The sequence below is a fragment of the Papaver somniferum genome, chromosome 1 (assembly GCF_003573695.1).
Source record: "Papaver somniferum cultivar HN1 chromosome 1, ASM357369v1, whole genome shotgun sequence".
Taxonomy (NCBI): domain Eukaryota; kingdom Viridiplantae; phylum Streptophyta; class Magnoliopsida; order Ranunculales; family Papaveraceae; genus Papaver; species Papaver somniferum.
Window position 1 is genome coordinate 112,554,699 of NC_039358.1, and position 72,089 is coordinate 112,626,787.

Genomic DNA, 72,089 nt, shown 5'->3' on the forward strand with positions numbered 1-72,089 from the left:
ATGGGTCGATTCAATGGCTGAAATTTGGTATAGAGATGTGATATAGGTTAAGGAACATAGTATGGGTGACATGATCGATCAAATTTGGCTGGAATTTTCGGTATGATTCACACACCCAAAACAGAGCACGTGTACTGTAGCACGAGCAAAATTGAAGTTCTTGTGTGCATGGGGGAGTTCTGCTGGCGTTGTAAGAGTGTTGAGGCGTGAATAAGTCGAATTGGAGCGTGCTGGACCAGAGAAAACGCGTGAAAAGCTAAAACAGGAAAGAAAATATCCGAAAATATTTTCTTTCACTGCCGAGGATTTGTGGAGTTATGGAGGATATTCGATGCATGCTTCGGGTCAGAGAAAGGGTGTCGAGAGTTTGGGGTCGAGAGGAGGTCCAGAGAAGCAGAAATCAAGAGTTGATGAAACTCTGTTTCTGCTGCTGCTGCTGATGAAGAACACCAAGAACACGAAGAACGGACCTGCAACAGCAGTAATTTTTCTACAGTGATAATGACTCACACCTGTGGGTCGTCAGGCAGTCTTATTTGCCACATGGTTTGCGACACAGCTGCAGCAGTCTTATTTTGTCACTGAGGGTCGTAGATCTCTGGTTTTATTGTATTTCTCATATTCTCATCATTTGTAAACCATTTTTTGAGCCATAATAAATTATTTTGAGAGCATTTTTACTATGATGAGTTAAACCCCAACATTGGGACGACGGAGGAGGCCGAGCTTCATACATGGGTAATTTAATTAATTCTTTTTAAGAATTTTGCATTAAAAATTAATTGAAATATGATTTGATTAAATTGGGTGTTATTTGATTAGATGGGTCATGCTTAGCTTAGGTGATTTGATGTTTCATGCTTAATATTTACAATCAATTTTTTGAGAATCTACTTTGGCAAAATAAGAGTCCATATAACTTATGTTTTGAGCGATTATTGTCGAGAATAATTCATTGAGCCCTATTTTATGATGATTGGCCGAATCATTAGTCCCAGTTCCTCTCACCATTGTTAATATTTTTGTATATATGTTTTTATTAAATCTAAAAATTTCATTTCCTTCACAAGTCTTAAAACAACCCTTTTATCACTATCTACAACAACTTTGAAAACACAACATTAGGCTTAAGTGGAATTTTGTGGTCTAAGGCCCTGGGAGGAGGTAAGGTAGTTGGTTCAGCAAAGATCTCAGGAAAAGAGTCCAAAACTTCATAAATTTGGGGTGGCACAGGAATTAATGGTGTGGAAGAGATGGCAAAAAACTGGCCAATTAATGTAGGGGTATTATTTTTTAGAAACTTCCTAAAACAAGAACCAGTAATAAGATTAAGTGAAGGTTTAGAAGAACTCCCATGTAATGTAATATAGCTCCCCTGGTGGATGAATGAAATCTTGAGTTGAGCAAAATTGAATGTAACATCCCCTAATTGTTGTAACCAGTCAGCTCCCAAGACCATGTCATATCCTCCAAGTGGTAGAACTCTCAAAGTAGAGGATAATTGGTAGCCCTGCATTTCCCAATGGAGATTGTGACATAGACCTCTACTTGTAATGATGTCCCCATTAGCTACTGTGACCAACATTTGACCTGTAGGAGAGGCATGTAAGTGCAGTTTTTCCACCAATGCTGAGTCAATGAAACTATGGGTACTACCAGTGTCCACAAAAACCATAATAGGGTGGTTGTTCAAATGACCAGAAATTCTTATTGTGTCATGAAAAACATGACCAGTTAAGGCATGTAAAGAAATCTCAATGGTAGAATCTTCAGTGGTGGAAGAAGTGACAATAGGGTCTGTAGTATGTAGGTGTTCCTGTTCTTCTACTTCTTCATCAGAAATCAGCATGAAGAGTTATTGAGTTTTGCACATGTGTCCTTGTCTATAGAATTCATCACAATTATAACATAACCCTTTGTATTTTGTTACCTGCATTTGAGCATAAGTAAGCCTCTTAATTGGTGGAATGGAGTTGTCAGATGATGTTTTAGTAGGGGTGGTTGGGTGGGTCTTAATGGGATTATTGACTGAAGTAGTTTATTTGTTAGAAGTAGGTGATGAAGAGAAGAATGGTTTAATAGTTGAAGCTGGATGTGCTACAGATAATGGTGTAGGAACAAGGGTTTTAAGGGGTTTTGGTTGATGACACATTGAGGCTTGCTGCATTCTGGCTAAGAAAAAATCCTCAGGTGTAGTTTCAGGTTTAAACATCTTTACAGTATTGTGTATTTCATCTTTCAACCCACTTATAAAACTAAGGGTATATAAGCTCTCAGGTAAGGAAGGATTGTTAGCAACCATAAAACCCTTGTAATGTTCCCATTTATCAAAGTATTCTTCCACAGTTGTAGTTTGAGATAATTTGTTAAAACTACCTACATAATTATCCTGAGCAATATCTTCAAATCGAATACACAAATAACGAATGAAATCACTCCATTGAATAGATTCTTTACCTTATTGATAGTTTAGCCACCATGAATCAACCTGATTGTCAAAGTGAATTGCGGCCATGTCGACGCGATCTTCAGCAGGAAATTTGTGAAAAGCAAAATAGCGTTCACATTTAAGAGCCCATCTACGAGGATTAGAACCATTGAATCGTGGAAAATCTACCTTCGATGTACGAGAAAATCGACTGGAATAAGCAAATACGGTTTTGATAATCTGTTGAAATCCATTGGTAGAATGATTTGAAGCTTATGTATCATTATAGTTAGGTAGATCTGAGTGGGTTTGATGATTTTCTTTCAATAGGTTAAGAATGATAGCTAGTTGAGATGGATTGAGTGTGTTGATTCACAATTACAGTGAGATCTGCAACTTGTTGCCTGGTGACCATGGATACAGGTGCCAGGAAGGAAGTCTGATACCAATTGTAGTATACCAAGTATAACTACAAGATGAAATGGATAATAGCAGCAAGTTGCATTCTCTCTGATGAATCAGAGCCTAACTTTCAAATGAAAGCAAAAGAGTTTTTTTCATTTGATGAAAAAGAGATTACAGAGATTGGTCTTTTATCACCCAATAGAAGACTTAGCAGCCAACGGCTCTTACAACATCAATTAAGACACACGGAACTCGAGGAAAAAGCTAACTCTAATTCAGACAATAACACACTGACTCGCTGACCAGCTAGCTGACTCAGACAAGAAGTGACTCAGATTGTGTGTATATGACATGTATCTGTTGTTTTCTTCTCTACTACTGTCTACCCGCCAACCTACTGCTACAGCTGTTTTCCCACATGGACATGGTGATGATCATCTAGGAACCACCGTTATATTAACCCCTCCATTATTGGTAAATCGAATCAAAGTGGGAAGTAATGCGGCTTATCTTTGTATTCTCTGACTCTTCTCCATCATAAAAAAGGGGGATTTGCTTCCGTAACAAGTATTGCTAGTTTGCTACTGTTTGATCTGTGTCTCACATTCGACGAAACTTTCCTTCCGTTCAGGTGGGGTTTTTAATTGGGTCCACTGAGATGGATGAATGGTCCTACTCCTAGCTGATGATTCGTTTGTTTCGAGGAAAATGAAGAGAAAAAAAATTACTCAAAACTACAAAGAAAAACCTCCGCGCCTAGTTAGCAATTCGGGTTATGGAGGGAAGTTCGGGACGACACATGTTCGGGAATTATACGGATTCAGGTAGATCGGATTCAGTCAAGAATACGGTCAAAGATTTGTTGTACGACATTAGTTCGGAACGGCATACATACGTGTATAATTCGTTTTTAAGATATGAAGTCGGCTTAAAAAATTCGGTATGTATAAGAATATAAAAATATAGAATTTATAGGTGGGCTATCATGATTTGTAGTTTAAATGGATTATATATTAAACACCTTGTATTAATAGCACCAACATATGGTTGGTCCGGTGGTTTAGGTTTGAAAAAATGTTATAAATCGGTCGAGTTGGACCTAGTTGACCTAACCAGGTGAATGAACTAGTGAGCTGAATAATTCAGAAACGCGAATAGTTCGCGATATATCCGTCAACCCCATAATATACACGAACTTTATTCGGTGTTTAAGTAATTCGGCCGATTAGTTCGGATGCAGTTAATTCGTTCGGATTCGCGAATTATTCGCGAAAAATTCGACGAATTACTAACTAGGCCTCAGCGTCACAGCTCACAACCTTAGAATATGAAAATCCGCTTTTTAAATATCCCTCATAGATGATTTTATGATATGCTTGCTTGCTTGTAGTTATATCCTTTGATTCTTTCATTTGTTGGTTAGCATATAATTAAAATGCCGTAACATTCATCTTCACTGTGATCTATCTATACATAATATATAAACCATTTTATCATATTGATTGTCTCTGTGATGTTAAAACAAAGGAAAAAGATTGCCATTACGCTAGGCCTTCCACCCTGTTGTTTGGCACACTCTCTTAGTTTAATAATCCAATCCGGTTTGACAATGAAAACCCCGTTTATTAATGAGGATGGGATAGGTTATTGGTTAATTGTTGACATTGACAAAGTAGAGTAATAATATAAAAGATAAGCTTAATCTTGTTAATTAACTAGCTGAGGATGAAGAGGTGAGATGTGCCTATTGGAGACTTTTAACAATCTTTATAAGCTGGACAGATCCAAAAATGCAAGTATAGATGGTCACATTACACCGAATAACTCTTGGAAGTTTGATTTTAAGAGGATTCTAACAAATAATGAAACAAATTCTTTAGTTGTTCTACTTCAGGTCATTGATTCTGCACCTCCAATCCTTGGTATCCTGCCAGATGTTAGAATATGGTCTCTAACACAAGATGAAATCTTCTCTGTGAAATCTCTTTACTCAAAGGTGATTAGTAATGAAGGAGTAGATAATTTTCCTCATAACTTTGTTTGGGTTCCTGGCATTCCTACTAAGGTCAACTTTTTATTATGGTGTGCTGCTCATGGAATATTGAACTCTCAAGATACAGTATGATGAATCATAAGGGGGTAGATGTTTACAGCTCTTGCAGCTTATCTGGAGATAGTCCTGAATCACAAGATCACATACTTCTACATTGCAAAGTCTCCTACAAGGTGTGGTCCTTTCTAACTCCATCTGAAAATTGGGCATGGGTTTTTCCAGAGTCTTTCATTAACCTTGCAAACACTTGGTCCAACGATAAAATATCCGACAATGGTAAAGTAATTTGGAATCTTATACCACCTGCTATTATTTGGTTCTTATGGAGGGAAAGAAACTGTTGAGTTTTTGAGGAAAACTACACTTACAAACTTGATGAAGATTTGTGCAATGATGTCAAAACTCTAGTTCTCTCTTGGGATGCCGCTTTTGGCAATAGGGTGATTTGTGCAATGATATCAAAACTCTAGTTCTCTCTTGGGATGTCGCTTTTGGCAATAGGGTTCACTTGAAATTTACACACGCAGTTCAAAACTGTAACCTTATTTACATGTAATTATTCTTTTTTTTTTAAAACTACCTATGGTAGTTCTTGTATATTCTTCTTATCTTAATAAATTCTTCTCTTACTATCTAAAAAAAAACTAGCTGATTGAATACTGATTAGGATCTAGATGTGAATAATTATTAAGTCTTTATATGGTAAAATATATGATCGGTTCATCAATTTAACATATATATTGGCCTAGTCCGTATAGGCCATTCCGTCAAAATGCATCTAAGTGATGCATTTGGTCCGCGGTATGGCATAGTGATACCTTCGGATCATATGCCCCATTGGGAAGGCTACGAAGCTATAAATGAGACTTATGCATCATTTATACCCTTCCGGCTAAGCAATGAAGCTTACTTGGTACATGGTCCGCATATGCACCTTCAACCAACTACCCTCCCTATATATGTTAAATTGACATTTTCACAACTTTGATTAGGGGAGCAAAAATCATTCATCAACTCCCACTTTTACTATTCATGGTCGTTGCCACATATTTCCTGAATAACCGGCCAAGATGGCAGTACATTCAGTTCTGGCTCACAGGCCAGTTCCAATGTCCGGCCATGATGGTTGAACATTTCCTGAGCCAGGTCCCGTGAAGGGCAGTGATGGTTGTACATTCCCAAGGTTATCTTACTTGGTGCATGGTCCATATATGCACCTTCAACCAAGTACCCCTCCCTATATATGTTAACTCACCATATCTACAACTTAGGAAAGGGGAGCAAATATCATTCACCAAGTCACAAAGCCGTGATGGTTGTCCACTGCCAACCCGATGCCAAGCCATGATGGTCATCCATTGCCAACGCGATGTACATCCGTTATGGTTGTACATTCCAACCCAATGTCCAGCCATGATGGCTGTCTACTGCCGCCCCGATGTCCAGCCGTGATGGTTGTCCATTGCCAACACATTGTCTAAGGGACAATGTTCCTTTTCCTACCAACAGAAGCTTTGGATGAAGCTTCATCTCGGGCCATGACGCGTCTTTGATCATGCGCCATGCTAAAAACACGGGGTATTACATACACATACCTCCAAACACAACAGAAATTCCCTGACCCAAACCTTACGCCAGTACACGTACGGATATGTGTACTTAGGCTCTCGGAATTTCACAACTAACAGGTATACGGGTATGCATACTATAGTTCCTGACAAAGATCGCATATATGCAAGAGCACATACTATGTTCATAATCCAATAATGGTTAAGTGTTATAAACTCTATTTCAATCATTGAAATATTCTTAGAGGATGACAATAGTTGTTTTCACGAAATATTAGCATCAAAGCAATAGCAATTTTCAAGTTATTGAAATAATCATAATGAAACATTCCAAGTCTACACCAAATGATTGTATCACACAAACCATGTAATATGTTACTCGGTGATTTTCACATGATCATCTTTTGACTTTCGTCAAGAATATAAGATGAACTTGGTTGAAGCGAAAGCTTACCAACACATATTTCGAGAAATATGTAAGCGAGTTAAACTCAGCTCAAAATCTCAAATGTCCATAACCGAATACTATATAGCAATACGACTTTTGTATCAATATAGGAGATAGAGTAGAAATAGACTTTCCAAGTGATATATGAGTTTTAATCTCCACATACCTTTTGTTGATGAAGTTCCACAAGCTCTCCTTAGTAGTTCTTCGTCTTCAAATGGTGAACATCGTGAAGTCTAATGCTCAACTACACAATCTATCCTAGTCCGAGATATTGCTATAAGTAGACTAAATCAAGACTTATAGTTTTGATCATTAATATCGACTAACAATCTTGAGATAGCAACGCTTGCGAGTTTGACCGAGCAGTGCTCTAACAGTAATAACTGTTTTTAACAGTAAATGTCTGTGATAGACTGGATCTGTCTGTATTTTTTGTTTCAGCCTATACTAGGCTTTCTTTCCCTGTAATGTTTTATTTATCAAAACATTAATAAAGGTGATCATTATCTCTCAATAATTCTATCAAACACTACTTCCTCGAAATATGGAGTTGCTGAATTTTGAGAAAAGTATGGAATGAAGTTAAACTTCTCCCCCACTATGCACATTTTTTGTAGTTATATACGTCTAGTTTCAATATCTCTTATCTCCATTTGATTCAATTATTCTTGACTTGCTGATGTTCCTGTATAAGAATTTGGACGGTCGAGACCTTGTGAGACAATGTGGACCCATACGACGCTCTCCGCCAAGATTATGTCTCTATCTCCCAACTCAAAACTGGTAAATTAGACCCAGACGACGAATAAGAAGATCTAGTTCGTCGTCTTTAAGGAGCCGATGAAGAAGAAGCTCATATTGAAGGATAACTAGACAAAGTTGGAATCAATGGTGGTGGTTGTTGGAACATCCAATTTCGGTAATGCTTTCCCTAATGCGACAAAATCCATCCCATAGATGTTTAAAACTTCTTCACCAATTACCGGTTCGATACACTACACCATCGTTTTGCAATTGTATACCGCTGTTGCAAATTGGTGTCGCAATTGCAGCCAGCTGTTGCGAACAGTGGCGACGCGAATTTTCGCAACGGAAGTATAGATGTTGCGAAATTCGATTCAAAACTATTGTCGCAACTTATTTTTGCAGTTGCAAGGAAAAAAGTTCGCAACAGCGGTTGCTAATTTTTTACTTTTAGTTGCTTAATATTGACTAAGTCAACGAAGACTGACTCAAAAAGTCGCGGTAAAAAATGGCAACAGAGAGCAGTTGCGAAAGTGTTGGACTAAGTCAACCATGACCAACTTGGTACAAAATTAGCAACAGCTTGTAGACGTTGCAAAAAAAAAAAGGTCTTTGTTGACCTGGTCACCCAAACTTCCCCCCATTCTATTTTATCCTGCAATTACCCATGACCCAGAGATTCAATCCATCAATCAATTCTGCAAATAACTCTTAAAAAAAAACAAGAAGAGCAACCATATTCTGCAAATACTCATATGCACTATTGCTTATTGAATATTTTCAATCATACATACGACCAACATTTAAGATAATCACAGAAGAAGAGAAGTAAACAACTATTTGAGTATCTGCACAAGGTATACATATGAGGTACTCTTGATTTCAATAAGGCTCACTTAGTTTACTGTCCAACTCTAACAACCACAACGATAAAAAGAATTTTGAATGCAAAAGTGTTGCAACACTTACCATCTTCCATTCATTAGCTCTGTACACTTGTGAGCATCTTATGAATCTTTAAATATCACCAGAACAACTCCTTGAGGATGGTTCTTGCATACCTGCAAGCAAAAAAGTAACATGTCAATTTTCATCTGCACATGGTATACATAAGAGTTACTCTTGATTTCAATAAGACTAACTTAGTTTAGTGTCCAACTCTAACAAATATGATGATAACAAGAATTTTGGACACGAAAGTGTTGCAGTACTTACCATCTTCCATTCATTAGCTCTATACACTTGTGAGCATCCTTGGTATCTTTAAATCTAACTCTAACTCCCTGAGGATGGTTCTCGCATACCTGCAAGCAAAAAAGTAACATGTAAACTTTTTGCAATCAACACTTGTATTGGAACAATCTATGTCCATGTTGTAACAACTCTTGTATTCTTTTTCAATAATCTCCAAGACTCCATCAATATATTTCAGACAGGAAAATTAGGAAAAACATCACAAGGGTTCTCTGCGTACCTTAACTAGCTCCACTGGACCAAGTTTCCAGCATTCCTCCTCAACATCCGACTTCAGATCGTCCTTTGAATTAACATCAGACTGCAAAGATGGATATATATATATATATAGTGAGACAACTCGCATAGTAAACCCATTGCAACCATTCAATCTCAGTTCACAGCCACTGCACAACAGCACCAGCACCTGCTCCACTGCCTCGACAGAACCAATTAGAACACCAGCAGCATCTCCTCCTTGACTGCATCTCTAAATTTAAACTAACCATTGCAGCAACCATTCATTTTGTTCACCACCTGTAATCATCTTCTCAGCACCACAGTCTCAAACACCATCTGCTCATGACTTTCAATCTTAATCTCCTAACTGCATTTCAAACACAACTCCAGTTCCACTCAACAACTCAGTCCCTGCAAATTGCTACTGCATCTCAGGCCAATCAGTCCACCTGCAGTTGCAACTTCATCTTGACCAACACCACTATCATCCTCTTTATCATCTCTCTCAACTCTTGGACTCCCTGACATTTACAATCTTTATTAGCCTGACAATTACAAAGCCTAACAAAAACACTAAAAACTCTAACATAAAAGTAAATCAAAATCATCTAAGAAATAACAATCAGATCAGAAAAGCTAACCTTTTGAGTCTTTTATATTGGGTCAACAAACCAGAAATGCACGCGCATCACAATCAATAAAGACTTCGCCTTTCTCCATAATCCCGACAGTATCTCGACAGATCTGACACACTCGACCATTCAAATCTTGTTGGATTCAACTGCATCATCCACAAATTTCTTTTTAATAAGAGGATGCACAAAATATTTCAAAACGAAGTAATTCATATCAATCTGTATCTACAAGCCTCAGATTGAATCACATTTAAGAATTAGATGTGACCACGTAACTATAAGATCTCGAGATGGAGATGACAGTGACGGTACCCCAAAATTCACGGAAGTAAATCTGAATAGGTAAAACACAATTACACTCTTAAACTTAAAATTCCCCAACTATACAGTGAAAGACAGCAAAATTCTATCTATTGTCAGATAGAAGAATTCATTAGATCTATCTAAACCACAAAATGATAACAAGTAAAGACAACAAACTAGCAAACTAACTCAAGTACTTCAAAGCTCTCTAGGTGGTCAGGTGAAGACTCATGTTTGTACAAATTAACCTTGATGCTGATTTGTATTCCGAGACTTTTAAGTACCTTGAAGTTTGCAGGGTCTCCGGGGTAGAGTTGGGTGCTGCAAAGAGTAACAAAGAGGGAAGAGAAGTTAGAGAATTCATGGATCAGGTCTCGTCACTAGAATAGATAGTAGCAAAGGAAGATGATGAGATTGACTGATTGCAATCACTTAAAGATTCCAGAATCTTGCCTGGTACTAACGGTGAAAAGCGCAGCTTAAACTCGTTGAGACACGGATAGGCCTCTCCGACTTCCCCAAAGAGTACACAGGGATCGGGGATTACCGAAAGCTGGCCTTATCGAAAACGCAGCATCTGAGCAGGATAATTGCTAACAAGTTCAAGTAAAACCAGCAACTGACAATGAGATCATAAGAAAATTCAACTCCACAGTATTTATGTGTTTTCACTGCTCAGTTATTTCACTCCTCACTTACCTTGGTCAGTAGTAGTGTGTGGCACAAAGACGCCCAATTATCCGTGTACCTCCAATTGAGGTTTTCACCACAGGAATAAAATCAGCTAACTCGGACTCGAATATAATACAAAATTTGAGAAACTGATTCAATCAACTAATACAAACCATTTCTCTTTCACACAAAAACACAATGAAAAAGAAAAGCTAGGGTATCATACCGACTTGTAGAAGTTTTCTGAGAGCTACTACTCTTCATCACCTAGCCATACAGATAACTAACAAGTTTTCATAGAGACCTAAGTCCATACAAAACCTGCTCCAGCACCAGTTTCACCACCACCTCTACCTCCATCCTATTCAATACCGGTATCAACACTGAATTACTCCAACATTTCATGTGAAAAACAACAATAATTAGAACCTACTGTCTAAAAAATCATGAAACAATTCAGTGCACTTACGTATTTTACAGAAAACACAAAATTGAAGTTTAAAATCAACTGAATAAGTTCAAATTAGCATGACAAATCACAACAAACCCATATCTTTACACAATGAAACCCATATACAGAAACACCAAACCAAGTCATAGAAATGAAAGTAAAGAAAGATATAAGTAGAGAGATGTGAAGAACATTACTTTATGAAACTTCTCTGTTTTTTCTTCTCTATTTTGAATGAATGCAAAGGACAATAAAATTTGATCGATTCAATGACATTTGAACTCGTGATTTATGAAATATACAGAAGACCCTAACATGAAAATCAAATCAAATCTCTCTTCATCAAAGAAAACCCTAAGCATCAAAATCAAATCAAATATAGTGAAAGAGACTTGTTACACGTATTTCCAATTTGCATCCTTTTGTAGATCGATCAAAGTAATCTCCTGCTCATCTCTAAAATTGAAACCCTAGATAACGATTAGAAATACTGGATCTAGATTTTCAGCTGTAGAGTAAACAAGAGCTCAAGTTTGAAGAAGAAGAAGAAGAAGACCAACATGAGAAATGGTAATAAAGAGATAAGAATTTCAATAATAAAGAGAGAAGAATTTGCGTGGGATCGATAATAATTGAAAGAGATAAGAATTTCAATCACCACCCTTGGTATTTATCGATAATAAAGAGATAAGAATTTCAATCACCACCCTTTGTATTTTTGATTAACATCTATCCGTCGAACGATATTGGGGTGTAATAATATTTCCAGTTCAAAATAAAAAAGCAGTTATGGGGCGAAAACATACCACTCAAGTGTTTGCAGGTGTTTGCTGCCACACGCGTAACCGGCATGCGTGAAAAAAATAGTTGCTAATATCAACTGTGCTGAAGCAGTTGCGAAGTTCGCAACTGTATTTGACTACTCGAATATTTAGTAACATAAATTCGCAACTGAAAATTCCCAACATCTCTGTTTCCGTTGCTAATTTGAGTTGCTATCTGGCCAATATGGTGTAGTGATAACATTCTTATACCATTTCTCATGTTGGTCTTCGTCACAAGAGGTGAATTTAGTCTCTTATACCTTATCCAGAATTTTCTCTTCCGTAATACGTATTTCGAGCTATACACGGTATCTAAACATGGAGGGTTATGTGACTCTCCAACTCGACTAACTAACTGTTTACCACATCTCTCCCAAAAATAATAAACACCAATATCACTGACAAGACTGTACAACACCATTCACTAGAGTGAAAATTCTTTAATCCTTTGGGATTTATCAGTATTGAAGTCCTCAAAATCCACACACAATTTCCAAATACCATTGTGTTTATTCATAATCAAGCACTAGTATCTCCACACATGAATGTTATCTCGTTCATTCTTGTTTTTGTTTTGTTTTGGATACCAATTATCTCGCCATACCTTGCTACGATTAGGAAATATTTCTTCGTGTAGTGATAAAGTCTTGGTACACCAATGTTGATATATGTATACCACTGAAGCTGAAGTAAAAAACATACTAAGAAAAGTAAACCTTATTTAGGAGACAATATTTGTAAACTGATTTGAAGCCGATGGAATGTATTACCATATTTACCTCAACGAGGCCCTATAGACCTGCGATGTTTGGCGAACCTATGCATGTGATATCGAGACAAATGTACATTCAGTTCGGACAGCGGACCCCCAATCATAATCGGCAGTCTTTTCCATATCTTGCAACGCCTCTAGCCATTTTACTTGAATACTTGAGTTTGAATTGGGAAAAAAAAAACATGAGCCAAGTACCCGCAAAATAAATACTTTAGCAATGTCTGTATCTTTAGCAGGGTCATACGCTGCCAAATAAGGATCGATACCACCATGAAATTCGTTAAAATAAATGTATTCAAACTGGAATTAGCAATTCCACAACTTTATAAATTCCTATGAGTTTCTTGTGTTGTTACCACAGAGTGCTACAAATATGTAGAGAATCTTAAATTTTTGTTGAAAATATATAGAGAAGAATGAATTGTTGTGAATATAGAAGATTAAATTTGTGTTGAATTTATAGGGATAGAGAAAATATGGTTATTATTTTGTTGTTGAAATATTATCGTTACCACATCAACTTAGTAAAGTCGTATCAGATTGAGACGAGGTTTGGCTCAATTTGGGACGACGCGATCTGGTACGACCGCACCAATATGCAACGGTCATTTTTATGTCTCTGGATCCAATTTTTCCACTGCGTAGAAGTGAGTTTATCCATCCACATGACATGGCAAACTATCAAATTAGGCTAGTCACGTTGGAATTACTCTTAGTGACAGGATAACTAATATCTGCATCCAATAGTTGTTGCTCAATTAACTTCTTGGAATTAGTTTGACTACCATAGTCGTTGCTCTTGGCTACATTTGAGAAAAGGAACAAAAAAAAAATACACCATCATATTGTTGCTCTAACAACTTTAGAAGCAATCGACCATAACTTGTCCCTTTCTTTGCTCTAACAAGTTTACAAGCAATCAGCCATAACATGTCGCTTTCTTTGATTGGCCATAACCTCTTTCTTAATTCATATTTTTCTATTAACGTACGAATGAAGAATTGATTATAAAACTAACCCTCTCCAAGAACCTTGGTGGCATTATCCTATTCTAGCTAAAAAAAATTGGGTGTTTTACAAAATGCTCACACTATCCTTAATTGGTTTACAAAATGATCACACTTTAAATTAGTGATCACAAACTGGTATTTTTCCATCCGACACACAGAAATTGAAAAAAACGGTAAACTATCTGACTAATCTACCCCTTGGTCTCTTCTAACCATGGTAGTTGAACCATGATTAACATACGTATATGTGGAAGATCTATGCATCCGTGGAACTGACACGCCACCTGACAGCTTGTAGACGTGGAAATGCACCTGGCATGGTTACACGTGGCGTTTTCTATGTGGTTAGAAATGTGACCATTCCCAACGGCTTTATTTTCCTTTCCCTTCATTATAAAACCACACACCTGCATACACAGTTAACACTCATTCATCATTCACAATCCTCATATACTAATATGTTTAGAATGGGCGGTGGCAAGATGGAAGAATATTGCAGCAGAAGTTCAGGGAAGACATCAAGTAGCAACAACAAGATCAGCAGCATCAACAACTACTGTTTAATGTGTGAGAAAGGTATGCATGAGGAAATAGATTGTCCATGGATCTATTCTAGATGCAAAATGGTACCTTGCAATGGTTTGAGGAAGTTGTTGAAAGCCCAAACAGATGATCATCCAGGTGAGAAGTTCTTCAGCTGCTCCATATGCCCATACTTTGAGTGGTTTGCAGATGCTACAACACCTGGAAAAGCAATGCAAATTCAGCTTCCATCTCCACTTTCCTGCTTTGCTTGTGGTGACAAAAGCCATACAAAAATCAACTTTCCATGGGCTAATCAACCCTGCAAGAAGAAGAAATGTAAGGGCATAATAACATTAAATATATGTAAAAATGAACATAACTCTGGAATAGCTTACCTCAAATGTACCAACTGTCTGCAGTTTCAATGGCTTTCTGATGCTCTTTTCCATGAAACCAAAGCTGCAACCCTGAAAATGGCAGAACTATGCAAGCAAATAGGCAATCTAAATATGTAAAATGTAATCAGTGACAATGAACAACCAATAAAGACATGAAATTAAGTTAATTACATATATTACCCATTAATAATTACTTAATATAAGTCTTCTTAAGTTAAGTTAACTGCAAACAGATACAGTGAAATCCATTGTAACAAGCACCATAAATATCCATTCAAACAAGAAGAAAAAAAGCCCAAAACAACAAGGGACTGAAACTAAACTAAACCCAACACAACATCCATCCTAACTACCAGCAACAAGTCTTCATTAAGTAGCAGAGAAGGTCACCTTCTTTGGTTTAGGGACTGTGAAAGGTATGAGAGAGAGTATGAGACAACCCAACAGCACCACTGATGGTTTGGATCAATGTCTGTTGCACATATCTACCACCAGACCTACCTCCCCTAGAACCTCTCCCACCTCTTCAACCCCTGCCACCTCTAGATCCATATGATGCAGATGTAGGCTGAGAAGATGAAGCAGATGTAGGCTGAGAAGATGATCCATTGCAAGGCTGAGAAGATGATGCAGTGGTAGGTTGAGAAGATGATGCACCAGAACCTCTCCCACCTATTCCCCTCTTACTTGCCCTTCTACTGGTACTAAGCTCTACAAGATCTGAGTAAGTAATCTTGTGAGTTCCTCCTTCCACCATAGTTCTCTGTCTTTTTGTTTTTGGATTGGATCCAACTAGTGCACCAGCACATGTCCTCCTGTTGTGACCAGGCATCTTGCATCTCTTACAAGTTCTGACCACCTTCTGACTGTAAGGTTCATCATGTGCTCTCTTCCTTTTCTTGCAAGGCCTCCCTGGTTTCCTCATATCTGTGGGTGGGTTGATTTATCCCAATGGTTGCAAAATGAAATGAGAAGGAAGATAAAGATAAAGATAAGCATCTATAAAGTATATATAAACAAAATGAAAATCCTAAACTTAAACTATTGTTTTCCCAAAAAGTAGAAGATTCCATACAATAATATTGTTAAATGACATCAGAAGACATTAAAGGACAAAGGGGAAAGAGACAAAATGTGAAAAGTTAAAAAAGAAACACATCATACCTCAGGTCACTCTTCTCTTCCAATCAGTAACCCCATCTCAGGTGCATAAATTGCCTTGTAAGATTCCACATGATAGTACTTGTTGCAATAACTGCATAAATAACCATAACAATAATAAGTGAGAAATAGGTAACCATTAAAACTAACAACCCAAAAATAAATGCACAACAACTAAAACAGATACATTAAACCAGTGCAATAATAAGTGTAGTAGGTTATAAATCTCACTCTGCCCAATTGATTCTCATTTCCATGAGCACACACACTGTATGTTGACATACAAAGCCTCAACCACATCAACATGAAATACAACATTGGTCTTTGATGTCACTTCATATAACTTATCAATAATAGATCCATTAACTTTTAATGCTCCACAACATTTCTGCATCTCATCAATCAAGTCTTGATCAGTTGGCACCAACTTACCATCTTCCCAATTTGCACTCACATTTCTTCTTTTGTACATAGTACCCATAACTAGTTGGCCATACATCATTCCAAGGGTACAAATAGGCTTGTCTCTCATAGTTTTAGCCAATTTGTTAAAGGACTCTGAGAAATTGTTGTTAAGATGCTCACAACATGCAGATGGGTCAAAGAAATCCCTAGACCATTGTTCTGGTTTTTCCTTCATCATATAAGCTGCAGCAGCTGGTGACAACTTGATCAGATCATCTATATTGGCCTACACATACCATAAACAAGATTAATTAAATGCAAATCCATAATTAACATGACTCCAAAAAGCTGAAAATTGTGAATTAGGAAGAGAGATTACCTTCCAGTGTCTCTCCTTGTAGCATTTTGCAGCATTGTATACAAGGTAGTGCAGCTTTGATCCTTTGAAGTGAGACTTAAAGCTCTTGAACATATGACTGGTTGAAAACATATCACAATAGTTAGAGTTCTTAAATAGTAAATGTTTAAAAAATAACAAGGTTTCCTTTAAATAATAAAATATTGTAAGACTCATCGAAGGCAGTATCTTTTGAAATGTTATTTGAAAACCTCATCCAATGACTCTTGAAGACCTTTTTGTCTGTCTGAGATAAAGGTTATCTTCCCAGTTGGATGGTCTTCAATAAGTGGCAACAGCTCTTTCATAAATAAGTGCCAGTTTTCACCACATTCATTCCTTACCACCTTTATGGCTAGAGTAACAATCCCATTCTGTCCATCTAAACCTGTAGCTGCCATTAGACATCCACCATGTTTTCCAGTCAAGTGGCAGACATCAAAACCAATGAATGGTCTACCACCATCCTTCCATCCTTCAATTGGTGCTGCAAATGCAATCATCATGGACTCAAAACATTTGTCCTCACTGAAACAAACATAATCATAAAACATAAGTTAGCATAGTATTTTATGTGGTTATACATAATACATAAGCAATACATAGTACTGCTACTATAAAAAATAAACTCTTATTAAAGTTAGCTTGAAACTCATCTTCCAAAAGAGTAATTTGCAACAGATCCAGGATTAGTTGCTTTTACCATGTCACAAAAGGCTGGAATCATATTATAAGATTCATCATAGCTCCCATTGAGTCTTTCCAAAGTTATAGTTCTTGCTCTCCAAGCAACATGATATGGAACATTGGTGTTGTGAGTAGTAAAAAATTGATCTTGCAGTGCATATGGCAGTGGCATTGCATCTCCCCTCTTTATCTTGTCATACAAATACTCAGCAACAAATTCCGCATTAGCTGCTCTATTCCTGGTCTTTAGTTGAGTGCTACATGTATGCTTTAAGTTGAACCTCCTCACAGTAAAAGTTGGTTCACCCCTGGTAACACTTTCCCAGATAAAGAACTTGCAGTCTTGAGATTTTTTGAACTTGCATATTACTTTAATCCTATCATTTTCATTGGGCTTCAGCTTGTAATGGAATCTCTTCTTAATGGCATAACCCCTTAGGTGCTTCTTGAAGTCATCTTTGTCCATAAACTCCATTCACACAAACATTGTGTCAATATCAACCATGAGTAATGTATTCCCATCAGCATCGGGAAACAAATCTCCATTGCCATCTGCATCAATATCTGGACCATGTATTTGCTCAAACTGGTTGTACCAGGGATGAGGTTTCTGATGAGTTGGCTCATTACCACATTCATTGGGTCCTTGTACTTCTGTTACACCTACATACACATAAGGACTTGGTTTGTAAGTTCTTTTATATGGAAGCAAAACAGACTAATGCCATGAAAAAAAAACTAAAAATATTGGTAATAAAACCAAATAAGATACACAATTACCTTCGGAGCTTGAACTATCCCCACCACTATTGTACTCCTCATTACACTCAGCATCATAAGGAACAATTACTTTTCCGTCAGGATCCTCCTGCTCACCTTCCTACTCCACAACACTTGCTTGTTCTTCATTGGCTTCTTTCATATACTTCTTTGGATGTACATAGTCAACTCAATTGTGGTCCTTAAAGTAATTGTTGACAGTATACACCAAGGCCCATTTCATTAGTATCAGAAACTGGACTACTAGGATGATCATTGGGATGACAAACATCTTCAGCATGATTAGGTAGTTGAATGTTCTCATACTCCCTTTCAGCTTGGAGTGTCTCAGCACTTAAGACAAAATTCTCATAATCATTTTCATTCACATACTCATCCACATTCTCAAACAACCTCTTGCTACTGCTAAAACCTCCAGTAACTGCATCAACAGATCTCTTAATTATCCTTGGACTCCTTCTGACCTGATGTGGTGATGTATTGCATGTTAACTTCTTCTTAGGTGTGGCAAACATCTCTGGATCAAGTATGACTGGTGAAGAAGCATAGTTAATGCATGTTCTTGAACTTCTTATAACCTTGGATGGTGTTGAGTCTCTCTTGTTTGATATACCAGAAGTTTCAGCACATCCATCACCAGGAGGCACAATCCTATCACTAACATTGCACCGTAAATTTACATACCCTTCCTCAGCAACATCCTTATCCCACATCTCATACCAATGTGAATCATTAACCATATATTCTGGTTTATCATTACCAATCCAAATCACCTCAACCTTCTTAATTCGTGCTAACTTAAAAGAAGCATGAACTTTATCACAAAATGCTTTCAACCCACCAGAATTAACATCCACATTATCAAAATACTGAACCTTATTTGTCCAAAACCATTCTACCCTAAAATTCCTAGTTGGGTACTTCACATACTTCCTGCACAAAATTGAACTGACAATGATTACCATTTACTAACATATTAATCAAACCCTAACACAAATTTTATAAGAAAATCCCAAATCCCCAATTTTAGAAATTTAGGGTTTATCAGTTGTAAATTAAATTTCAAAAAATTAGGGTTTCTGAATCGAGTTGATAATCTATAAAAGCAGTATAACGTGGAAGGGTATTTACCTGGTGATGTTTGTAAACATCTTGATGTCGAAAATTAACACTGATTATCTTCACAGTTCGATAACTAGTTCACAAATCTCACAACTCGTATTTCGCTTCACAACTAGTAGATCGAGATGAAGAGTAAAAGATTTTGAAGAAATATGTGAAGAAACAGTACGATCTGTAACTGCTTCATGGAATCGCCATCTTTTTCTTCATTTCTTCAGAGAAGAAGCGAGGGAACAGAGGCGGCAAAGTTATGAGGTGGGAAATGGTATCTCTCACGTATTTGAGCTAGGGTTTTGATTTATTTTGATCCAACGTACCAGATTGTTTAGAGATTTGTTAATCAACCATACTCGATCCCACACGTGCAAATGACACGGTTTAGGGGAATTTAGGTAAGTTAACATCCCGACAAACGCCTGACATGTGACATAACTTTGCAGTAAACGACTGAGTGACCACTTTGCTAATACTTTGTAACAGTGGGATCATTTGGTGAACCGAAATAGCAAAGTGTGACCATTTTTGTAAATACCCAAAAAGATTCAAAACTTGGCTGCACAATTCATGTGTTTCTAAAATAAATAAAACAACAACCAAAGCGAAGTTCTCAGAAAATCCAATTTAAAATGTGATAATCCAATACAGTTAGAGATTTGATGAGTATAGAATCTATAGATTGATGCATGGGGTACGGATAAAATCACGTATTCCAGATCACGCACGCTATCCTCAATGTCACCGGCAAATGAACGAAATCACACGTGAAACTAATGTAGGAGATGTACATGGGGTTAGTCCACGAGTGAGTTGGAGGGAGTTTAATGTATTTTAAATCTTGGGGATTTTGAGGGAGTGTAAGAAAGTATTGAGAGTTTGAGAGAGTTTGGTGTGTTGAGTGTAGGGAGTTTGAGAGACTCTCCCAAAATCTCTACTTTTTTGAGAGATTTGGAGTGAGGCAAAAATACACTATAAACTCCCTACAACTCCCCAGAACTCCCCAAAAAAAAAAACTCCCTATCATTCTAATTTTTACCACTAACAGGGAGTTTAAGAGTTTCTTTCAAACTCCCCCACGACTAACGGGGTTTTCTAGGGAGTTGGGAAGACTCTTCTAAACTCTCCCACGACTAACGGGGATTTTAAGAGACTCCCTCGAACTCCCTCACGACTAACAGGAAAAAACACAACTACACCCAACTCCCCCAACTCCCTTGAGGACTAACACCCTGATACTATTTTCTTATAACACCGTAAACTTGGAGCTAGCAACAATTTTGACGCGTTTGTTTTTTCTCTAGACAAAACAAACGCGTTATTTCTTGGAGCTAGCAACCTAGAATTCAGACGCGTTATTTCTTTTTTCTCCCTCTCCCTAATTTACGTTGTAGTGAACTAGTAGAATTTTAAGTTTAAGTACAAATGAACTTCAGCATTTCCATCCTCTCTTCCCTCGCCTCCCTCCTATCCCCTCCCCTTTTCCAAACCCTAACCTAAAATCACCGCCATTACTCTCCTCGGATTTAGTCCGTTCTTGGATTAGATCCGAGGAGAGGCTTTTGCTTCGTTAGTATTAGGTATTTTTTATTTTTCTTAGATCTAGGTTTTGTTTTTTGTCCAGGTTATCAATGGTGTTGTTAAGTATTAAACTCGTTTGGTCAGTTGTGGGATTAAGGTGTTATTAAGTATTAAACCCGTTTGGTCAGTTCTGGGATTGATGATCTTAATCGATGATTATATAATGTCTAGATCATCATTTTGGTGAGTGTAGCTAGGGTTTCATCCCGTTTGGCTGAAAAATGATTGATGGTGGTGCTTGATTCAGTTTCAAAGCTGATGATGGAGAAATAAGGGATTTTTCTTCAAAAACATGGTTCTGTCGACGACAATGGCGTACCAGCGACGTAGTTTTGGTAGGGTTCTTTTTGGTATTCAGTTGATGATTCTGATTTTGGTGAAGCAAGTTTGTGTGGGCTTCTTGTTTTTGGTTCTTGTTTTTGGGCGTTGAAGACATCATGTCTTCTTCGATTGGTTCTAGGTTATGGGCGTGTAAGACGTCATGTCTTCTTCCATTGGTTTTGGTTTTGAACAATAACACTATAACAGATGTTGTTCATTATGGGGTTTGCTCCATGAGGTAATGGAGTGGTATTGGGTAGATTTGGTGACAATGGTTTCATGGTATTCAAGGTGTTTGGTTTTGGGCACTAAAGATGTCATATCTTCAGTGATTATATGAAGGTAGTTGGACAATAATAGATGTGTTCATTATGGGATTTGCTCCATGAGGTAATGGAGTGGTATAGGGCAGATTTGGCGACAATGATTTCATGGTATTCAAGGTGTTTGGTTTTGGGCGCTGAAGATGTAAGATCTTCTTTGATTATATGAAGGTAGTTGGACAATAACAGATGTTGTTCATTATGGGATTTGCTCCATAGGTAATGGAGTGGTATTTGGTAGTTTTGGTGACAATGATTTCATGGTATTCAAGGTGTTTGCTTCATGCGCTCTTTGATGGGAATTGTAGTGCTACTAGGAGTGGCTTTAGTGCAATCCCACAGGTAAAGGGAGGGAAGTTCGAAGCTAATTAGAGCACCACCAGATATTGGGAAGTTCGAAGCTAATTAGAGCACCACCGGCTTATGTGCTTTTTAGTTTCTTGGACTTGAGTTTTTTCTTTGTTTTTTCTTTGTTTTTTGATTTTGTTTTTCTTTTTAGTATCTTTTAGCTTCCTCGTCTCTGGTTTTATTTGCGTATTTGTTATTTACTTCGTGTAAATTTATTTGTGCATGAATAATATCCTCTCTTCCAAAAAAAAAAAAAAAAAAGTTTAAGTACAAATGAAGTTGACAATCGAATAATCTAATGGTTTTATGATCTAAACTTAGCAATTAACTAATAATTAAGATGAGTAGGCTACACTACAGAAGCCACCAAAGTCATTGGAGCTCAGAGAAGTAGCAACAGCTTGCTTTCATATTTTAGGAGCTTTCGAGGATTACCATAACCGGAATTACTTCTGCTTTAAGTGATTGTTTTAAGGATCATGTACTTGGATGTTTATCTACTCTTTTATTTGTGTGGCTGATGCGTCCACTTTATTGGCAACTTATAACGAACCCAAAGACTTAAATTGAGCAAAAATTATGGCAGCAAATCAACATTTATAATTTCACTGATTCTTTATAAAGATATTGAACCATCTTTCTAATAACTTTGATTCCCATTTCTCATTTCAGGCCAATTTAGTATTGAGAGTAGCCTATTTTGAGTATTGACTTTGCCACCTCCTTTCATATGCCAATACACTATATGTTGGCCGGTCGTTTTAAGAAAGCTTTGGGTTTCAAACCTGAACTGGATTGCTTGATTTATAAACCGCGTAAAAAAAAAAACATAAGGGGTTGTTGATAATGATAGGTGGTAGATCTGATCACAACTACGTCCATGAACTGGAATTATGTCCGAACAAGAAGCTTTTGGTATTAATGGTGACCTTTTTGCAATCCACTACCACAGTTAAGACAAGCCACATCAATGGCTTTATCCTGCTCTATTATTTGAGCTAAAACCATTGTGATCTTTCAATACAGTTGTATCCAAGGAGGAAACTGAATCAATTACCATTAATGTGCTAAACAACATCGACATTCCCTTTCCAATTTCATGGCAAAAAGAAAGAATAAAAGACTTGCTAGAGAAAAGTTGAGTTTACACGTTAATAAAAGAAAGAAAATGCATCACTCATCAGAGACCTGATGGGTCCAACCTAATACCCACCATTTTATTCAGTAAACTTCTTCCCAGAGTCATTTTCGCACTTTAGAACTGTTATACTTTGTTGATTTGATATCAGTAACATTGAGGGGATTTCATTTCCACATCACTTTCTATCTTGACCTTGACCATTGACCAAGACGAGTACTTTCTCCAGGCTTATATATATTTAAGAAGCATTTCACCCACTCAATCAACTACATTGCAGAATTTCATCTCCCTGTCTCCAATCAAGCTTTCATCTCTTTCTCTCTAATGGGTGTCTGTGCTTCTTCTGAAACAAGCAGGAAGAGACCAGATGGAGTAGGAATTATGAGTTCTCAATCAACAGCAAAAGTAATCCATATTGATGGCAGATTACACGAATTCAAGCAACCAATCTCCTTCGCAGTTCTGAAACTATGTACGTCGACATGATCATTCTGAAAATGGATGAAACGGAGGAGTTACAAATGGGTCAAGTCTACTTTCTCTTGCCACTCTTTCATTCTAGGCAGCCACTTACAATATCAGAATTATGTGCCTTAGCCATTAAATCAAGCTCTGTACTTCCCAGACCCAAGGTGGACCTAATTTCAGTTCACAATTCAGGAGGTAATAAGATTCCGGCTGATCCGTTTTTAGGTATAGGACGAGAACTTGGGAGTCCTATTTTTAGAAGATTACAAACATAGGAGAGTTTTCAAACCTAGAATGACTAGAATATAGAGAGTACCTGCAGGGAGGCAGGAGAAAAGACAATGAAGAAGAAAAAGAAAGAAGAATAGAAGAAGGGTACAATTCCTAGGGCAGAAAAATTACCTTGAAGGAAAACATTGTAAAACTCTTTTTCTAAAGCAATAAGATTAACGTTTCTATTGCAATATTTTCGTTTTGTCTTTCTACTCCCGTAGCTATTCTCTATCTATCCTATTGGGGTCTAGAAACTGATCACCGGCTATTTACGCTAACGTTAAATTGGGTTCTCGGGTAAATCGTGGTAATTTAAGGGGAAAGAATTCTTGAGTATCAAAGCAGCAGATAAGTTAAAAGAGAGAACAACAAAATCCGAATGGGTCAGAATGAGAGGACCCAGATATGATCTCTTTTTCTTGGTTTTCACATGCAATGTTATGTAATCACTGATAATATATAAAATTTAGGTACTTTTCATGCCATGAGAATTTAACCGTTAGTTTGGCTATCAGCTTCTAGAAACCAGCCAAAACTCATGAGAGTTGTTGCAACCTTTTGATCTAATTGTACAAGAAAATCATTTTTATATGTAGGACTGCACTTTTTTTCAAGGGGTTATGCATATTCTTCTACAAGATGTCATTCTATTCTAGTTTTCGCTTCAATGATGTTGCTGGTTGAATAGACTGAATCTAGGAAATCGACGCGTTACATTTGAATGCAAGGGAAAAGATTATCCACAATGAGACTTTAGACACAAGCATCATGGTAAACAAACAGAAACTTGTACTAGGTGATGAGACAGATACATACCCATTTGTTTATTGACGTTTAGCATTGTAACAACTGGTTCAAAGGGTATCTCGACCCTCTCTTTCACGACGCATCGAGGTTTTCCATTCTCCATTACCATGACTTTCCCAGGTGGGCAATGACCTGTAGGTTTTATCTTCTCCTCCTCTGCTGCTGAATTTTGTGATGAATACAGAACCTTGTGCACTGTGTTCCCTTTCCTGATACTTGGCTCAAAACCAGCAAAGGTCAAAACAGATGCAACACTTACGAGAGTGAGCACTGTCTTTACTGCCATATTGAACATAAATCTCAAGCCTGTTGGTGGGTTTTTAACTGAGGATTGGCTTTGCTTTTTCTCCAACTTATTCGGCTTCTTAGTATGATGGATTGCGTTAAGGCTGGTAACTCCGTTTAGGCCGTTTGTACGCGTAGAAGGAACATTTGAAGGATAACCATTACCCAAGCTCAGGGGTTGGGAATGCGGCTACCGTATGGAGGATGTACAAGATCTGCATTGTGCTCAACTGTTTCACTAGCAAAGGAAGTGATCTCACGTATCACTTCCAAGTCATCCCCTTTGTACTCATTGAGCTTGTTAAGTAAAACTTCACGGCTGTGATCAATATGAGCTAGAGCTGCTTCCTTCTCGTACCTCTGTTGTTGCTGCAGTGCCTGCCATATTCAAACATGCTCATACATTTTAAGTGAAGAAAAAGGAAAATAATTGTCAAGATGAAGATAACTCAACCACAACGGTGCTTTTGTTTTTTTGGTTTTGCTTAATCAGAAATTTAAACACTTCAAAACCTTAGAGAGAAACAAAAAAAAATTAGCTTGAGAAACAACCAAGGCTAACAAGAATAAGCAAAAGCCCCACCAAAAAGAACATTTGCAGAATCTATCTCAACACATTCATACTGAAACAACATATGAACAATTTTATCATCTGCAGCAAGTAAAGCACCAGCCTTTGCTAGAAAATCTGCCGAAAATTTTATCTCTCTATAACAGTGTATATACTGAAACAACAATGGGACTAATCCATTACTATCTGAAAAAGTATATAAATGCCCAATATTCCCATCCATATCCTGGCTTCGTTACAAAGTAAACCAAATGAAAATTGAAAAGATGGAGTGAAGCAGTAAGGTTTAGGTTCCAAAGGTCAGTGAAGATTGTCCTCGACGGGGCCATCCAAATTTGTCACAAAAATGACATAAGAACTGGTTCTCTGGGTGTTATATTCAGTGACACCAAAGGCCTTAAGATACTTATGAAAGAACAGATAACTAACAAATGATGCCCAAGAGTTTTCAATTTGCCTTCTGTAGAAACATTCATGCTCTATAAAAAAATGTAGAAACATTTGAAACTATATAGTTTAGTGTCTATCTCAACACATTCATGAACAATCTAAAAGCGAAATTGAAGTTCTATTTTAAAGCCATAATCAAAAGAGAGCAACCCAACCACTCAATTAACTTCAACAAGACATGACAGAAAGAGTTACTAACTGGGGAAAAGAAGAACCTGAAAGGAAGTAAGTTGTTCCTCAAGTGATTCTAGGGCATCAGTAATGTTGAGAAGGCTCTCTGTTGCAGCAAATCCACCACCAGTATTATCTTCTATTTCTTCTTGGTTGTTGTTAGTTCGTCTCATTGTGGCATTATCCACACACTTTCTTATCTTCAACCCTAAGTTCAGAAGCTCTACCTAATACAATTCCTATTTCATCTCCCTCCATTATTTCTTAGATAGAAACACTTCAATTTCAAAGCTTCTTTCTTTCTCTTACTCAGCCTAGTTTTCTGGGGTATAAGGTTTGGGGGTTTCTCAATTTCTCACTGCTCCATTGAATAGAAGAAGGGATTGGATGTCTCTAAATGTCTTCAATAACCCGCCAAAACATAGTCAGGTGTTTGGGTAATCTCATCATCAGTAATCACAAAACACTTGGTTCCAAATTTTGGATATCTGACATAAATGGGACCACATACTTCACCCCAAATTTTCTTACACTCTACTTACACTAACCTCTTGAGCTGAGCTCAAGAGGAGGAATGTTGATTCAGGGAAATTCTAGAGATAGTTTGCAGAATAGAATCTAAATTTAATGAATCATGGACACTTCACATTAGATGATATAGCAGCTTAAACTGTGTTTTTTTACATATACTGTTGGAAAACGATTAATAAAAAAATAATTTTTTAAAGTTTTAATAAAAAATTATAATTTATTATTTTATTTTGTGAATGAAACTTTTTAGTCCCACATCGTGGAGTTTCCAATTTTTAGTAGTTTTAAGAAACTATATAAACCTTTTAGTCCCACATCGGGGAGTTTTTCTTCTTAAGTTGTATTTGTCAATTATATAAAGAAATTCACTACTTTTGTAAAATCTATGGGAAAGGGGTTGCTCTATATTTTAGAGGGACCCCTAAGGGAAAATATTTTATAGCGGTTTTTAAGCATTCGCGATTTTCCTTAACGGTTTTTTCGGAGTTGCCAAGCTCAAGTTGAGCATCTACTACATATGCTAGTAGTAGGTGTATTAGGGTGTTTTATCCTGGAGATATCCGTCCTGTGAGGGCTATAGCATCACTCTTGAGTGTAGCCGGGCGCTAATGTCTTAAGGACAGCGTGTTGAACACGTGACTCACTCTATTTTCCAAAGTTTTGCCTTGTTGCTGTTGCGGAGATACGGGGAGCTTGTTCGTTTCGTCAAAGCAATCACTTCCATTATAAAGGAGCTAAGTATCAATAACTTTTGCTTATTTGATTTTTCTTTGTTTTTGATTATTGCACCCAACAATCTTAAGACATTACATTTGTAATAATCGAAAACGATTGATTGGTTTGTGAATCATGGATGTTAATTGTGGAGTGAAAAACAAAAACGAATTTCTGGTCAGCTGTAGAGTTTCAATTTTATCTTTTAATCTAGAAGGAATTTCGATGAACCCTTTTGACACAACGTAGTAGACATCCTGATAGTTACCCGCGTAAAATTTCAGAATTTTTGGAGTTGTAAAAGTATTTTTTGATATTTTACAAAACAGAAAAACGTTTCTGAAAAATTCTGACGAGCAGAAAATTGTTGTTAACTAAATTAATTTTTGTGGGGTAACCATGAGTTTTTTGAAACGCTGATTCAAACGAAGTTTGTATATATAGATGTTATCTTCAAAACTCATATTTTACTTTCTGATTTGGAATTGTGATTTGTGAATAAAGGTGTCATCTCCGAGGGACATGGCTAATAGCCGCATGTGGTTGGAAACAAATCTTCCAAAGATGGCAAAGGTGAGAACATCGAACGCAACTCTAAGCATGGTCTTCATGATAAAGGTATATTTCGTAAACCTGAATCCGGAATTACTTTAGTTAAGGGTGAGTGTTATGTTTGTAAAATTTCTGGCCACGCGGCAGTAAATTGTAGACAACATAAAAACCTTAATAAGTAGAAAGTTAATGCTAATTTAGTTGAAACAAACTAGAACGAGTTTGGTGGCATGATGTCGGAAGTTATTTTAATAACCAATGTGAGAGACCAGTAGGTGGACTCTGGAGCCACCAAGAATGTTTGTTGAAACAGAGACCTGTTCACCTCCTATCATAGGATAGGGGATGTCGAGAAACTCTTATTGAGTAACTCATATGCAATAGAGGTTGCATAAAAGGAAAGGTCGAGCAGAAGCTCATATCTGTAATATTCTCACATTGAATGAAGTTTTCATGTTCCGAGCATATGCGAAAATCTTGTATCTTGTTCTGTTGTAGATGGAAAAATATTTAAGATCTTAATTGAATCTGGAAAACTTGTTGTAACTAGGCAGTGATTTTTTAAGCAAGAGTTATAGGACTTTGGGTCTATATAAGCTTAACGGAAAAACTGATGATGTGAACGTAGTTGATTCTTGTGATATCTTTGTGTGATTGATTGTTTTACGTGGTAGACTTGGAACCGTAAACTTATAAGTCAATGCTTAACTGGCTAGCATAGGCTTCGTACCCAAATTTAGTTTGGATTTTGAACACAAAAGTGAAATCTGTGAAGAATCAAAATATGCTATAAAATCTTTTAGCACAAATGTTCAGAGTAATTCTAAGCCTTTAGAATTAATTCAGTTAGGCCTAGTTGACATGAGTTCAACCCAAAACCACTGTGGTAAAAGATGGTTATAACTTCCGTAGATGATTGTACGAGGTACTATCTTGTATACTTGCTTAGGATAAGGATGACGCCTTAGAAGCCTTAAGATGTATAAACTTGAAGTTGGAAACCAATTAGAAGCCTTGAACATAACAACCGTATCCTTAAGGAGATGATAATTTCCATGTTGATTAGTTCAGGATTACCTGCGGCCTTGTGGGGGGAGGCAGTCCTCTTAACTAGTATATCCTGAATAAAGTACCCTTTTAAGAATCAGATGAAACTCCATATGGTTTATGGAACGGTAGATGACCTTCTTATGAATGTGTCAAAGTGTGGGGGCGTTTGACTAAGATTGTAATTCCTCTTCCTAAAAGAACTAGATTGAAACCAAAAATGTTGATTGTGTTTTCGTATAGGGTATATTGAGTATACTTCTACAAATAGATTTTTGGTTGTGTGTTCTGATTTTTTTGACATTGGTGTGAATATTATTACGGAATCTAGGGATGCTGAGTTCTTTGAACATGTTTATTCTAAACCTGTACCTCATTAGAGATGTGTTGTTGATCCCCTAGATTTATCTTCAAATAGTCAGAACTTATTTTAAAGGAAGATGAAGTTGATGTTGAGCCTAAGAGAAGTAAAATAATTAGACTTGAGACTTCTTATGAAACCGACTTCATAACATGCCTAGCTTAGTCTGAGCCACAGACTTGTAAAGAAGCCTTAATATCTACTGAAACCCCATTCTGGTAAGAAGCTTCATTTAGTGAAATGGACTCAGTCCGTTGGAACCAGACTTGGGAGCTTTAGTTTACCTCCAGGTTGTAAGACCATGGGATGTAAATGAGTCTTTAAGAGGAAACGATAGGTAGATGAAACTGTGGAAAAATATTAAGCTAAGTTGGTAGCTAAAGGCTATAAACTAAAAGAAGGTGTAGATTTCCTTGATTCTAATTCAATTGTGACGGAAATTACTTCCGTTGAGATACTAATTGTTATTGCTGAGCTGAAAGTAAGATACATCAGATGGATGTTAAGACAGCTTTTTCTAAAACCGTGAATTAGGTAAAGAAATTTACATAGATCAACCTGAAGACTTTGTAGTGAAAGGTTGTGAATACAAAGTTTGTAATTTGAAAAATCTTTGTATGGTTTTCAAATAAGCACGTAAACAGTGACATGGAAAATTTAATCATGTGATAATGGATAGTGGATTTAAATTAATGAATCTGACAAGTATGTCTACAAGTAACTTGTTAAGGATGTCTGTGTAATTGTATGCTTGTATGTTGATGATATGCTTGATACAAACATAGATGTGATCAATTCCACTAAAAACATGCACTGAATGAGAACATTGACTTGAAAGACTTGGGCCCTTTTGATGTAATCTTAGGGATGAGGATTAGAATAATCAAACATTTATAAGTCTTAGTCGTTCTCATTATGTTGAGTTGTGCTTAAGAGATACAATCAGTCTGATTGTAAACCTGCTTGTACTTCGTACGATTATTCTTGTAGTCTCAAGAAAAATAAGGGTAGTGGAGTATCTTAACTTGAATACTCAAAAGTTATAGGATGTCTGATGAATTTAATGAACTGTAAGAGTCCAGACATTGCCTATATTGTGAGTAAGTTAAGTGGATATAATTGTAGTCCAGAGCAAGAGAATTCAGATGCACTGAGTAGAGTATTATGGTACCTAAAATACTCTTTTGATTTATGAAAGGTATCTTGTTGTCCTTGGGACTTTATGATGCAAACTGGATAGTTGACTCAGAGGAGTCTAAGTCTACGAGTGGATATGGTTTCACTCTAACATGTGGGTTTGTTGTTGGAAGATTTCCAAACAAACATATCGCTCAATTCATTATGGAATCTGAGAGTATTGCGTTAGATAAAGCATGAGAGGGGGCCGAGTGCCTAAGATGATTTTTAGAAGACATTCCTCTTTGGCATAGGCCTGTGCCAGCTATATCTATACATTGTGTTAGCCAAGCTATAATAGTTAAAGCTAAGAAATAACTAATCTCAATCGGCGTTATTTCCATTGATTGGATAAAGTCCAAGGAGAATATCGCGCAATCTTTGACGAAAGGTTTGTACAAAGAGATAGTTAAAAATGCATCGAGGGGGTTGGGGCTTAAGCTCATATATTAAACTTGCCATGAAGGATACTCAACCTTGCTGACTGGAGATCCCATGATCAAGGTTTCGAATGAGACAACTAATTTGTGGTGGGTAAAGGTAAACACTATCAGAGATTTTCATTCTCTGTCCCTTCCCTATGGTGTAGACGTGATAGTGTGACTGCATGTGGAGGATGACTTTTTAATAAGTCTTAATGAGTTCTATAGTTTCAATTTAAGATTGAAGTGGGGTGTAGCAGTAACACTCTTTATGGAAACTCACCTATCTGAATGAGGAAGTGGGTCGCTTCCTGTGAGAATATGAGCTGATTCTCTAGAGCATTCTGAGAAACAGGATACGTCCAGGGCCAAAACGGACAAAACGGCACGAGCTTGGCAGCAATCTTGGAGATATCACCCGTGGTTGTTATCACGAATTACATCAAATGCTAGCAGTTCAAGACATAGTTCACTGTCTCTAGCAAGTAATTCTGGTAATATCTCACTAAGCAAAGGTTCAAGACCTCATGGACACCTCTGCCTAAAATGGTATTTCCTGCGTTTTTTATGTGATTTTCATTTTGATGGTTTTGGTATTACTGGAACTTAGGACCTAAAGGTCACTAAGGGTTCACTAGTTCATGCTTTTTCACTTTGGTGAAAGATACCTATAGTCTCACCATGTGAGAATTAAAGATGAAAGCTCTCAATACTATTATGATTTATGCAATCCATAGTATGACCCTGGGGTCAACACACTTTTGTGTGAGGGAGAGGACGTAGAAATGACTAGTATGATTTCAACACTTGCACGATCAGTCTGTTTGGATCGTGAGGTTGGGATGTTTATTTACCAAGATCTATCTGTGTTTTCATGTTTTATTGAGTTTTCATTCATGTGGGGGATTGTTGGAAAACGATTAATAAAAAAATAATTTTTTAAAGTTTTAATAAAAAAATTATAATTTATTGTTTTATTTTGTGAATGAAACTTTTTAGTCCCACATCGTGGAGTTTCCAATTTTTAGTAGTTTTAAGAAACTATATAAACCTTTTAGTCCCACATCGGGGAGTTTTTCTTCTTAAGTTGTATTTGTCAATTATATAAAGAAATTCACTACTTTTGTAAAATCTATGGGAAAGGGGTTGCTCTATATTTTAGAGGGACCCCTAAGGGAAAATATTTTATAGCGGTTTTTAAGCATTCGCGATTTTCCTTAACGGTTTTTTCGGAGTTGCCAAGCTCAAGTTGAGCATCTACTACATATGCTAGTAGTAGGTGTATTAGGGTGTTTTATCCTGGAGATATCCGTCCTGTGAGGGCTATAGCATCACTCTTGAGTGTAGCCGGGCGCTAATGTCTTAAGGACAGCGTGTTGAACACGTGACTCACTCTATTTTCCAAAGTTTTGCCTTGTTGCTGTTGCGGAGATACGGGGAGCTTGTTCGTTTCGTCAAAGCAATCACTTCCATTATAAAGGAGCTAAGTATCAATAACTTTTGCTTATTTGATTTTTCTTTGTTTTTGATTATTGCACCCAACATATACAACCTGCAGGATGCTGTTCTATCCACCTTATTTACAGAAATGAGACTAAAAAAGAAAAGGGAAAATATATGAAGAATCACTTGGTATTTTTTGTTTAATGTGGAGGATAAATTAGTGCAAATTCAATCATTTCGCTAGCTCCTTTGATATTAAATACCGGAAAGTGAAGTTATGATGAATCCACTCGATTCTCTTGCGAGGGAACCCTCCTTGTTGTTGATACCTCTTCATGGTTTTCCTTAAATTATCCGGCATACATTGTTGGATCATTTCTAACAAACCCACTGGACATAAACCTAAATCCTTCGTAAACGATTCTACGATCTTTGGTAGAAGGATTTTCTGTACCTTGCTTCGTACACCAAAGGTAACACGAATGTACTCTTCTTTTGCAGATTCTAGCTCAAGAAACACTTTCTTGGGTGTGTAAATACGGACTTGATGAAAATGACAAAAATCTAGTAAGATTGTTTTTTTGAAGCATAAAAAACTAGTAAGATGATTGCTTACTATGAAGAGAATAAATGGGTATGTAACAAAAATGACTATGATATGACCATAATATTCTAAACCCGGTCTTGCAAATTCTACGTATGGTACCTCACTTCAAGGGGGATTTTGCTTGGATGTAGGGTGGCAGTTGAGATTCATTTGACATGGTATAAAATATTCTCAAGTGAAAAAAGGATAAATAAGGGTGTAAAAACATACTGCGGGATCGAATGGCTTCCTGAACACAGTGCAAAGTGTAAAAGAGGTTCTGTGTCAATTGCATATGCTTTCCAATCATCTCCGGCTTTAAACTTTGTCCTTGGAGAAAACAATGTCCGAAACCACTACACACAAAACTAGTAATTCAGTACTGACCAAAAACAAGCTTCTAAGAGAATACATAAAACAGAAAATAGCTTCATAATAAACGATCTTGCCAAGTTCAGAAAATTCAACTGTTCAAACAATGGGATCAACCTGTGAAGGACGAGGCACCGAACATCCCAGAATAACATTCTGAATCATGTCTGTGCTAATAGTTTGACCCCCAATATTATATGCAGCCTGCATGAGACAGCAGTGCATGAGAAAAGAATTGAGAACAACATTTTCCTTTCAGAAAGAGATACATGTGACTCCGCTCACCTTGAGGAGTAACGATACTCTTTTCAGACTAGTTTGTGGAATCCCATAGACCAAGAATGTTTGCAGCATGAATATAAACAAAACCATCCACCAGAAAAAAGAAAGAACAAGGGTTGAATCGTAGGGCATGATGGAACAAAATAATATTTTCGAAATGAGAAAATAGTTACATGCATCACTAGTGCATTATGTATGTTGATCCAGAAAGCAAGCTTCTCCTCGTGCTTCATCTTTCGAAGATCAATATCTTCCAAACGAGTAACAAGTGACCTGAAAAAGAAAAAAAAACAAACATGAGTATTGAACCATGCATGATCAAGTAAAGTATAATTCACTTGAGACTCGTATAAGAACTAAATGTGCACCTATAATTTTGAAGCAAGTGATCAATATGACTCATCCTTTGACTATCCGCATAAATCCAAGGCACTTCAACCATTGTGCTGTAAGGGCCACTGAACTCTTTTAATCCTTCGATATGGAAAGGGTTATCTAATCGTGAATCAAAAGAAAAGTCTTTTCTGCACCGTGGGCTCTACATATCATACTGATACTGAGGAGAAAATGAGCTTATAACAGATGAACATGAAATGGGAGAAGAGGAGACGCCGTTATTCATTGTAAGAGGATCTGAAAACTTGCAATATATAGTGGACATGCACTTAACCATATCTTCAGAGATCCTGTTAGGAGTTTCAGGAATGTGATCAGAAATACGAGTACCCAGGTGTTCTGCCAAAGTGATAATGTTCGACGTTGAAGTCTTAGTCTCTGCATTCTGTAGATAAGACATCAGAAATAAAAAATTAGGTTGGCTAACTACACAAATTTTAACCAAATACTTGTATAGTTTACTATACCTCAAGATAAAGAGGTTGTGAATGGCATGATTGTAATGATTTGGCATGATTTTCTCTTGGAGGAGAGGCTCTGGCCGAAAAAGCTGAATGTTGCGAAAGTGAAGATTGGCTGCGGTCTATACCAGAATCTAATAGCTTCTCAGTGACTTCGACATGATTTGGTTTCCTCTGTGATTTGGTAACTGAATCTCAAGGTGATCGAAATCGACTAGATTGAACCTCTGGATTTTCTATCTTCGGTGTGAGACCAAGTCTGGAGAACTTAGGTGATCTTAATGTTTCGTCCTTGGTAGATGGAGATAAGATTGAACTTTGTTCATCGAACGGTTTCCGGTATAATGTGAGAAGATACTGTTCCAAATATACGACTTCCAGTTCTAGTACTGCAATCTCTTTTATCAGCTCAGTGGCAGGCTGACCTCTCAATGGAAGTTAAAAAGTAGGTACAATTAATGTTAGTTTTATGAAGAATAGATAACAGCAAACGCAAGTTAAGAAAGAAAAACACATTAAGTGTAAATTAGATTGCACATGTAAGATCGATGGAAGCTATAAAGTTAGGAATTACCTTTTGTTGCAACTGTAACAATAAAATACTCAACGAAGATGTTAGAAATAAATTTCTGAAACGGTTAAATAAACATTCAATGGAATCAGCAAACAGAGGACAGAGTCACGTGTTCAACACGCTGTCCTTAACGCGATAGTTGACCGGTACGTCTCAAGAATGAGTGATGCCTATACCCTGTGGTCAAGTCGTATCCAGGATAAAACTGCCCGTTGCAAATATTGTTAGTACTACAATACTTGCCCATTCATACGAACTCAACAACAATGGCACAAAATGAAAGTAAAAAACCACACAGAGGGAGAGAGACGAAAAGAAGAGGATAGTAGCTCTTCTGGACACAAATTGAAATGAAGAAGTCGAATTCTTTTTTATAGGCAAACAGAGAGGGTGAAATCAATGCACATTAATGTGCGAATCAATATTGCATGCGAAATAATGCTGCATGATGTCGACATAATTTTGTCATAAAACATGCAAAAAATGGTAAGAAAAATGTCGACATCCATGCACATAAAGCCGTTAAGAAAATTATTTTTGGTTAGAAAATAAATTCACCCAGGTCACAAGCCCCCCACATTTAAGACAGAATTTTAATTTGATTGTAAAATATTTAAGGAAATAATTTAAAATCATTTTGTCAAAGTGATAAGTCTTGGTTGATCCATGTCCACGGCGTAGGCACGAGCCCGAACCCTAAGACTAAGTGAAAGCAAAAATATTTCGCACTATCCGTTCCACCTACATTGTTTTACTAACCATCCATAAAGGAATAGCTATATGGTGGAACTCCTCTTTAGATATACCCAATGTGGGACTAAAGGTTCTATTTCATTCACTCATAAGAAAATGAGTAAGTGCTCTTAGAGACCCAAAGGTCCTAAGTTCAATTCCCACCAAGACCATAAAACCAAAACCAAAGCAATAAACTCATTTTCTCCAACACCTTTGAAATTGAGCATTCATCCAAAGTATATTGCGAGGAGGACTTGTATCCAAGTGCCTTTTCAAGTGCCTTCCTTTCAACAAATTGGTCTTGTAGCCGTTTCTGAAGCTGTAGAATCTGTATAGAAATCAAAAATGAGAAGACGAAACTATGAAATCACTGAGAATAGCAAATAACACATACTTCTGACTAGATGAAATACTGTCAACAAAACAACAAGTAAAATCAACAGTTGTGTGAACAATAAAAAATCTGGAACAGGAACCGAAAGCTGGTTTTGAGACGCAAACCATCATCTACCCAAAAGCTTTATAAAGAAAATAACTGAACTTAATTAAACTTGTAGAACTTATTATTACCTCTTGTTTCAGCGAAATCTGGAACTTGTTGTTATGCGTTTCCTTATTCATTGGTTCACAATTTCCCCGCATATGTCCCATATCCTTCGTAAACGTGAACAAATGAAGCCAAAATTAGCAACACTTAAGAAATGGTCCTTCAGAAGTATCAGTCATAGCTTATTTTGGGACCATTAACAAGGATTAGAACTTGAAATATATGTTTTCATTCAAAAGAAAAAAACAACAAACAGTCGCAGTGTATTCTCTAGTACACCACTAACACAATTACAAGAAAAATCCAGAAACAATAGAACTTGATACCAACAGTTAACCAAATTGAAAATTCTCAATATAGTTTCTAAACTTTAGGAAATGAAAGTACCTTCAAACCCAAAAGGAACATTGAGACTTACCAGCTTAAGACGGTGAGGTGCTACAAGTAAGATATTCAAATTATCCTCCTTGACTATCTCATAATGATCACTGTCATTGCCAAAACTAAAAGAACATCAGTATCAATAAAGTAGACAAACATGCCTACTTAAGCAAGAATATAATAACCAATCTCTCCGATTCTTTATTAGACCACCACCTAATTTCATTAGTTCTTATGAAGTTGATAGTGCTCTAGTTCTAACTCATCTCAAAACCCCATTTCTTCAATTAAAGTAAAAACCACACCACAACCAAGCAAAAATGGCAAAATTGAGGAAACAAATTGATTGTTCATATTTAAGGAAAAGTCTTTCAGGGTTTTTCAAGTCTTCTACTAAAGATGAAAAAAAAATTTACTGTGAAAGTCAATCAATGCTATTATTACCTCTTAGAACGATTGTGTACTGAAATCCCTCCCACTGAAGTAGAAGGCTTCACTTCTTCAAGCTCCCTTTTGTTACTATTACTGGCTTCTTCAAACTCCATTGTTCAATCTATGATCATTATCATCAAAATGATTAAAAGAAAAAGAGTGTCAAAATCAAACACACCAAACAAAACCAACCAAGAATAGACAAATACAGAAAACAATGATATACTAACCAAGAGGGGTTGGTGAAAGACTTGAATGAACCAAACACCACCAAATCCAATCCAATCCAATAATAATAGTAACTAATATTCCCTCCGTCCCTATTAAGTGACCTAGTTTAAGTTTGCACAATTTTTAAGGCAAGCAAGGAAAAAGTACTTTTAAACATTTTTTACAATTATATCCTTATGGATAATAACTAGTGAAATTTAAAAATGATTTATCTCTCAAACTACTCCACGGATGTTCGCAAACTTCATACTATTGAAAAGCATTTTAAAACGTCTACGTAACGAATATAAACATGTCTATCAAATTATGCATATTTCTTATATTTTCTATAATTAACTAAAAGGATCATTTTAGAAATATCTCCTTGTTTAGTGATATAGGTCACTTATTAGTGGGACAAAATCTAAAATCAAATAGGTCACTTAATAGTTGGACGGAGGGAGTATTTGGATTTCTCAAACTCTATCCACAGAATAAACAACCCCATTTTCATGGAAATATACAGTTTCAGAATATAGTGTCTTCTTATTCTTCCGAGTAATTTTTTTTTTTTTTTGTAACTGCTTTTTTCAGTGCATTAAAAGAATGAAAGAACCCAGTTTGAATTAGCTTTAATTGTTGGAAATGAAAGGTCGTTGAATGAATTTTTTCTTTTTTTTTTTGCTGAGGGAGGAGGATCTATTATGAAGATGAAAACAATGGGTTGAAGAAACAAATCTTCTTGAATCAAATTCACTACTAGTATTGCTACATACAAGGCTTAGTATTAGGTTATAGTGGGAGTTGTTTGTTTATCAATTATTATGAACGATTTTATGGGGACCATGGTTTTTTTGGGGGACCATGGTTTTATTTTGGATAAAGGCATTAGAAGTAATTTTAGGTCACCCTATATCTAGTTATTTATTTAATACCTAATCTACCCTCTTAATTAATTTTAGGTTATGATTAGTGAATGATTTAGTTAAAAACAATTAGTGAGATTAAATTAAAAGATGGGTTTATTATTAGTTGAGTAGAATTATTGAGAGAGTAGAGTTAGAGAAGATGAAGGAGAAAAACATGGAAAATAAAAAAAAAATCCAATTCACTAAGTTTGAGTATTCAAATGATGAAAACTCATCTGATTCTTCATCTCCATCCTCTCCTAGAATATTTGTTAATCTTCAAAATGATCCGGATTTGAACTGGATTTTGAACAGTTCGGTTACTTTATATGAAGAACAAGTAACCGAACTCATCTAAAGTTGTAGTTCGGTTGCCCCGTGAGATGAACAAGTAACCGAACTCATCTGAAAGTGTAGTTCGGTTACTTGTTCCAAACACGCAGGTTACCGAACTCTCAAATAATAGAATTTCTAGGAGTTACAGCGTTATGTTCGGTTGATTCTCAACTAACCGAACTTTGGTGTACAAAGTTCGGTTGGTTCGCAAACTGCATGCACTTTTGATCTAACCGAACTTTACGTAATATAAGAGTATATAAGTTTACAAAGTTCGGTTCTTTCGCAAACTTGAACCTAACATCTAACCAACCGAACTCTGAGTTCGGTTTCTACGATAAAATTGTGAAGTTACCGAACTTAACAAACAAAAAAAATGTGAAGTTCCAGCGTCTATTGGTTAAGTTCGGTTACTTTGTAGTTTTAAAAGTTTTTGCGAACAAACCGAACTCTATTGGCTAAGTTCGGTTATTTTGGAACTCAATATAGTGGTCACAACAACACAGTTCGGTTAGACTGGATTTGTCTTTTTTCGGTTCTAAGGGTGGAGTTCGGTTACTTTGTAGTTTTAAAAATTTTTGCGAAACAACCGAACAGAGAGTTCGGCGACTTAGTTTTAAGTCCGATAGAACCGAACTGTTCATCGTGTTCTTCATTTTCAAGAAGTTCGGTTAGTAAACTAGGTTTTTTGGAAAATCGGCCTAACCGAACATGGCTCTGTAACTCCTATTAAAACCCTATTTTGATGATTTCTATTCGATTGAAACAATCAAAATCAAATTAAAGTGAAGGGTTTGTTGGAAAATACCTCCGGAGTGGTCCCATGGCAGAATCAGGTTGCGGCTGGCGTTTTTTATACTCGATTAATTTATTATGTAACCGAACTTAATTGTGATTGCATTGATGTTATTACATTTCTTAAATAGGCGGTAGTGGTGGTGGTGGGAGGAGGTGGTGGTGGTAATCGGTGGTTGGTGGTGGGTGGTGGGTGGTGGTGGTGGTGGTGGTAATCGGTGGTTGGTGGTGGTGATAATCGGAGGTGGTGGTGGTGGTAATCGGCGGTGGTGGGCGGCGGTGGTGGGAGGAGGTGGTGGTTATATATATAGGTGGTTATTAGGTTGGTTTTAAATTAAATTAGGTTAATGGTAGGTTAGTCATTTCAACGTTTTAGGACACCCCTTATCACTATAGGAAAGGTGGCCTAATAAAACCATGATCCCCTCAAAAAAAACCATGGTCCCTAAAAAATCATTCACTATTATCACTCTCTTCCTCCCTGCCCATATGTCACTACAAAAAAAAGTACAAAAACTTTCCCGTGTTTCTACCTGAATTTATAAGGGAAACAATAATTCTTAACGGACCGCAAAAACAGACGTCCAAAAAACCGTGTCTGATTCAAGAAGAGTTTACATTTTCTTATAATATTAATATAATATTAATTATTTTCCTATATCTTTTTATGGATTTTTCTTTTTAAAATTTAATTTAGAGGAGGGATCCCCTTACATTTTTATTATTACACTATCTCACACGTTGGGCGTCATTTTTACGAATTAAGACCAAACCGTAACGGATTTGAAGCTAATATTTTGAGGATATGTCCCTCTTATTAAGTTCTACATGCTTACCAAAAATGAAGCCTATCATGACCACTTATCACATACAGCCCCTAATTAGTTCCGTTCGTCACCAACCACCACCAACAACAACCACCGCCGCCACCACAAATACCACACACCACCGCCATCACCTCAATTTTATTGATGGATTTTTTTTTTTGAAGGGGAAAAATGATCTTCACTTTTATAAATCTAAATTAATCTTAACTCAATCCAATATAATCCAAAATTATATATCTATAAGAATCTATAAGATTCTTTAAGAAACCTTATAAATCCACTAAATTCAGGTAAACTAGTATTTGTTTTTATCCATATATTTATAATAATAGTGGTCGTGGACGTGGTTGTTGCTTTGTGCCAGTTTTTAAGTGGATGATTGCCTTTGGCTGTAACAGCAACTCAGCTGCTCCATGCTTACAATATCGGATCCCTGTGGTCTATTGAGTCGAGTCGTTCGTCGGCCCCCACCGCTCGCGGTAATCTAGTGTATTATGGAATTCTTGGTTTCTCTTCTACCTTCTTCTCCCTCAAACAACTATAATTCATCCAACAATCAATTAGGGAGATGAAGATGTAAGTCGATTGTTTCAAGCAATTCATGGTGAATATGAAGATTTTACCAATAAAATCTCAAACCCCTTATTCACAAATCCAATTTCTAGGGTTGCAAAATGAACATTCAAAATTATAATCTGAAGATACAATCTTGCATATACATTATTGGTAAGATTTTATCTGTTAGTTTTGATTTAGTAGTCTTAATTCTTGATCATGGGTTTGATCTGGGTTTATTGAATATTTACCTAGATTGACAATTAGGGTTCTAATGTAAGTACACTGTTAATTACTCACAGTTAGTTTGAACCCATATCCATCAAACTATTGCATCAAGGAAGAGTCATGTTAATAGGAGGGATGGATTTGAGGAGGGAAGGATTAAGGGGAGGGAGTTAAAATTTTAGAGGAGGGTGTAGATGGTGGATTTTCGACAAAGGATAAAATCGTAAACCCATAATTATACGAACTTCTGATCCAGCAATCAGATGTAAGTATTGAGACACGGGTCTCTCATCGAATCCTCTGACTGAGAATACTTTCTCTCAAAGTACATACATATATGTAGTCTCTCGGCTGGACAACGACATATCTCAATGAATACTGAATACTTCAGTATTTATTTCTATATAGAATCACGAGATTGACGGCTCTTAGAATCTTGCTCTGCTAGTATAGAGCGATAACGTCTTCAGGATACAAACAACAAGTTTTCCCTGACTATATAAAGGATATGAAGCTCCAGCAAACTCATGTCAGAATAATTAATGCTCATAGACAGCTTGCTCTGCTAGTATAGAGCCATAAGTTAATTATTCCTAAATTCTTGGATTCATCCACTGAATTTCTGAAAATATTCAAATATTTTCGCAGTATTTCGTTACTCCAATCTATAGTTTTTCCCAACAGAATTCCGTGGGTTAGTAATAAATATTCAATGCACGGGCATCTGAACTGCTTCTGAGTAAGCCCCAGCTCAAAAGGTGCAAGTGTACTCAATGATGATACACTAACAATCACCGCACGAACGAGTATTTCAAAATACGACGAAACGATGAACCTATGCAAAATAGGAAAGAAAATAATAAATAATTAAAATATTGACCAAGGCGCCAAAGGATTGGGATCATCGACCGGCCGGCCGTGTCGTGGCCAATCTCACGCCAGTTTTATATTTTATCATATTTTTTGTTATTTTCCTTGATCTTATGAAAATCCTTTCATTTGAACAAATATCCTTCGTTTTGAGGAAACTCCTCAGTCTCATGGTGTTTCCTTCTCACCAAGGAAATAATATAAAATTGGGAAAAACATTGTGGGGCCATGATTATTGGCCAACCGGCCATGCCTTGGTCCCGTCCGGCCCCACACCTCATGGTTCCTCATTATTTTATTATTATTTTCCTAATCTCATGAAAACTCCTTAATCTCATGGTATTTTCATAAATTCATGAAAAATATAATATAAAATTAGGGAAACCCGTGGGACCGGGCCCAAGCCGGTCCCACACTCCCTTTATTTTTTATTATTATTTTAAGGTTTCCTTGATCCCATGAAATTCCTTAATTTCATGGTAGTTCTCTCAAATTATGAAAATTTCTTCAAATCATGGAAAAAATACATAAAAATACATAAAATTAGGGAAAATGCACGGGACCGGGTCCTAGTCGGCCGGTCATGCCTCAGCCGGTCCCACCGCCCTTATTTTATTTTTTAATATTATTTGCTTCCTTGATCCCATGGAAACTCTTTCACTTTAAGGAAACTCCTTAATTTCAACAAAATTCCTTGATTTCATGATATTTTCATAAAATCATGAAAAATATTATAAAATTAGGAAAAGGCACCATGGGACCGCGGTCACTGGCCGGCCAGCCATGCCTTGGCTCCAGCGGTCCCACGCCTCATATTCATTCATTTTAAAATTATTTTTCTTCATCTCATGAATTTTCCTCAGTTTCAGCAAAAACCCTGATTTTGTCATATTTTCTCAAATGGTTGCTCAAACTCACGCCAGAAAATATCAAGATTCTCAGGACTGAGACACGGGCGTGTTGACGACGTGAGCATGTTACCTTGACCGACCAGGGTTGGCTCTTTGGCTCGCAATGAGCCAGTCCCGCATATTTTCATGATTTGACCTAATTTGCGCAATTGCACATATTAGGTCCAAAACTCTTCCAAATAATTTTGGAATTTCATGAAGTGATCATCATTCGATCTCACGACCATCCAGGTCCGGTTTCATGACCGCTTGGTCGGTCTCTCACTTCTCCATAATTAATTAGGTTTTATCACCTAAGGCTCGGACGAGCATTTTTCGAATAAATGATTAAACCAGCATTTAATCATTCTTTCATCGACAAATCACCAACTCTTCAAGAGATCTTGGTATTTTGCTCACGCGAGCATATGGACGCTACATAATCGACCCACGGTCTCATGTATCCGGTCCTCCTTCATTCCATGGTTAATTCTCAAATAAACCATCAATTGGTCATCAATTGATCAAATTAGGGTTTCTGAGTCCAAGGATCATAATTCCCCACTAGAACACTAATAACTTTACGACGATCTCATGATCAGTATTCTTATTTATTATGCTCGGTTCAACTACCAGTACACTAATTAATGTTTTCTTTTGGTCACGCTACCAATAATTCATCAGACGAGCAACACTTGCTCAGATGAGCAATATTTTCTCAAACCAAGGAATATTGGTTCAACTATCAATATTCAACAATTCATCAAATGAGCAATACTTGCTCACCTCAACGTGAGAATTACACCTTTGTCTCAACGGACACGTTCAATTCACGAGTTTCAGAATATTTTGCAGAATCATGTTCAACTCAGCAAATACATGGGCTCATCGTCCCATGAAGTCAGCAACTGACTAAATACATGTATGCCCTACAGACTCCACGTTCACGAGACATCAATCATTTCACTTGGGGGGATATCAACTAGGTTTTTGGTCTGGAGGTCTACAGCACGTGTGTTCATACACACGATGGAATGTGAGCAAGTCGTGCAATCAGTTGAAGGAGTGATGGTATTTTTCAATGATGTTGTAGTAAGATGATTCGTTCACTCAGATTTGTTGAGAATTTGTTTTAAGACTTAATAAAGAAAATAAGGAAAAATATATATACATAATTTTTCACAAGATGAAGAGACGCTGAGACGCGGGATTCCACTACTTTTCATATTGTTATGGTTCAGTCATTAACTCTAGACAATATAGCTCAATCAAAAGAAGTTGTGACTCTAGTTCTTTGACAAAAATAGATTTCTTAAAATATCATTTGTAAGTTAAAAGCATGACCTTAAGGAGGGTCTCTTCTAGAGATAACTTAGTTGACCGCTCTACGGACTCTTCTGGGAGAAGAATATTATAAGTATTTTTCATAAATAACTTCTGAGAGACTCATTGAAACTCCTGAGAGACTCTTATAGAGAAATAGAAGGATTGTTTTGCTCGTATGACCTGTGGGTATGTGGATAGTAATTGGGCTCACAATGGTATGGACCATAACCTTCAAAAGTTTCGCGTTCCCAATCACTATTCATTCTATGGTCATAAAAAGGATAATGTCCAAGTTGCTCAGTCGGATACTCATTGTATTGGATATTATAATACCAGTTCGACATCCGAACTGCAAGGGAATTTTAAACAAACACAAATAAGGCTGACTCGACCATAACAAGCCTATTTTATCTAGCAAATAAAAATCATGATGGCTCCACTTAGATTGTTTCTAGACCAGCTTCTAATCCTTCGAAAGGGAATTCGTTACAATTTGAGCAAACCCCTCTGGAATCAATCTGAGTCAAAGTAAGTTGAATAGAGGCGAGGGAAGCTGCGTAGAGCTTTGATACCCAAGGCCTCACCGCATTACAAGGCGGCGCAGTCACGCATTCAACTCACAGAAACCATCATGAACTTCGAAGTATGCTTAAAGAGTAACCAATATTTTTCGAATGACTTTCCTATTAAGCTCGTTACCCTATCGGTCTCGTTCTAGTCCAAATTTTAAGGATTAGGTTCGCGTAGGTTACGTGTTCCTAAAGCGGGCAAGAAGGAAACGGTGATGAAATCCGAGTCCTTATCTTGATTTGGCCAAGCCTTGCCCTTTACTAGAAAATTAAATCCGATTTCAGGTCCTCAACATATAAGCATACAAAATCATCCAGTAAACCCGCTGACAGGGGATTCGCGGGTGTTTAGAATTCTTACCTCCCGTTCCAGACGGGGGATGAACTGTTGAAGTCGACTCGGGCCACAACTCCAATGTCGTGTACGAACCCGAGGGGCCGAGACGATATCGTAATCGTCGTCCTTCTCTGCACACAGTTTATATTTAAAACTATCCTTCCTTAGGGTTTTAAAAATAATGTCCAAAAGAATGTCCCAAAAATAAAGTCCAAAAAGTCCAAAAATAAAAAGAAAAAAAAATTACAAAAACAAAATCCTATATACAGTTTATAAAAATAAAATAAAAATAAATTAACTATATACAAAATCTTCTTCTTTACTCCTTTTGGATCCCTTCTTTGTTTCCTTATTCAGCTTCGCTTTTCTTTTCAACACTTTTTCTCTTTTTCTTTAGCTTAGCTTCAAATCTGAAAGCAAATAAGAAATACTAAAAGGCATAAAAAGGAACAAAAATAATAAAAAATAAAAATAAAACCTAAAAACAAATCTATAAACAAATCTGCGTCGGCGGCGCCAAAAATTATACAAATTTTTGATTGTGGTTGTAGTAAATAAGGATTCGAACTCTATAGCTTGTTAAGATTAATTTTAAAGGAATAAAATAGAGAGTTACTGGGTCTAGGATTCGGCCAAACTCATATCAATAGGTTCAATTATTCATTCTCAAACAATTATAGCTCGACAAATAAAACAACATCGACTTTTATTCTTGCCAAGGTAGATTCTCCAAACATTAGTTATAAATCGTAAGCATGGGACATCAAACATCTAAGCAAGCATGACCCATCTAATAAAATAATAACTAATTTTTTCAAATCATAATTTTATTTTAATTAAGTGCAAAAGTCAAATAGAAAATAAAACAAATTCACCCATGTATGAAGTCCGGCTTCCTCCGTCGACCCAGTGTTGGGGTCTAGATCCGCATGGTGAAAACACACTCAAATGATTTTTTTCATTGCTCAAAAAGGTGTTTACAAGGAGAAAATGGAGAAATAATTCAAAATCGGGTTTGTAACAATTATATTTGTTATAAACCAGAGAACTACTGTTGCTCTAAGACTGTCTCCTGAACTACGACCCTCGGCTGTGGGTCGTTGCCACTGTAGCATAAACGACTGTTCTTAGGTGTCCAATGGGTGGGTCGATGTTCTTCGTTTTCTTCACAACAGCAGAAATGGTGGTTTCCTGCCACTTGATTATCTCGACTTTCTGATGCTCTGCAACTCTCCCAAACTCTTCATCCCCTTCTCTATGATCCCATCAACCTATTTATACTCCTTAGACTCATTTAATCACGCCATGATTCTCAATATTCTTCATTGAACTCGGGCAGTAAAGAAAATATTTTGGGAATATTTTCTTCCCTGATTTAGCTTCTCATGCGTTTCTACAGCTGCAAAATCTCCTTATTTATCTTTTTCAAGGTCCAAAGTGTTGCTAGAGTCATCATACATGAGTTGAACACGTTTAAATTCTCCAAAACTCATGTAATCCCGTGAACTGTCCCTCTCATGTACGTGTTGCCAAATTTGATAGACCAAAACACTTGTAATAGCTTTGTATATGTCCCACGAACAATCCCATAAATTTTCATCCATTTAGTCTCCCTATAACACCTCCAAATCCTTGATTGAAATCTGACAGTGAATAAAAATATTTTCCCGCCAATTTGAAAATTTGAATTTGAGAAGAAAGTCACCCTTTATCCAGTGGTCGCCCCTTATCCGTTGCTGGAGTCCGAATAACACATGTGTCCTCCGGGTGCTTTAGACAACTTTTCGAGCCGATTTTTCCACCAAAGTTTATTTTCCAAAAAATACCTACAAACACACAAAACACCATAGTAAGGACGAAAACGAGTACTAACAATACGAAACATTGAGGACAAATTAGACACATAAATGCGTCTATCAAGGAGTTAACAAAGTAGTGGATGGAAAATCGACCAAGTCTCCGCACGATGAGCAACTGGTTTCAAACACGATTTCCATTTCCCCACTCTTTGATTCCATCAACTGTCACACTTCATGGGATCATGGTGTCTACAATTCCAGCAATATAAATAAGTATCTGAAATCATGATTGAATATACAACGATCTCACGTCTCACAGACAACACGAGATCAACAGCTCATCAATTGAGCAATTACTCTCAACTGAGCAACTTCAATCATTCAGAACTTATCTTATTCAGAATATACAACACACCCGCAATCTTTGATTACCATTGATTCCACACATTTCTAAACTTCCCTCCTACAGATCAACCCATCCTCTCTTGTGAACGAATTTACTCTGGAACGGCCATTGTCTTGGTTTAGGCCGGAGTACTACAGATTGATCTCTCGAATTCAAAGCACTCCCTTCTTGCAGTGCATCTGTGTGAGGTTGAACATTTCGCTCGGTTCAAAGAGTCTCCTCTGTACGGTCATCTCCTCAATCCCGTGAAAACCAGCAAATTGTTTTGCCCCATCTACATAGGGATTGACTATTTTTTAAAGCATTAAAATGTCTATAATATCGTCTTCCTCCTCCTAACCACCAAACCTAAAATCACGTATTTCTACAGGTTGTTATAAACCCTAATTTTTTAATTACCCTAATTCTAGAAATATTAAGAGAAACCAACATCAATCAATCAATTTGCGGCACATGAGTATTTTTAATCTCGGAAGTAAATCATGTTGTGCTTGGACATATAATCATGATACCCTCTTGTATTACTCATGAGTTCCATCGTGTGCTTGGACGGATACAATTATGAACTAAAAGAAGGGGTACTGATCATATGAACAACTTAGGTCAGATTACAACTTAGATCAGATTCTTGATTAAAAATGGAGAATGTTAGGACGTTATTAATGAAAGCTGATTTAATCCAGCACTGCATTTTTGCTCCCGTGTTGAATGAAACTTGCCGAAAGAAAGCTTGCTTATTCTCAAAACTAATACTACGTGCTAACAAATTAGTGTTCGATGCAGGTAAGCAGGTTATAAAGTGGAGATGACAGTAAGGAGATATTTGGCATTTTAGAAAAGATAATTCTTTTTTTAACATTTTGACTTGGACCACAAACAAATCGGAACTTGTCAAATTTCTTTCCCTCCTCGAATCCATTATTTCCCTCCTATTAACAGGGCTCCTCTTTTTTTCTAATGATTTTTGATTGGAAAACAACATCTGCATTTGACGATCATTTTGTTTACTGCAATTATGGGTTTTCTTACTTTTTCATACCCATATACATTTATGTTATGATCAAGTGCAGGAGAAATGGGCGAGGGTGCCAATGGAAAAGAACTCCACTACAAGAGAGTACTAGTTCATCGAATAATTTCTGGGTTTGTAGTACAAGGTGGTGACATATCTCATGGGGATGGGAAGGGAACTGAATCTGTATATTGTGACACCTTCCCTGATGAGAATTTCAAGGTCAAACATTCACATGCAGGTAGGTCCTTGGCATATTCAATTAGAACAACCTAAAAACAAAAACATCCCGAGTTTTTTTATCCTTCCGTCGTACTATTTTGTTATATAATGCGAGGTAACTTGTGTTGATTTAATAAAAATACACTGAATTAGTGTGAGGTAAATTACATGAGTTTTGTTGATTGCATTTCGTTATCTTTCTTTTTCGGTTCCTATGAGAATGCATTCATCAGAATGTTCCTTGAAGTGATGCAGACTTCTGAATTGTAGGTTGCTGGTGGTTGTAGGTATTGTTTCCATGGTGAATTCTGGACCTGATTCCAATGGCTCACAATTCTTCGTAACCACAGTCAAGGCCAGCTGGTAAGTCATTTCACTTAAAAGAGTAGAAAGGCTTATCCAATTAAATCCAACGGCAAACTCTTAGAGAACTTGCTTATAGGCATGTGCCACATTATGAGCCTTCCAAAGACCATGATGTCAATAGTTATAGGGATTATTATTATGGACCTTCTGTATGTCATGAACCTCAATATGCAAACCCTAATGACTATTCACACATGTATCATCCACCATTGGGTGAAAGTGAACATCTAGACAATACCCAACTCACACATTTGTCACTTGTGAATCAGTTAGAGGCTCGGATCACTGCTTTAGAAATGCAAACACATGAGCAATTTGTAGCATCTAGTTCACATAGACAACCTGAAATCTATGCATGTACCTTATGTGGTAGTTTAGACCACCCGGATGAATACTGCTATATTTTGCATGATTATAGGCAATTCAGAGAATCCCATGAAAATCCAAATTATAAAATGCCCACAAATTGTGAGGCTGGTAGTCATTGGGACCATAATCAATCCTTTGAGGGTTGCGATCAGTCTTTTATAAACCCCAATGACCATGCACACATGTACCAATCACCAAAATTTGAACATGAAGAATTCTGTACTCCCATAAATTACGAAGAAGATCTCAGACTCATTGAGAAAAATAATGCTAGACATGAATTGCGAATTCATGCATATTTAGATCAGATTTTGCTTCATCTACAAAAGGAGAAAATTCATGATGAAATGTTTGTTGTCCCTAATGAAGTGTCTAGTACCATTCATGTAAGTGATACTGAATATGAACCTAACCTAGAGGAACATGAGTTGACCAAGGACATCACAATTGTTAATAGGGACCAATATGCATGTTACCATGATGATGATTATGATGATGATGTTATGTTAGAAGAATATGAAAATAGTGTGGAACCTCTTGGTTCAATAACATATGGCTTCTCTCCCTCGACCTTCATGAATGTTGTTTCTTCTACTTCTAATATTCATTGCAATTCAAATGATTCTGATACTGATATTGGGCTTGTACAATTGTTCTGTGAAGATGAGCATGACATAGGAAAAGTTGAATCTTCTGTAGACACTAATGTTCCTATAATTGAAAATGAATTAGTTGTGTCTGATTCCATACCTAAGTCACAATATGCTATTTCTTCTGATGTTGATTTGAGTACTTCGGACAATCATGATACCGAGCTAGGTCTTGATATTTTGTTCGATGAATGTGAGCATGATTCACCTATTTCTGATTTAAGGAAAGTATGTGCTGGTACTATTGGTCCTATACATGAAAATAACTTAGAAGTACCTACTTTCTTTCCTAAGTCACAGATTGAGATTATTCCACCCAACCTAGATTTGGTTTGTCACAAAAATTTTAAACCAACTATTCTGAGAGTCCCTAATCTAGTATTGGAACTGTGTGCTTCCCAAGTCCTCTTGGACTATTTTGCATCTAAATATAACATCTTTAATGAGCCATAGTTGGATTTAATTTCTCTGACCATCCCGAAAAAAGTCCATTTTGAATTAGACCTTTTGAATCCTGCACCCCTAAAATTGAAAGATTTTGTGCTAAAAAATAAACCTGTTGAAAAATATAGGTTTAGGGGTGATTCATCTGGTTTTTCACTCTCACTTTCATTTCAGTCCAATTTTTGTTGTTTGAAACTGTCTATGTTTCAACACTTCGTCTTTTGGGTTGATCCTCAACTCTTTAGGCTGTATGTATATAGTGAATTTTTCTTGTATATAATCCGGTAGGTAATATTTAGTGGAACCTTTTATGTTTTATTTTGTATATATTGTGCTAATCCAATGTGCTTTTACTTAAGTTACTGTTGGATCATAGCCATTGAATAATGGAGTTCAAAACTTGCTTTCGCCAATATCCGGTAATCTCTTTCCTTTTCTCTACTTAGCATCGTTCTCATGGTATGTTGTTTTAATTTTGTTTATCTTTTGAAACATTGAGGACAATGTTTAGTTTAGGTTTGGGGGTGAAAAGTACATACCCTTATATCATGCTATAATTGAAAACAAAACTCCTCCCTCTTTTTGAAAAATAAAAAATAAAAATAAAAAATTGAAAAAACATAAAAATGGAGCTCATTTACCTTGAAATGTTGACTCTTGTGCATGTATGTAAACATAAGGATTTTTAGGCTAGATATTTAGGCACCCTGATTCTAGCACAATTCACATAGTGATAAGAAACTTGCACGCGCACGATCTACCAATACATGTATAGACTCAACCTTGAGGTGTTCTATCGGAAGTCACGATTGCCAATCGCTTTAGAATACTGAACGAGACTTGACTAGCTTGTTCTTTGGTTGGTTGGGATAGAAGGTGGAGGTTACATTAAGAAAGACAACCATCGAATTTAACTGGGTGCATCAAAAAGGGCTACCTCTTGCAAAGTGTCATGTAATTTTTTGTTTCTTTTTGCTTATGTATCAAAAGAGTTACCATGTTGTAAATAATTTTTTTAAAAAAAAAAACGATGTATATATTCAGAAAAAAATCAAAACAAAAAAAATCAAGTATTTATCAATTCCATCCTCTCTTGTTCCAAAAATAAAAGAGAGTAGTCAATGTAAATAAGAGTCATATAAAGAGTCATCTTTTGTGTTTTTGTGTTATAAGCAAGGAAGGGTGTATGTCATTGATGTACAATGCGAGTAATTGTGAAATACCTCCAACTCATTCATAATTCTCGTAAAGTCCGGACAGCTAGCTAGATTTCGACCTCGGTTCTTAGCCTGAGAAACTATCTCTTGGTGATTAGTAGTCATAACATCCGATCTTTCTTTACACATGTGTAGATACACTTTACACTCTTATCACATGTCTTTATTTGTTATCAGTGCTAGGATTGTGCCTTTGATAAATAGATTGACATCTCCATTTTGATGTGAGCTTCTACTGTCTTGCACATGTCACATTTCATGGAATCTGAGCTTATATTTTGTCCTAGAACTTTGTAGGTACGTTCTAAGCAAACCTTCACGAGACTTCAACTCGTCCACTAGGGAAACTTAGTGGTTTAAAAGGCTTATTGCATTCGCTAAATGCAATCGAGAGACCAGCGACAGTGGTATATGTAGGATTTCCTTAGTTTTGTTTTACTTGAGGACAAGTAAAATTCAGGTTTGGGGGTATTTGATGAGTGCCAAATATTGTATATATTTGCACCTTTTTATTGGCATTTAACTCATCATTTTTGCACTAACGCTCCATTTTATCCCATATTCTGTGTTTTCGTTGTTTTCAAGAATAAATACTTTTCTCAATTAATTTTGCATTTTTAGGTACTAAATAAAGCCTAGTTAACTCACGGAGCGAAAAGAGCAAAGAAACGGCAAAGACTCCCGCAGAAAGGCAGCGAAGAATGATGTTTGCAAGAGCCGGATCAACTAGAAGTGGGCTTGAAGAGGAAGAATTTTCCTTAAAGAAGATATGGGCTTGGCATACCCAAGGCCCAAAACCCTTACCCAAATCCATTTCCAATATCCATACCCATTTCCATGAGAGCCGTCAGATTGGATCCATCACATCATCCAACGTTCGCCTCATCACCGAACATCAAATCTTGAAGCTCCTGTCAAACATCATAGTACCTAACTCTAATCTAAGCCGTCAGAATTGTTGTATCATGCATCCAATGGTCGCTGCAAGCTTGTTCCATCTTAGCCGTTCGATTCAATCCAGATGTGATCATCCAACGTATCATCTTCGCTGGACATCGAATTTGCTACAACCGCTCAACACTACAACACCTAACACCTATACCCAAACACTCCCTAACCCATTCCCCATCGGGTTCTTCTCCTCTTCTCCCCAAATTCCTCTCTTCCATCACCTGCAACTCTTTCACCACCATATCCTGCCACCACCAGACCCCGATGTTCACTGCCACCATCTCCATCAAATCATTCCAAACATCTCCACCATCTCCCTAGCCTAGTTATTTTACTCATCTCACAACCACTAAACCCTAGGTTTGGGGTGAATAAAACAACTCGAGTTAGGGAACAATTAGAGCATCATAGGCATCAATTGGAGCATGGGGAGAGCAGATTAAGCATGGGTCGAAGTGATAGAGCAGTTATCTAGCATGGGTGGTACGAATTGGTTAGGTAATTTCGAAACCCTAGTTGTGGAAATTAGGGATTTTTTTAGAACTCATTGTAACTATAAATTGAGTGTGTGGGTGTGAGTAGGATTCATGCCCGGATTAGCCGGTGCACCAAGCAGTAGTTCATGTTTGATTTCATTATCTCCATGATGTTCTAATTTCATAGTTAGGGTTTAGATGAAACCATTAATCCATTGCCACATTTGGTTCGTGTATTGATATTGTTCTTGTTGTGCTATAATGTTTTGGATAAATATAATCTGAGCCTTCAGCATTTTGCTCTCACAGTGTATGCCATGTATCCATTGTAGTTAGAGCAACACTATGTTGATTGTGCTACAACTCATGCTTAATTAATTGTTGTTCGATCCTTTGACTAGTTGTGCCCTGAAAAGACAGTTAGTACTTTGGAGAAATACCTTAGTTGTGATTAGAATATCCATATCAGGGTTGTTTAATTATCTAAGTGATTGATCTGCGGTTAGTTTGTCTTGTGAGAGGGAAACTAATACTAGGGTTAGGAATCATCTTAGTGACACTAAACTATCCTCCTGAAACTGCCCTGGATAGGCGGAATACCACCGGTATCCATTATAAGGGACTAGAACATTATTGAGATTGAATTGGATTGGTGTGGTTAAGAGGTGGATTCGACTTCCCTAGCATCATATTTATCTGCTTGTTAGATTACTTTTGTTTTCGTTTTTTTTATCTCTGTTACTACCATCATCTCCGTCGTATCGACAAAACAAAACCCCCTTTTGTGATACTCTTGTTTCGAATCAGTTATAGTTAAAACCATAGTTTCAAATCTACACCCACCTTGTCCATGTGGATCGACCTGTGATTGCCCTGTGTTACATTGTGACACTGTGCACTTGCAGTTAGACATAGTCGTAGGTACTCTTTCAAGTCCTACCAATGATAAATAAGAAGGCTATAATCAATAGAAAAAGTTCTTCCTCTAACTGTCTCCTTTCTGGTTGTCGTGTTGATGATCATTTTAGAGAAATGGTGAAATACTTCATCAACAAGAGAAATGATTTAGAATCTCGAATCATTTCCTCTGTGGAAGAAATAACTCACTATGAACAAAGGTTTTCTTTAACCAAGAATATCTTGCGTGATCTAAAAAGGGAACTTAGTGAGTTAACTGATATTTCTGAAGATTTAGAGGAATTAAACGATCCCATAATCAATGGGTTTTTCAATAACAAGAAGGAGTTTTCTGTAGATGCCCTGAGAAAGATCTACAATACCTAGTAAGTCTTATTTTTGAATTAGTTGGAAGAATAACTAGTGTTTTGAATAGCGATGATTGTGACTACACATAACTATTTTTTGTTTTCATCTTCTTATGTTTATTTTTTAGGTTTATTGGTTTTTAAATTCTAAAAATATTTGGAGGATGATGTTATTGCAGTATTGATCGTTATGATTTTGTTATATTGCAATTTGATTATGGGATATGTATTGTTTGAGTCCGTGAACTTGAAGGTCCCATATGCGGTCAAAAGTAAAGTCGTTCATGAATTGGTATTCATATTGATGAAAGGACGAATGGACTTTTGACAAATACAAAAGTTATGCCTATGCAATCATGTATTTGATGGAAAATAAGATAAAATCTTTTGTTTGACAAGGATAAAGTCTATTATGTCGTTATGATGGAAAATAGAATAGATCCTTGTATGTTATCCACGATGTCGATCTTCATTGATCCATTTTGTTATGTATTACCGTAAAGACTCCATTGTGTGACTTATGTTGAGCACGATACAACTAAGTCGATTATTCTTATTGGCTTGTTGGTTGTTCCATAAGATGCTATATGTCGAGCATTATGAACTAAATTAATCATCTTGGTTGGTTATTTAGTTATTTGCTCCGAAAGTCTTCTTTTGTCGAGCAAAAACTTTTGACAATTAAATTGATTACTTTTGTGATTAGTTTGGTTGTTTGTATTCCAATTAGAATAATTATAAGTTCTCTTGTAATTAGTCTAGTTGAGTTTTCATATATTCCACAAATCCTTGTGTTGAGTATATGAACGACTATAGTAATCATGTTCTATTGGTTGATGTAGTCGTATATTCCGTAAGGTTTTCCTTATTTTGAGTATACAAACGATTAAGCTAGTCATCTCCGTATGATTACCTTAGTTGCAGCTCCGTAAGTTTACTTATGTTGAGCACCTTAAATTAAATTGATCACTTTTGTGGTTTGATTTAGTTGCGTATTCCAATTGAGTTAATCATGGGTTTACTTGTGATTGATTTGGTTGAGCTTTGGATATAGAAAATCATTTCTATAGTTTTTGGTGTCCATTTTAAAAATCTTTCTTTTCTTTCGAAATTAAGGTCGATCTTGTTGTTCTTTCGGGAATGACATCAAATGGGGGAGAGTTCTTTTGAACTTGTGCTTAATGGTAATATCTTGCGGGGTGTGCGGCTGTGGAATTTTATAGGGGTTATCTTGTATCTTAAAACTCCTTGATGAATGCATTTAGCTTCGGCTTTATGATTGCATCTAAATTAAGTTGGTATGTATTTTTATTTTAGTCTATGAAATATCTCTTGTGGAAATTTCATTATGATCCCGTTCTTGTATCTTTGCCAATTTTATTGACAAAAAAGGGGAGAAATAATGTACTTCACACTACAAATACATATGGTTTTCGGATCATTGTGTAAGGGGGAGTGGCTTCCATGATCGAGATGGAGTATTGACTAAGGGGGAGTGATACATGTCACCGTAGTATTATTGTTAAAGTCGTGATACAATTGGACTTTAATGTTACATAATAATACTATGACACTGTATAATGATGATCGAGAATCTCGATTTCTCTCATTGTTATAGTTACGGATCTTCAACAACAGTGATGCTAAACTTACAACCTTTGGATCATTGGAGTACTTGGAAGGACGAAGATTTCAGGGAACGTTGAAGATTAGACTATGGAATAGGAGCCACTAAGTTTATCGTTTTTGTATTCCATATGTATTAATAGTTTTGTCACTAAAATTGACAAAGGGGGAGATTGTTAGAGCATAGCTCATTCGACCTCGCATGCGTTGCTATTTCAAGCATGTTTGTCAATTTTAGTGATCAAAACTATGAGTCTTGATTTGTACAAGGAATCGTGTAACTTCATGGCGATTCATCATACAACTACGAAGTTCTATACAAGGAACCGTGTAACTTCATCAACAAAAAGGTATGTGGAGACTTGAACTTATCTATCACTCAAAAGTCTATCTCTTCTATCTCCTACTTCTTATGAGACAAAAGTCGTATGCTATATAAAATAGATCATACACATTTGACATTTCGAGCTGAGCATTCATTGCTTATCTTTTTCTCGAAATCATGTGTTGGTAAAGCGTTTCGCTTTGATCAAGTTTATCTTCACCTAGTGACGAAAGTCATGAAAAGTTTCAATCACTTTGAGAATTGCTCTGACGCGAATCGGTCTGTGAATAACGGCTACATAGCGTCCTCTGAGAATGTCTCAATGATTGAAATGAGAGTTTAGATTACATAACCATGTAGTCCTTGAACCGAAGTTTTCGAACTTTGTTGATCAAGAGAAATCAGAGGGATTGTGGAATTGGCTTGCCAATTCTGCGAACCCAGTCCGCAGACTTAGTCTGCGAACTGTCAGAAGTTCTCGACCGAGAATTTCTGCTAGATTTTCCAATACTCGTTTGTGTGCTAAGTCCGCGAACTCAGTACGCGAACCCAGTCCGCGAACTGGCGGAAGTTCTCTTTCCGAGAATTTCTGCTGAGTTTGGAGAACTCAACCGGTTTACTTAACTCCGGGAACTTGTTTGTGAACTTAAGAGGTTATGATGTAAAGATGTGATATGAACATGAAACTTAAATTACTAAGGAATGCTTTATGCAAACCGTGGCTATAATGTTCATGAGCCGATTCAATCGAATCGAATCATCTTTGTTTCAATTCTCTCTTGTGTAGTTACATAAGATCTCATAGTAATTGAACAACTCTTTAACTAGTTCATTTGAGTCACTTGAACTAGTTATGGTGAAGAAGAACAAGGTTAATATGAAATGCTCATATGGTTAACCTTTTGGGTTACTATGTTGAACCAACATACACGTACACATTTTGGCACGGTTTTCACAAATCCAGTAAACGTCTACCCAAGTGTGTGTGACAAGCTAAGTTTTCGATCTAACGGTTGAGAAATATTAGCTTGAATCTAAATCAGGTTTTCATCTAACGGTAAATATGGATTGCTTTGAAACTAAGGCAAAACCCTGATTTGAAGACTATATAAAGGAGATATCTAGCTTTGAGCAAAACTAATCCCCACACGTCTGTGTGATACTAGTACGCTCGCTAGAGTCGATTCTCCTTTAACCTTTGATTTTCTTCTCTAAAACCAGGTTAACGACTTAAAGATTTCATTGGGATTGTGAAGCCAGACCGATACTACTTTTATCGTAGTTCTGTGATATGATCTTGCATCTTCTATCGTACGAGTACAATCGATTGATTGGCTTGAGATCGTGAGAGTTCTCCGATAGGCAAGATAAAGAAGTCACAAACATCTTCGTCTCACTGTTTGTGATTCCTCAACAAACCGCATGTGTAGTCAGAAAGGATTGTAGAGAGGTGATTGATTAATCTAGGATGTTCTTCGGGAATATAAGACCGGATTATCAATTGGTTCATGTTCACCTTGATTTTATATCTTATGACAGATTAAAACCTAGGGTTTGTCTGTGGGAGACATATTTATCCTTTGATAGACTTTTCTGTGTGAGACAAATTTGTTTATTATCAAGTCTGCGATTTTGGGTTGCAGCAACTCTTGGTTGTGGGTGAGATCAGCTAAGGGAATCAAGTGCGCAGTATCCTGCTGGGATCAGAGGCATAGGAGTACAACTGTACCTTGGATCGGTGGGAGACTGATTGGGGTTCAACTATAGTTCAGTCCGAAGTTATCTTGGAGTAGGCTAGTGTCTGTAGCGACTTAATACAGTGTGTATTCAATCTAGACTAGGTCCCGGGGTTTTTCTGCATTTGCAGTTTCCTCGTTTAAAATTTTTTTCTGGTGTCTGTGTTATTTCTTTTCCGCATTATATTTTATATAATTGAAATAATACAGGTTGTGCGTTCGTGATCATCAATTGAAAATCCAACCTTTGGTTGTTGATTATTATTGATTGATCCTTGGACATTGGTCTTTGGTACCGTCCAAGTTATTCCTTGTATTTGGTAAAGACTCGCTATTATTTTTAGCTTGAGTAAAAATCAAATCAAAAGAGAGATATTAACTCCTTGAGATACTTTTACCTAGATTGAGTATGACTGTCTAGTTGATTCTCTAGTAAAGTATTTCGGAGTTAGTCCATACAGATTGCTAAGCGAAATATTGGATGGTGTTGTTAGACCCCCGCTTTTTCACTTTTATTTTCTCCAAAAAAAAATAATAATAATAAAACGCATGAACCTCGTGAAATCCAACCTGCTGGAAGTTTCCAAAAGGTTTGGAATGTAAAGTTCAATGGTTGGTGAACTGGGTCGTACACATTTTTTCTAAGACATGTTCCAAAGTTATATGGAATATGATGATGCTAAGATATTTTCGGTTGAATTAAGTGAAATCCTCCGAAATTTTATTTTTTTATCCGTTCGACAAAAATTTCAATGTTGTTATCTATATTTATTTCCACAAAAACTAAATATATGATCAAACCGATTTTTAAACTCACCAACCTGGCTCACCTTTTGAATTAGCGATTTGGTCATCTTACAGTTGTTCCTATCATCCATCGTGAATCGAATTCACTGACCCGATTTCCAAAAATCCCACGACTGACTACACTAGATTCGGAAAATAAGTGGGGTCTATTGCACCCTTTTACCTCTGTCACTGATGTAAGCTAGCTTGAAATCCAAACTAAAACACCAATCTAAATTGCATTGAACACCATTTCAGAATTGCAATCTTGTAGTAGATTTTGTTTCTGAATCTGATCGCTTTCCGACCTTTTATTTTTTTGGACCAAGATTTAATGCAATACAGATTGACATATAGAACCCATCTTACCTTCTACTTGGGCATGCCAGCAGACTATTCCACAAAACTTAGGTCATTTTCAAGGCAATCATCATACATATTTTGATTAATAAACCAAGTGCTCAGCCAATCATGGAAGTCACTAATAACATTAGTTATAAATTGCATATCAAATTTTAATTTCATTCATACCTAGGATTCAAAGTTACGTTGCATAAAAAAATGAGTAAGATATTCATCCCAAGTTTTTATGGTAATATTGTTGCACCCTCAAACTATTTGGGATACTAGACTGGGCAGCTTCCCAAACAAAAGTTTTGATAGTAGGGGTTACATACATATTCCATATCTTGTTTGAATCTTTTGAATTACACCTAGTGGATTAATAAAAGTTCATAAACATTTAACAATAAAGTCACATGTGTTATTTAAAGCCCGATGTGTTTCATCTTCCATACTTCTAGCTGGCATTTGAATTATCGTTACTCTTCTCTGACGTGCTTGTCAAACAAATTGAAAATTTGTAATAATTCCATGTATTCATGCGTTTACCTTTTTAGCTACTTGTTATAGGAGGATTGATATCTGGTATCCAATAGCCATCCCAGATGTCAATGTTTTCCCATTTCCAATAATTCAGAAAACATTCTTCTTGACATGTTGAACACCTGAAAAAATGCCTTTCTTGATCCAACTATAATTTTGATTTGGTTTATTATTTGTGTAAAACACGTCACAGTGAGATAGTATTTAGATTTTAATATGATGGCATGTTGTAAAAGAAAAAATCTCTTCGAGTCTCCATCTCATTTTCGCAATCATGGCAAGATTGAAGTTTTGTAGGTTTTGAATTCCTAGACTACCTTTCACTTTAAAGGTTTTCATACAAAAGTTCATGCTTTAATTTGTAGTCTTTTTGTACCACTAACATTCTTACTACTCTCTCTCTCCCCTTCGCCCCACCCACCCCACCACATCATTGGGTAATGGTGTTACATATTTTGGATGGTATTTTAAAACATTTTCAATTGGTAGCACACAAAGAAGATGTAACAGTTTTATCTATCACGGTCTTCCCAGCAATATTTAAGTTTTTGCCTTTCCAATTTAACAATATTTTACTCATTTTATTTATCAAAGGTTCAAAGCTTATAATTTTAGATATATTTGTGGATAGAGGTGAACCTAGGTATCTATCATTTAAAGGAATAATATTAAATTATATATATTTGTGGATAGAGATGAACCTAGGCATCTATCATTTAAAGGAATAACATTTTAACTTAAGATGTTTTTAACTTCATTTCTGGTGGAAGTTTTAGGATTAAGTAACACAATTTAGTTGCTAGATTAATTATCCCTCTAACATAATCTTTAAACATAGTTACTGTATTATGACTTGTACTTATAACTTTTGCTTCACAGAAAATCAAAGAATCAACTGCAAAAAGTAAGCCGGCATGTAATTTTTATTCCTTTAGGAATTCCAAAATCTTCATCAAGTAATATTGTTCTAAGAAAGCTTCCATAAAAAAAATAGAAGATAATAGATCTCCTTGCCTTAATCCTTTAATAGGTTTGAAGAAATCAGCTGCAAATCAATTAATCAACACATCTAAAGTTGTGTTGCAGATACATTCATAATCTAATTTACACCATTTTTCATTGAAACACAATTTAAACATGCTTGGTGTTTGGAGATTCCACTACACTCTGTCAAATTCTTTTGACATATCAACTTGAAGTGCCATCATTCTTTTCTTGCTCTTGGTATTTCTATTTTTGTGTGTCAACTCATGGGAAGTTGTTATGTTATCGGAAATGTACCTTCCGAGGACGATGGCATATTGATAAAGTTATAATTACTAAAATGCTAACAGTCACACCCTAAAATATAAGTAAAAAGACACAAGAGAAAGAACTTACATTTCATTTATGGAATCTTCAAGTAGGGGTCCAGACTCAGAATCTGAATATGAATCTTTTGCTTCGAGGAAAAGACTATATTTATAGTCTTGAAGAGATACCTCCTCAATGACCCAGTGCTCCTTAAGGGTGTTTATTTTTAAGTTACATAATTCTAGAGTATTCATAGACTTGGGCTTGGGCTTGACACCTACATTCGTGCTAACAGTTTGGACTTAGGAGCATATATAATATATGGTACCATATTTTGCATCCTTTTTAATCAAACTTAAGAAAAATGACGAAATAACACAATCTTTGGTGGGATTTTATGATGACGATTTTCAGTAGCGTGTCCTTGGCATGTCTGTGCGAACTATGGTGTCGATGTGTATATGCAGTCGATGCAGATTAGTTAATATGGATGATGTTGAATTGTTGGTGTGGATGGTTGAATCCATTAGCGTGTTGCGTCTTTTTGATAAATAGTGAAAGAGTTGTCTTTGTGATGTTTATATGTGTTGTATATAAATGTTTCTTCTTTGTTTTTAGTTTTTATTAGTATTGCTTCATTTCCCTGATATTCAATGAAAAGTTCTTCTAAGAGTCAAGAATCTTCTTCTTCAAGTGGGTATGGTGTGACCCATGTTTATTCCTGGTATATCTTACGAATTATGACGTTTATTCTATTTTTTTACAGGTGATTGATTTGGATCCTCCACCTATTTGAGCATTTCTCTGTCGAACTCGCAAGCGTTGCTATCTCAAGCTTGATTGTCAAGTTTAGTTTTCAAAACTATAAGTCTTAATTTCTAGTCTACTTATAGATATGTCTCAGATTAGGATAGAATGTGTAGTTGAGCTTTAGACTTCACGGCGTTCATCGATTGTAAACGAAGAACTACTAAGGGGAGCTTGTGGAACTTCATCAACAAAAGGGATGTGGAGACTTGAACTCATCTATCACTCAAAAGTCTATTTCTATTTTATATCTTATTGAGACAAAAGTCGTATAACTATATAGACTTTACATTATACACATTTGATATTTAGAGCCGAGTTTAACTCGCTTACATATTTCTCGAAATATGTGTTGGTAAGCTTTCGCTTTAACCAAGTTCATCTTTTATTCTTGATGAAAGTCAAAAGATGATCATGTGAAAATCGCCTGGTAATATCTTACATGATTTGTGTGAGACAGAATGTTTCGTATTGATCATTTAATCACTTGAAAATTGCTTTGAAGCTAATAGTTTGTGTGAGACAACTATTCTCATCTTCTAAGAATGTTTCAATGATTAAAATAGGAGTTTAGAACAATTAACCATTGATTGTATATAGCACAGTATGCGTACTTGTATGCTAATTGTTGCAAGTGTATTCCAAGTCCGGGAATTTAGTATGCATACCCGTATGCGTACTGATTCAACAGCTGAAGTCCGGGAACTATAGTATGCATACCCGTATGCAGACTCATTTCAACTGAGTTCGGTCATGAACGACAGTATGTGTACCCGTTTGCATACTGGCGAACAAGACCAAGTCCGGGGACTTAGGTATGCGTACTCGTTTGCATACTTGAGTGGGTTAAGTTCTAAAATCGGTTAAGTATGTTACATACTCATGAACATATACATTTATATAATAAGGAATTCAATCTTTGCAAACTGTGGCTATAATTTTCATTAATTGATTCGAGCGAATAAAAACCGATTTTGCTTCAATTGTGTCTTGTATACTTCTATGAGAATATAAACAATTGAACAACTCTATAACTAGTTTCATTTGAGTCATTTGAACTAGTTTTGATTAAGATGAACATGGTTTATATAAAAGTGTTCATATGGCTAACTCTGGTTAATCATTGTTGATCCAACCAAGTGTACACGTTTAGGTACAGTTACCCATATCTAAATGAAAGTGTATTTCATTTGTGTGTAACAAGCTAAGTTCAATATAACGGTTGAAAGATATTAGCTTGAATCTTAAATCAGGTTTCATCTAACGGTGAATATTGAATACTATGTTACCAAGGTAACATTGATTGCAAACCCTCATTTGAAGACTATATAAGGGAGAACTCTAGCAACTGGGAAGCCTAATCCCCACACCTCATGTGTTATACTAGTTGCGACTAGAGTCGATTCTCCTGTAACCTAGGTTTTTCTAAAACCATTATAGGTTAACGACTTAAAGACTTCATTGGGATTCTGAATCCAGACCCAACTATTTTCTCTGTAGTTGCGTGTCTGATCTTACTTTGTTCTATCGTATTGAGTACTATATTCTCTAAGATTTTCTCGAGATTTAATCTCCGATATGTAATATATAAAAAGTAATCACAAAGCTCTTCGTCTCATTCTTTGTGATTCCACAATATCTTGTTCCGCTACCATACATTTAAGTTATTGTGAGGTGATTGATATTACTAGGTTGTTCTTCGGGAATATAAGTCTGGTGTATCAATTGATTCATGTTCACCTTGATTTATCAAAAGACGGAATAAAAACTCGTAGGTATTTTTGTGGGAGACAAATTTATCTATTCAATAGACTTTTCTGTGTGAGACAGATTTTATCAAGTCTTCGACTTTGGGTCGTAGCAACTCTTAGTTGTGGGTGAGATCAGCTAAGGGAATCAAGTGCGTAGATTCCTGCTGGGATTCATAGGCGTAAGGAACGCGACTGTACCTTAATCAGTGTGAGATTGGTTAGGCCCCAACTACATTCCAGTCTGAAGTTAACTTGTAGTAGGCTAGAGTCTGTAGCGGCTTAATACAGTGTAGTGTTCAAACTTGGACTAGGTCCCGAGGTTTTTCTGTATTTACAGTTTCCTCGTTAACAAAATTTCTGGTGTGTGTGTTATTTCTTTTCCGCGAATATTTGTTTATATAATTTATATATCACAGGTTGTGCACTAGTTTAATCAATTAGATAATCCAACCTTTGGTTGTTGATATAAATTGATTGACACTTGAGCATTGGTTTTTGGTACCATTCAAGTTATTTCTCATAATAATCAGGCTAGCGGATCTCTATCTGTTTTATTTGCTGATTACATTGAGAAACAGAGATATAACTCTTGGATGTATTTTTCTTGATTGAGTCTGACTGTCTAGTTGATTCTCTTGGAAACATATTGGAGTTAGTCCATACAGATTGATGAAACGAAATATTGGGTGTGGATGTTAGACCCTCGCTTTTTCAATTGGTATCAGAGCAAGCAAACACGTTTAAGACCTTATAAGTATGTGTTTGTAGTAATCTGACTCTATGGACATAAACACTATCTTTATAAATGCACCACCAGTCTTCGATAGCTCGATTTATCTATGGTGGAAAATTGTTATGCTTGCCTTTCTTCAAGAGCGTGATTTTCAATCACGGGTTCATGTAGTTAATGGCTATGATCCTCCGGTTGTTATAGAAGGCGATGTAACTGTTCCAAAGGATATTGGTGCATATGATCCTGCCGAGATTCTCGCTGCAAAGAAAAATACTGACGGATTAAATGCAATCATCCATGCCATTACCCCAGATCTTCAACACCATGTGACTAAGTGCACTAAGTCTAAAGAAGCCTGAGATATCTTAGAGACTATATTCTAAGGAAATTCCTCTAAGAAAGAAGCTAGGCTTCAAAACCTAAATTCTGATTGGGAGAACCTTCGTATGGCTGATGAAAATTCATTTGATGAGTTTAATCACAAAGTGCCTGAAATTGCTAATACATCTTTTGCATTGGGTAAGACTATTCCTGAAAAGGACATTCTGATGAAAATTCTCAAATCATTGCCAACCAAATACGATTCTAAGAAACATGCCATCGTTAAAGGAAATAACCTTAATACATTTTCCAGAAATACTCTTGTTGGGAAGTTAAAGATATTTGATCATGAGCATCATCCAAATCTGGGAAGGATATTGCTTTCAAAGCACAAAAGAACACTAAATTGCTTGATAAAAGTAAAAGCGTTGGCAACTCTGTTGTTGATCCTATTGAGATTGATTCATCAGATGAAGATCTTGACAACCCAGTTTCACTGATCACAAGACAATTTAAAGATTTTCTTTTGAAGAGAAGCAAACGATTTATCAGAGATAAACCCAGGTCATCAGTCAAACCTCAAACCTCATGACCGTTCCCCTCCGAAAAATAGGGACACTGTTGATACTGATGATGAGGATATTCCACAGTGCTTCAAGTATAAAGGTTTTGGTCATTTTGCTAATGAGTGTCCAAATCGTAGAAAATACACTGAGAACAAAGTTCTTGCTGTAACTCTTGATGAAATGTCTGATCACTATGATTCAAACGATGATGAAAAGTCAAGTGTTGCACTCCTTGGTAAAAATATTGATTTCGATAATTGTATAAATACGTACATCAATCTTGATATTCTTCCTGGAGAAACTTCTTCAACCACTATGGAGGATAAAAATGGATTTTTCCCTTTCTACTAAAAATTCTATATCACATGTTTCAGGTACCATAATTTGTTTAGCAGCATGCTCAGCTATGGTGTCTGAACCGTCCTCTACATTGACAGACATGTTCTTATTGTACTTTTAAGGGTCATGAACTCTCTAAGTGTTACAAATACAAGCATAAAATAAGATATGTAAAAAAACTTCAACAGAGAGTAAATCGATTAGCAAACAAGCTCAAACTTGTTCAGAAGCCTAATTCATCTGAGGTATATAAACTCAATACTTCTCCGAAAAAGTTAATTTCTAAAGAAAAAATTAGACCTCTACAGAAAATAACAAGGTCTAAACACTCTGTGAAAAAAGGTATTAAGAATTCCGTACAAGAAGAATATGGTAGACAGATTATTGTTCACCCCAACCTATCTCAAGTGTGTTAACGGTGCATCTTGTCTCATGTGTCCGTATTCAAAGAGACAAAAGATGTGTATAGATCAGGCTTTAGTAAAAAAAAAATTATTGTGTTTTTTTCTCTTCTTTGTGTTTTGGAATTCTGTTGATCCTTTCATATCATAAATTGGCACTGAAAAGGTTTTCCTTTTTTCATTAAAAGAGGGTTAAGATCAACAATTCTACCTTCTTTAGGGCTCTGAATTGGTCGTACGTGAATCCTACTCTATATAGTTTATGTAACCCTACATTCCTTTTCCTTCCCTGAAAACTCTTTTTATCACAAGATTGCTTGTTGAGATTTATTTCACAATTCCATAGTTGTATGGAGACTCCAAGCATCATGTCTTCTGATGGAAAAGATGTTAATAGATTGTTAAGCCATCAATCATGAAGGAAAAAGATAAGTCTCATTCTTCTACAACTTTGAAGAGAAAAAAGAAGAATATGAAGAACCAATGGTTATCCCCTCTAATCTTCAGAAGTTTTCTGGTGTTCTTGAAGAGTTGAAGGAAACAAGGAAGGAGATTCAGCAAATAAAGGCTATTTTTTTAAGAACTCTTGAAATTCAGAAGGCCCTGGTTCGGCATCACTCAAGAAGGTTTGTTGGGATTCACTCATTTCTTCACGAACCTTATGTTCCAATGGCTGTTGACGACAAGGAGTTCGGGGACAATAACGAATTTTTCAGAGGTCTTAATGTCTAGGAAACTTCTTATGAGAATTTATTCTTGGGTTTTAAGAAGGATAACTAGGGTTTGGAATAACAAATATTATGATACACATAGCTATTGCCAATGATTGTCATCTTGCAATGTTTTTAGATTTATTTATTTAAATTCTAAAGTTTATTTGGAAGATGATTTGTAGTATTAATCTTTATTGGTTTTATATATTGCAAATAATGTTATGGGATATGTGTGTTTACGTCCGTGAACTATGATTATCCCATATATGTCAAAAGTTAAGTCTATTATGTCATTATGCAAATATTGATGGAAAGTAGAATGGGCTTTTGATGTCAAAGATTAAGTATATGATGTCATTATGCAAATATTGATGAAACACAGAATGAATCTTTGAATATTTCGTAGTATTGATCTTTTCCTGATCCACTTTTATGTGAAAGTACTGTACGGCTCCGTAGTTTTCTTACGTTGAGCATTTCCGATTAAATTAATCATTGAGGTTCCTTTGTGGTTAATTTAATTGAGTTTTCTGGATACAAATTCATGTTTCATGTGATTTGTTAATGTCCAAAGAAATCCTTGTTTTCTTGTAAAAGTAAGGTCGCTCTTGTTGTTCTTTCGGGAATGATATTTTACGGGGGAGAGATCTTAATTGAACTTGTGCTTAATTTCCAAATATTTGTGGGGAGTGCGGTTGTGGAATATTGTAGGAGTTATCTTGTATCTTTATAAACTCCTTGATGAATACACTAAGTTTCGACTATGTGAAATCATCGATTGATATGTTCTGTTTTAGTCATGAAGTATCTCTTTGAGATTTTCATTATAATCCCGCTAGCTTTCGTACCTTTGCCAATTTATATTGACAAAAAGGGGGACAATTATTGTGTACTTCACACAAAAAATACATATGGTTTACGAATCATTATGTAAGGGGGAGTAGTTTTTATTCTGAGATGAAATATTGACTAAGGTGGAGTGATACATATCACCATAGCATTATTATCAAAGTTGTGATACAATTGGACTTTGATGTTGTGTAATAATACTATGACACTGTATAACAATACAAAAACATCTTGTTTTTATATATTTTTATGGCTACGAATCTTCAACAACTATGATGCTGAGTTGAACACGTTCAAAATCACTAGAGTACTTGGAAGTGCCGAATATTTCGAGTAATATTGAAGAACCAAGGAAATCAAGCACTTGGATGAGAAGCTACAAAGTTTATTTATTTTGTAATCCATATGTATTGATAGTTTTGTCACTAAAATTGACAAAGGGGGAGATTGTTAGAGTAGTGCTCAGTCGAACTCGCAAGCGTTATTAGCTCTAGCTTGTTTGTCAAGTTTAGTTGTCAAAACTATAAGTCATGATTTCTAGTCTACTTATACCTATGTCTCGGATTAGGATAGAATGTGTAGTTGAGCTTTAGACTACACGACGTTCATCGATTGAAGACGAAGAACTACTAAGGAGAGCTTGTGGAATTTCATCAACAAAAGGTATGTGGAGACTTAAACTCGTCTATCACTCAGAAGTTTATTTCTATTCTATCTCCTATTAAGACAATAGTCGTATAATTATGTAGACTTTACATTATACACATTTGATATTTCGAGCTGAGTTTAACTCGCTTACATATTTCTCGAAATATGTGTTGGTAAGCTTTTGCTTTAACCAAGTTCATTTTTTATTTTTGACGAAAGTCAAAAGATGATCATGTGAAAATCGCCTGGTAACATCTTACATGATTTGTGTGAGACAGTCATTTGATGTAGACTCGGAATGTTTCGTATTGATCATTTAATCACTTGAAAATTGCTTTGAAGCTAATAGTTTGTGTGAGACAGGTATTCTCGTCTTTTAAGAATGTTTCAATGATTAAAATGAGAGTTTATAAAAATTAACCGTTGATTGGATATAACACAATACGCGTACTTGTATGCTAACTGTTGCAAGTGTATTCCAAGTCAGGGAATTTAGTATGCATACCCGTATGCGTACTGATTCAACAGTTGAAGTCCGGGAACTATAGTATGCATACCCATATGCGTACTGATTTCAACTGAGTTCGTTCATGAACGACAGTATGCGTACCCGTTTGCATATTGGCGAACAATACCAATTCCAGGGACTTAGGTATGTGTACCCGTTTGCATACTCGAGTGGGTTAAGTTCTAAAATTGGTTAATTATGTTTACATACTCATGAAAAAATACATTTATACAATAAGGAATGCAATCTTTGCAAACCGTGGCTATAATGTCCATGAATTGATTCGAGTGAATCAAAACCGATTTTTGTTCAATCGTGTCTTGTATACTTCAATGAGAATATAAACAATTGAACAACTCTATAACTATTTTTATTTGAGTCATTTGAACTAGTTGTGATTAAGATGAAGAAGGTTGATATGAAAGTGTTCATATGGCTAACTTAGGTTAACTATTGTTGAGCCAACTAAGTGTACACGTTTAGGTACGGTTACCCATATTTAAATATAGGTACATTTCATTTGTGTGTAAAAATATAAGTTCAATCTAACGGTTGAAAGATATTAGCTTGAATCTAATCAGGTTTTCATCTAACGTGAATACTGAATATTTTGTTACCAAGGTAACATTGATTGCAAACCCTGATTTAAATACTATATAAGGGAGAACTCTAGCAACTGGGAAACCTAATCCCTACACCTTTTGTGTGATACTAGTTGCGACTAGAGTCGATTCTCCTTTAACCTAGGTTTTTCTAAAACCATTATAGGTTAACGACTTAAAGATTTCATTGGGATTCTGAAGCCAGACCCAACTATTTTCTCTGTAGTTGTGTGTTCTGATCTTACTTTGTTCTATCGTATTGAGTATTATCTTCTATAATATTTGCTCGACATTTAATCTCCGATAGGTAATATATAAAAAGTAATCACAAAGCTCTTTGTATCATTCTTTGTGATCCACAATATCTTGTTCCTCTACCATACAGTTAAGTTATTGTGAGGTGATTGATATTACTAGGTTGTTCTTCGGGAATATAAGTCTGGTGTATCAATTGGTTCTTGTTCACCTTGATTTATCAAAAGACAGAACAAAAAATTGTAGGTATTTCTGTGGGAGACAGATTTATCTATTCAATAAACTTTTTTGTGTGCGACAGATTTTATCAAGTCTTCGACTTTGGGTCGTAGCAACTCTTAGTTGTGGGTGAGATCAGCTAAGGGAATCAAGTGCGTAGAGTCCTGCTGGGATTCATAGGCGTAAGAAATGCGATTGTACCTTAATCAGTGTGAGATTGGTTAGTCCCCAACTACATTCCAGTCTGAAGTTAACTTGTAGTAGGCTAGAGTCTGTATCGGCTTAATACAGTGTAGTGTTCAAACTTGGACTAGGTCCCGAGGTTTTTCTGTATTTACGGTTTCCTCGTTAACAAAATTTCTGGTGTGTGTGTTATTTCTTTCCACATTATATTTGTTTATAATTGATATATCACAGGTTGTGAACTAGTTCAATCAATTAGATAATCCAACCTTTGGTTGTTGATATAAATTTATTGACACTTGAGCATTGGTTTTTGGTACCATTCAAGTTATTTCTCATAATAATCAGGCTCGCGGATCTCTATCTGTTTGATTTGCTGATTATATTGAGAAACAGAGATATAACTCTTGGATGTATTTTCCTTGATTGAGTCTGACTGTCTAGTGGATTCTCTTGGAAATGTATTGGAGTTAGTCCATACAGATTGCCTAAACGAAATATTGGGTGTGGTTGTATGATCCCCGTTTTTCACCACCCTGCCCCTTTTATTCTTCGATTACAGATGTTTTCAAAGATGTTTCTACGCTTTCAGGTGATTTTCTGCTGACGATTTTCATTGGTGTGTCCTTGATACGTTGGTGCGAACTCTGGTATTGATGCAGTCGATGTTGATTAGTTAGTGTGGATAGTGCTGACTCATTAGTATGGATTGTCGGAATTGCAGAAGTGTTGCATATTTTCAACAAACATGATAAGAGTTATCTTTTTGGTGTTTATATGGTAATGTATATAAATGTTTCTTCTTCGTATTTTTTTTTTTATCGGCTTCATTGCCCTGATATTCAAATGATAAACTATATTAAGAGCTAAGAATCCTCTTCTTCAAGTTAGTATCGTAGGAGTCTTATTTCTTCCTGGTCTTACGAGTTTTGATGTTTATTATATTTTTTGTTTGCAGGTGATTAGTTGGGTAATCATAAGAAAACTCTCGAAAAAATTATGTCAACCGGAAGATAATGGAGCAGTGGAATATATCCTCCAAATAAATTAGTAGTATCATACGCACAGAATTCGGACGACGTTCAACTAATAGAGAATATGATGTTAATGAAGATTCGTAAGATGAGTCTGACATTGAGGAGGAAGAAAGATTTTATGAAGCTATATTAATATTGTGGAAGATCCAATCGGTCTTTCTAATGATTATAATGATAATGTTTAGGCAAAGACTGATAAAGAATGATTTATAAGGAGTTTGGTAAAGGACTGCAACACACATGAGGTAATAGTTCATAGAGTTCTTTAAGAAAAATGATGGTCCCTTAACACAAGAGATAATGGAAAGGTTTGTATAATCCTTTGCATAATTAATTTATGTCTTTGGATCCTCCACCCCTGATCGAAGTAGTTTCTCAAAAAGTTGTTTACCTAACTTTGAGGAAAATACTTCACTTAGAGTTGCTTGATATTTTGCTTCCAAATATCCACCACTAGAGTTGCTTGACTGCAACAACATGCTGGTTCACCATGAGAAACCCATTGAAGTTCCCGAATTCTATGTTTTATATATACACTTCCAAGTGTAGAAAAGACTAAGTGTGCGGGTAGCTTCAATCGATAGTAGTTTCACTAATATTATCATATGCTAACATTGGTATGAAGTTGATATAAGAATTTCATATTTTTATCTGGATTGATCCCCAGTTTTTCAGATTGTTGGCGTACGACGATAACCACAAAGTCTGGCTGAGGGAGTTAAACCAAGAGTTGAATTGAAGACAACATATTAGTTTAGATTTCTTAATTTTCATATCATATTAGAAATTTCACATCTTAAGTTACATATCAGACGAATCCGTTTACATTGATGACAATGTAAAGTTGAAGTGTGAGGAAGTGGTTAAGCATATATAGTTTTAGTATTCACTTTCTTGGGTAAACTTTATAAAAAAAAAAAATTTATATATATTTGCATAAACCTCCAATTTCCAGTAGTATACTTTTTGCTAAGTTAATATGTGGAGTTTTTACCAAGAAAATGAACTAAGAAGTCCTAGAGGACTTACACTCGGTATTCTTAGTCGTTGAGAGAGTAATTGTGATGAACTTAACCATACCAGTGGAAAATTGGGTGTAAAAGAATGCATTATTTGAGAGTTAACCAATCATTAGTAGAGACAAACCTTTGAGTGAGGCAGCAAACCTTCACTTTCTGTTTATAGTGTACTCTTCAACACTTTTTGATCTCTTAAGTGCTAATTCTAGCAATCATGAGGCTGACATCACATTTGCGAATAAACCTCATTCTTGAGTTTGAATTACAATCGATACTACTCTCGATATAGTTAAGAATAAAAATATATGCATCACCATCATCAACAAGTGAAGCAACATAAAATTAATAAAGAAGTTAAAGGTGCTTAAAATTTACAAGCAACAAAGGAAGATCGGAATTTTATGTCCAACGTGAAGAGAAAGTGAAAAAGAAACGCAAAAAACATGT

General features: G+C 36.2%; 2 protein-coding genes, 1 long non-coding RNA gene and 1 pseudogene across 3 annotated transcripts; 1 reads left to right on the top strand and 3 right to left on the bottom strand.

The window, feature by feature from the left end:
* Positions 1 to 8,423: 8,423 nt before the first annotated feature.
* On the bottom strand, positions 8,424 to 10,384 carry LOC113331981. Its single transcript, XR_003351248.1, has 5 exons — positions 10,345 to 10,384; positions 9,764 to 9,903; positions 9,124 to 9,643; positions 8,865 to 8,953; positions 8,424 to 8,710 (listed from the first exon to the last, which is right to left on the bottom strand). It is a non-coding gene; the product is annotated as an uncharacterized LOC113331981 (long non-coding RNA).
* A 5,501-nt stretch (positions 10,385 to 15,885) lies between these two features.
* Positions 15,886 to 17,181, bottom strand: LOC113349293. Its single transcript, XM_026593240.1, has 4 exons — positions 16,891 to 17,181; positions 16,661 to 16,789; positions 16,161 to 16,567; positions 15,886 to 15,970 (listed from the first exon to the last, which is right to left on the bottom strand). Exons 1-4 carry the CDS (start codon positions 17,179 to 17,181, stop codon positions 15,886 to 15,888), a joined length of 912 nt encoding a protein of 303 aa, XP_026449025.1.
* Positions 17,182 to 22,874: 5,693 nt separating this feature from the next.
* LOC113296880 lies at positions 22,875 to 37,180 on the bottom strand (annotated as a pseudogene).
* A 10,947-nt stretch (positions 37,181 to 48,127) lies between these two features.
* LOC113331986 (peptidyl-prolyl cis-trans isomerase CYP21-1-like) lies at positions 48,128 to 48,953 on the top strand. Its single transcript, XM_026578640.1, has 2 exons — positions 48,128 to 48,321; positions 48,590 to 48,953. Exons 1-2 carry the CDS (start codon positions 48,144 to 48,146, stop codon positions 48,667 to 48,669), a joined length of 258 nt encoding a protein of 85 aa, XP_026434425.1. The 5' UTR covers positions 48,128 to 48,143; the 3' UTR covers positions 48,670 to 48,953.
* The last annotated feature ends 23,136 nt before the right edge of the window (positions 48,954 to 72,089 follow it).

Bases quoted from the DNA above. Each gene is read 5' to 3' on its own strand.
- LOC113331986 (XM_026578640.1), top strand. From the start codon at position 48,144: ATGGGCGAGGGTGCCAATGGAAAAGAACTCCACTACAAGAGAGTACTA. The intron at 48,322-48,589 runs GTAGGTCCTTGG...TGGTGGTTGTAG, and splicing joins GGTCAAACATTCACATGCAG to GTATTGTTTCCATGGTGAAT.
- LOC113349293 (XM_026593240.1), bottom strand. From the start codon at position 17,181: ATGATTGCATTTGCAGCACCAATTGAAGGATGGAAGGATGGTGGTAGA. The intron at 16,568-16,660 runs GTAATCTCTCTT...TGGTATGTGTAG, and splicing joins ACAAGGAGAGACACTGGAAG to GCCAATATAGATGATCTGAT. The intron at 15,971-16,160 runs GTATGTCAACAT...TTATTTATGCAG, and splicing joins GTTGATGTGGTTGAGGCTTT to TTATTGCAACAAGTACTATC.